The 72,089-nt window shown below is 41.6% G+C and overlaps 1 protein-coding gene across 1 annotated transcript; it reads right to left on the bottom strand.

Annotated features, from left to right (window-relative positions):
- Positions 1-33,716: 33,716 nt before the first annotated feature.
- ORG1 (OBP3-responsive protein 1) lies at positions 33,717-43,102 on the bottom strand. The gene is made up of 15 exons (XM_087373658.1): positions 42,752-43,102; positions 39,071-39,445; positions 38,821-38,864; positions 38,642-38,720; positions 38,403-38,516; positions 38,104-38,286; positions 37,899-37,985; positions 37,668-37,780; positions 37,464-37,551; positions 37,219-37,299; positions 35,142-35,218; positions 34,890-35,025; positions 34,722-34,784; positions 34,556-34,633; positions 33,717-34,411 (listed from the first exon to the last, which is right to left on the bottom strand). The coding sequence occupies exons 1-15, from the start codon at positions 42,758-42,760 to the stop codon at positions 33,833-33,835; spliced, it is 2,106 nt and encodes a 701-aa protein (XP_087229784.1). The 5' UTR covers positions 42,761-43,102; the 3' UTR covers positions 33,717-33,832.
- Positions 43,103-72,089: the final 28,987 nt, after the last annotated feature.

The following is a 72,089-nucleotide window of genomic DNA, read 5'->3' as shown; positions in this document are numbered from 1 at the left end:
CTTCCAATATTCCAATTTTTTCTTCAATTTAACAAGAACCCAATCCTCACACGCACGCACACACACACACACGCGCGCGCGCGCACACACACACACACACACACACACACGTGCGTGCACACACATTGTGTCTTGTGTCTTTTATTTTGTTTTAGGCTGTGTACTATCTCCTGTTCTTGTAGAATGTGCTCACCTTCTTATGGGCATTATGACAATCATCATCATCATCACCATATCATCATCTCTCTCTCTTTCCCACCCCACGCCCCCCCCTTCTTCAGTCACCTTCCCTCTCTTGGGGTTGCCTTCATTTCAATTTTCCAGAAGTAATAATTTGTGAGATTGGCTAAATGCAGGTTTTGTGGAGGCACAGATACTGCTTACTGTTTGGATAAATGTTGGTCACAGGAAAGCACATTTACTGCTTCTCCACTTGGAATTGCAGTAAGTGAATCTCTAAGTTTATACTATAGATACTGGAATTTAATTAATGCAGAGTCTGTCAGAAGTAAAAGTATGGATTACACTTGGTTTTGTGTCCTTTGTGGATTTTTAAAGGGTGTCATTTGGAAGTCATTCTTTTTTGTTGTGTTCTATTTACGCCAGTCCTTACAGACTCTGTGGGACAATAAAGAAAACTGCATGACATTGATACAGCGGTTTACACATCAAAGGGATATTTTTTGCAAGCATCTGATGTATGAAAGGAAATTTGCAGATGGCCGGTCCTTCTAAAATCGCTTTTATATCTGCAACTCTCCTAGGCTTCCCCCCCCTGCCCCCCCCCAAAAAAACCCCCCTCCCCCGGGCCCCTCTCTTTCCTTCTGTCCACCTCTGGCTGATTCAAAGCTGTGTACACGGTGTTCCTGTTAGAAAATGAAATCCAACCAGAGGGTACCTCTCAGCGGAAGACTGATAGATAGCCCAGGACACCCGGTATGGAATCAAGCTTCATCAAGTGTGTGTACTTCACAACCATTCATGTGTGTGCAGACTAGCAAAGACTGTGCTCGAAGGCAATATAGAAGCAACTCTTATATATTTCCATCCGTCCACAAACTGGACAAGATACAATACCAAAAAGGTTCTCCTACTATATGCCTGGCACCTCTAGATCTTTGAGCCCGCGTGCTCCACTAAGTTTGTGTAGACTCCATCAAAAGGATCCCTTCCACCTTGCTGCTAGGAAAACTCAGCCTAGGTGGGCAGCAGCTTCTTGAGCTAAGTTTGCAGCCCTTTGTAGGTCACCATCACCTCCTGTGTATAGGCCCAAGGATGGTCCTCTTGCTGCTCCTTCCTGCTCTTTGATTGCTGCTCCAAGTGATGTTGAATGAGGGCCCAAGTGCCCCCGTTTATAGGGCTGTTTGCCCCTACCTGAAAACCGAATCAAACAGATCCTGTAGCTGTCTGGATCAGCCGACTCAGCCCTTGCAGCCTATATAAACACCTCTGGGGGCTCATTTGCAGATCTTTGGCTGGCCCCACCTGGCCACGTGGCAAGATGCCACTGGCCGAAGCAGGCCTGCCCATAATCAGCCTCAATTCCCAGCCCATAGGGTCCTCCAAAGCTTGCTGACCTGTGCATTTCTGTCCTCTCCATATGTGGACAGCATCTGGATGTTCCTTTGCCAGATCTGCCCTCCATGGTGGGTCACCCTTGCCAGGTACCTGTCCTTTCTCTCTGCTGCCCACATGACAGCCCATGTGGTGCCCATGTGGCAGCTATTCCAACAGTTCCACTGTCATTCCAATTGTGTGCAACGAGAAGACTCGTGTAGACAAGCTTTAAGTAATTCAGTGTTGATTTATAGCCGCAGGTTACCTTATCCATGCTTTCAAATGCAAACTTTCACCTTCAACATTAGCTTACGCTGCTGGCATTGTCTGCAAGTATCAACTAGCTGTTTGCAAGGACATCGTGGTGGTGTCATGGATAGAAAAAAGAGCTCGCACATGTTCTGACTGTACATTGATTTCACAGAAAACTGCTGATTACCTGTAAGGATTCAAACAGCACATCTGCTACAGCAAGTTTCTACATTGTGTTGAGTCCTACCATGTGTTTACTTCGTGAAACGAACCATTGCTAAACTAAATGCAAATCACAGGCGATGGCACTCTGATTATCCACCCAGCCAACCTTTGTGCTAGCAAGCTTTAAGTCATTGATCCTCACATGTGTTTCACCTGCATGCCATTACACAAAGCCCACAAATCCCTAGATGGTTCTACATGACACATGTCACATTCCTAGGACCATTCTTTAGTGCACCATTTACCCCTCTCTTGGAGTACCCTTAATTCCGTTTGCCCCTTGGCAATTATACATTTTGGTGCACCTAGATGCTTGACCTTTAGAACCATCTAGTCAGTGTCAATTCGCCGTCACCAGGGACCTTGACATTGATTCCTTTAACCATATACTTGAAGTGCAATGAAATATAATCCGAAAGTTGGTTCCCTAAAGGAAAATGTCCACTGACTGTTCCGAGGTCATGTTATCTCAACTTGAGCATAACATTCCTTCCCTCTTCAGGCATCAACGTCCTCGATGATAAAGCTGGGAATGCTCCCCGCATTTGATACATGGATTCCCAAGTACCCTCAGATAAAGGTAAACCATGCCATGCAACCAACACTGTGGGTATCTTCCGATTGCGTAGTTGCATTGTTCCTCGGCATAGGATTCTTATTGGTTTCCGCCTTGCATTATCCTCGATCTCCTAAAACAGAACAACACCCTCGATTAGTGAGTCACCTGTGTGCAAAAACTTCTTTAAACAAAAAACTGGGTGCACCTTATAACCTTGTGGTAATTCTAATTTATAGGCCACCTTGCCTATTCTTTTTAGAATTAACCATGGCCCACAATATTGGGGTGATAACTTAGCACACTCTCATGCAGTCAAAGACTTCGAGTGTGAAGGAATTCTAAGAAAAACTTTTTCTCCTTCCGTAAATTTCCTAATGGATCTGTTCTCATCCGCATATGCCTTAGCTCTATCCATGGCTTGGCACATGTTAGCTCTCGCAAATGCTACCATCTCCCACATCTGAACCACAAAGTTCGCAACACTAGACACTTTCTGAGGTATTCCAACTGTATTTGGATTTGTTGGTCTATAACCATAGTTCAGTTTGAATGGATTGATCCCTATAGAGGAATGTTTTCTATCATTGTAGGCAAATTCTAATAGTGGCAACCACTTGTCCTACGTATGTTGCATCAATGAAACATATGCTCTAAGCATATGCTCCAAAGTCTGGTTGACTATTTTCGTTTGACCATCCGTTTTTGGATGATCCCCACTACTCATTCCCAACTCAGTCCTTAGTGTTTCAAACATTGCAGTCCAAAAATGACTGGTAAATTTAACTTGCGGGGCACTAACACACTCTCTAGTCGGAATGAAGTGAGCCATCTTGGTAAGACGATCAACTACCACAAGGATGAATCATATCCACCTTGTGTCGTAGGTAGACCTACTATAAAGTCCATGGAAATGCTCTCCCACCTACCTAGTGGTATTTCCAAGGCCTGTAAAAGTTCGGGTGACTTCACCCATTCTGCCTTACTTGACACAAAGAACGTTACATATTCATGATTTTTTTCTTCATTTTTGACCAAAAGAAATCTTGTTTCATGAGATCATACGTCTTCTTGACTCCTGGATGTCCCGCACATGGGCTATCATGGCATTGTTAAATGACTCTCTGCTTGAGATCATTCTGATTAGGTACTACTACCTTGCCATTTCTTTTAAGCATACCATCCCTTATGGTATATCTTGCATAAGTTTGGCCTTTCCTAGATGCCAGGTCACCCTTTTCTCTGGGTTTAAGCACATGAGCCTTAGGCCAAAGGCAATGGACAAACTCATCCATCTTTTGAGTTTCTCTAATCTCGGCCATTAGAGCACTCTCTAATAGTGTGAAACTCATATTATGCATAATGTGTGACAACACATCAACAACTTTATTATCCTTCTCTCTTCGGTACCGAATCGTTAAGTTAAACTCTTGCATGAGTTCTGCCCACCTAGCTTCGCTGCCTCTCAAGTTAGGCTGTTTATAGAAATGTTCAGGGTATCATGATCAACATCAACATAAAACTCTGATCCATACAAATAATGTCTCCATGTTTTCAAAGCGTGGACAACAGCTTACAACTCTAATTCATGAGTTGGCCGATTTCGTTGAGAAGGAGAAGGCTTCTTGCTTTTAAAGGCTATTGGCCTTCCATCTTGGAGGAGAATTGCTACTACCGCGATGCCACTCACATCGGTTTCTATAAAAAACAGTTTCTAGGGATCAACTATTTTTAACACCGGTCTCGAGACCATAGCTTGTTTTATGGCATTAAAACTTTCTTGTTGATTCTGTCCCCATATAAAAGGTACTTTATTTGAGGTCAGATCAGTCAATGCCGATACTATCTCGGAATATCCTTTGATATGGCTTCGATAAAATTGGACAAATCCCAAAAATGATCGCAAAGCGGTCAAACTCTGAGGGATAGGCCAAGTTAGTATCACAATCACTTTCTTTGGATCCATTTCCATCCCCCTCAGGTGTAAGAATGAATCTTAAATATTTAAGTCTTATCATGCATAGCACAGATTTTGTTTTATTTACATACAGGACTGGCTTTCCTCAAAGTACCAAACACTATTCTCAAGTGTTCATGATGCTCAATAATACTTTTGCTGAAAACAAGAATGTCGTCAATAAAATGTAGTATAAAGATACCGATATATGGGTGTAGTAAATCGTTCATAAGCATGACGAATGTAGCCGGAGCATTGGTAAATCCAAACGGCATTACCAAAAACTCATAATGTCCAAACTTGCTTCTAAAAGCGATCTTATGCACATCCTCAGCTCTAATGCGGATCTGATGGTAGCCACACTTAAGATCTATCTTGCTGAAAATTATGGCCCCATCTAATGCATCTAGCAAGTCATCGATCCGAGCCATCGAATACCTGTGCTTAACATTGATATTATTCAGTGCTGTGTAGGCTATATAGAGGCAAAAAGTATCATCTTTCTTTTTCTCCAATATCACTGGTGAAGCAAAAGGTGAGAAATTGGGCTGAATCTGCCCCAGCTTGAGGTATTCTTCGCACCTCCGCGTCTTCGATAAAACTTAATCTACTATTTACAAGTTCTGCCCTCGGGATGAGTTCAATCTTATGCTGAACATTCCGCTTTGGAGGTAACCCATAAGGCAACTCATCCCTAAAACAGTCAGAGAACTCCTCTGCTCTCTGATCAACCAACTTGGCCATCTCCCCATCTTAGGTAACATCAATGCTAGCCGATGGACCATCAATCGGCTCTACTGACTCTGTACAAAGAAACCAAAACTCTTCTTGAGTTTTTGGGACTTCCATTATGGAAACCAACGGTCCTTGAGGTATATCCTTTTCACCTCATAAGACATACATCACATCATTAATCTTGAACTGATAAATGTGCTTTTTCCAATCGATGGCTGGATTCTTCCTAGAATGCCAAGCCTTACCTAGGGCTATATTTGCGTGAGCAAGCTTTCTCATTTTGAAATCAAGCTTCTTTGCATAGTCCTGAATTCGAAGTTCCAACTGGGTAACCCTTTGGTCCCATACTTCAGTTGAATTTCCATCTGCCATCCTAATTGTATATGCATAGTTAGCTGGGCAAGTCTTTAATTTCAGCCTCTTCACAAGCTTGGGGTTAATTACATTGTGCATTGATGCTGAGTCAAACAACACAATGACGTCATGATTGGCTACTTGCCCCTTCATCTTAATTAACTCTGTATCGTTAAAGGGTATCGTTAAAGGCTATATACCCCATTGTTGCGGGCTTTGACATGATATTATTAGGTGCACTGTTTACTAGCTTAGTAACATACACACATAACAAACTAGGTATTGACATCTAAGAAGATCCCGCTAGCTGAGTTTGCATGTGTTATGCTCTGGGACTTTCGTCCATCTCCAAGTCGCATTCTAAGATCACCATCTCAGCCATCCGACGATCCTTATTTCGTGGAAAATCTTTCCATTGATGAGGCTGAAGGCATCCAAAACATAAACCTCCTTGCTTTCTCTTTTTGCTCTGGGATCAAATAAGATTTTGACCAAGCCCAAGCTGCCATTGGTGTTACTTTTCTTTTCACTCCAATGGTGGTACTTGGTTTTGAAGGAGTCACAATTGGCTTTGCCTGATTGGCTTGGCCACTAGGCTGTGAGGCACTCCTTTTGCTAACCCACTTCTTTTTAAACCCATTTTTCTCTGGATACTCATATCGAGTCCCAACCTGCACAAACCCACTTGGTTTGTTTCCTTTGACATCCTCATAGTTCAAGGCTATGGCAATTGCATCATCTAGCGTGTTTGAAGGAGTCTCAATTGGCTTTGCCTGATTGGCTTGGCCACTAGGCCGTGAGGCACTCCCTTTGCTAACCCACTTCTTTTTAAACCCATTTTTCTCCGGATACTCATACCGAGTCCCAACCTGCACAAACCCACTTGGTTTGTTTCCTTTGGCATCCTCATAGTTTAAGGCTATGGCAATTGCCTCATCTAGCGTGTTTGCGTACTTAGCCTGAACTTCCATCTTAATCTGATCATTTAGTCCAAAGATGAAATCTTTTACCTGTACCGACTGAGGTAGAGCTTTATAAACTTTCATTACACTTTCTCTAAACTTATCAGAGTATTCAGCCCACTGATAAATTTCTTTGACAAAGGTTTCTATATTGATCCCAAGCTCGGGAAGCTTCGTTAGGAGGCAAGAAGTGTTTTCTAAATGCTTTCTTGGACCCCCAAGTAGTGGATGCCACTCCATCCTTCTGCTGTTTTATCCTCCATCTATCTACTGCCTCATTAAACATGTGGATGGCCTCACAGATTTTCTTCATATCATTCCTGATTTCACAAAAGGCGAAAGCCTCATCCCATTTGTGTAACTAGGTCTCTATGATATCGGAACTATGGTCAGACATCCAACCAAAATACTTTTATGGCCTATAATTGGCAATATTAGGCACCTTAGCCCTCCTCGGCTCGACCGTGTGAACACTAGTTTCAGGCTCCATTGAGCTTTACCTTTCTCCTCATGAGATGGTCTAGGAGACATACTGTGAACCATTTTCCTAAGCTCGAATTGCTCTACATTTGCTTGCAGTTGATGAGCTAGAATCTATTGCAAGGCATCTTCCAATAATGCAATTCTACCAGATAGTGTATGGCCTGCTGGGCACGACACCTGCGCGGTTGTTCGAACTCCCGATTCTATAGGATCCACCATAGAAGCTTCTTCTTTAACTTCCATTTAGGTCGTTTGTTTGTTTGTTTGTTTTTATAAAAAAAACATTGTCTCCAGCTAAAATTCCAATATATATAAGTTGAAAACCAATACTGCTACATAGGCATACCTCCAAATACTCACAATCAAAACAAATACCTTTTCCCTATACTAGGGAAATATATGCAATCTCAGTAACAAAAAAAAAACTATTGCATGCAATTCCAAATAACTGCAACTAAAATTCATGCGACTATCTACTCTTCCAACTGCAAACCTGTAATTCCACAATAACATGAAATCCAAACAAATTTAATAGCATAACTCAGAAAGGTATAGAGAGTCCCTTGGTCACTCCAGCACTATTTTTATCTTTAGACCCTTGAGCTCCCCACAACTCGGCAAACTGTTGTGAATTTGCTCTTTCTCTTTTCAATCTCACATTGCAGGTTCTTGCAAACGTAGTGAACTGCAATCAAAAGCTGACGTGGTGGCGCAAGTTCTCGTACCTTTTATAACTTGTTATTACAAAGACTACATCGGGCAACAACGACCAGGGGAAAATTTCCTTCGATCTCAACTATGAAACCCTCGTGGTCAATTTGTTACTGAACAAATGATAGTTGTGATTGATTGATACCAGATGAAACGATCACCAACGAAATCATCACCCACTGACAATCCAATGCTATGGTAGTCTTCACGAACATTAACTCCTGCTCCCACACTAGATCGCTTGGCATGTTTGAGAGTTGCCGTGAGATCTTCTACTCGTTTGCAAATTCGTGATCTTCTGTCATCATCGTTAGCGTGGTTGGTAGCTAGACCAGAAGTTAGATTGAGTGCATCTACAGGGTAAACTGCTCATGCTGATATGAGTATTCATTAGGTTGGGCTAACTTGAGGATCTATGATAACCAAACAATGACGGGGTTGGACTTTCCAATACCATGTTGGGTGATGCTTCTCATCTTGGTATATAGATGCTTCTCATCACACAAAGTGAGATCCTTTGTTTGCTCACTTGGGTCTGCCTTAAGTGTTTATACCTATGTGAAGATTATATTTGCAGAAGTCATTTGTGCATGGTTGGCTAGGACTAGCCTTACCATGTATTCATACTTATGTTGACAACATGGGCAAATGATGTGGTAAGTAAAACATGTCACCTTGTCAAAAGTAGCCAGAATAGCCAAGATGCACATGTTGCTATGACTGAGAAAGCTCTCACATTGCATCCAATATAATCCCTTGCTACTGAGTGAGAAGATGTCACGTTGCTTGAGTGACCAACATGCATGTCACAGTTCCTCTTGCTACTAAGACAAGCCTTGCTCCCTTGACTGCCATATGTGAGCAGGTGTCACCTTGCTAGAATAGCCAATGTTCATGTGATATACCTATGCAAATTGGTTCTTGCTGCTGGGACATACCTCCCTTGCTCCACTGTGCTTAGTAAGGGACAGCTGAATGCAACCCTTGAGTAGATGCGACAGTCGGCTACAAGTGTCAGCTTATTGTCACCAATCATGCAAAAATAGAACTGAACATCCATCTTTCCTTATGCAAAGATCTAGATAAATGACAAGCTGCCACTCTTATAGCACGTCTCGACTACTACATTCATTCATTCATTCATTCATTCATTCATTCATTCATTCATACATACATACATACATGCATGCATCCATCCATCCATCCATCCATCCATCCATCCATACATACATACATACATACATACATACATACATACATACATACATACATACATACATACATACATGCACATAGATAGAGAGAGGTGTATGAACAAATCCATGGCGCTATCATCAAGAGGGAGGCTAATGATCTCAACATGGTTGATCCTGGCTCCAAGAAATTTTCACAGGTTGCTAAAGTTTTTTTTTTGAAGGGGCCTATAGAGTTTGAGTTTTGAAGCTTCACAAGAGGGTGTGTCTACCCTCCTATATACTGAGAGTGTCCAAGCTTCAGGAATTGTTTCCCCTGAGTTTCAGAACAGTATCATGTATGCACTATGGAGTTATGTCAGTTCATATGCAAAGGTTTTTCTACATGGCATGAGTGCGCTCAATGAGAACAGTGGGATCTCCTACTAGATTGAAACTGTCAGCTTGAGGAAAGCTTTATATTGGATAGTCCCCTACATGACTTCTCCTATTAGAAATTCCTCAACACCAATGGCCTCATATAAGTTGTGTTCCAAAATGTGGAAATATTCATGCAGACATCAGTGGAATCTTTGGCAATTGGTAAACGCGAGTGTTTCCAAGGTAAACAATGACTAATAGGTATGAGACATGGATATATACCATGGAATCGACTTCAAGATATGCCTACAACTCTATTTATGTGTGATGCAAGAAGTGCCTTTACAACTTTGTGCCGAGTCCAATGGATATGGAACATTGTTTCCTCTAGTACCAATCGATGTAACATGCAATGGTTATTGATCATGTAATGCGTAGCCATACAAATAATAACTCCACTTTTTCGAGGCATGAATAACAACAACATATATCTTTTTTTCATGCGTTGGCCACTTGTATTGTGGCTTGGTTAGGTTTTTACTCTCAATAAGCTACCGGTCTACCACCTTGGAGCAAAGTTGCTCTAACAAGATAGTCACTAGCATCTGTAGTGACAGCATGCTTTAATTGCTTAAATCATGTGTTAAGATATAGGTCCACACAATGGGTGTATACTTATTATATTTAACCTTCTCCACCCTTTTAGACAAATTTGACAAGGATAACGCTATCTTAGCATAATTCTAGATGTGAGTCTAGAAGAAGTTTACAAATCCTAGAAAGGATTTGGCTTCGTTCACAAAATGGGCCATTGACACACCTTCTTGACTTTCTCATAGTCAATACGGACACCATTTATCAAAATGACATGTCCAAGGTATGTGAGTTTCTATTTCAAGAACTCACATTTTCTCTCTTTAGCATATACCTTCTCTATTCTAAGCATGGACAACACTACCTGCCGCAAATGGTGTCCATGCTCCAATTGAGTATTGTTGTAAATCAAGATGACATCAAGAAACACCCATTAGGGGAGGATTGGGTCTCAAAAAAGGCCCTCTTAAGGAATGGATTAGGCCTAATGTAGGCCCTATTGTGGGGTCCAAGGGAGTCCTAATCCCCCCTACCAAAATTGAGCCCACCTCTTACATCTCTTATAGCTAGGAGGGCACCACTCTTACTCCTCTTAACCTACGAGGGGGCCACCTCTCCCAAAGTTAATTTTTTTATTTTTGAATTTGAATTCCCTCTCTTTCTCTCCCTCCTCCCCCCACCCTTCTCCCTCCCTTCCTCCCTTCTCCCTCCTCTCCCACAGGTCCCATTTCTCCTCCTCCTCCATCTTCCCACATGCCTCCTCCTTTGGTTCCCTCCTCCCTCCTCCTCCTGTTCCCTCCTCCCTCCTCCTCCTCCCTCCTTCCACACGCCTCCTCCCTCCTCCTCCTCCCTGCTACCACATGCCTCCTCCTCCTCCTACTCCTCCTCGTACATGCTCTGATTTTCTCTTCCTGCTCCTTCCACATGCCTCCTCCTCCACACACCTCCTCATCCTCCTCCTCCCTCCTCCTCCTCCTCCTCCTCCTCCTTTGCCACCACCTCCTCCTCCTCCTACATGCTCCTATGTTCTCCTGCCTCCTACTGCTATTGCCTCCTCCTCCGCCTCCCTCCTCCCATATGCTCGTCCATGCAACTCTGTCGTCATGCTAATGCCTGATCCTTTTTTTGCATCTCCCCCCTCCTGCTCATGCATGCTCCTCTTTCCTCATGCTCATGCTTGCTCCTCTTCCCTCATGCTCATGCCTGCTCCTGTTGAGAGTTGTGGTGCCATGAGCACATGTAGAGTAAAAATATGAGCAAAGGTCAATCTGCCACATGGCATGGAGGAGATATCCCACATGTGAGCAAGCAAAATGGATGTAAGTACCCTCACCTATAAAAGGGAGGTTCATTTGAAGTAATATCAATCAAGCACTTTGCACTATCTCAAGATTCTCTTTATGAGTCCAAGCTAATCTATCTTGGAACCTAATTGACTTGAGATACATGTCATGAGCACTCTCTTCATCATGTTTCCACATAGGTTCCATCCACCTTAGAGTGCTCCATAGATCCTGAGGCACGCATGTTTTGTCATGGTATCAGAGCATAGGTTCAGCTCTCCTAGTTTAGCTCATTAGTAGTTCACTAGGATTGCTTCCATTCCTAGATTAGTTGTAGGCATATCTTAGAAGCTCATGAGTTCTCCTAGGTTAGTTTTAGTTTTAAATTGAAAACAAATTTCCGTCCCTAGAGAGAGAAAAGTTCCGTCCATTGTTTCCTTCCATTGCATTTGAGAATTCCGTTCATTGCATTTCTTATGTGAGAGAGATAGCTTCACTTGAGAGAGAGAGATATAGCTTCATTGAAAGAGAGAGAGAGGCTTGAAGTACTTGCAATATCCTTGTGAATTGCAACGACGACATGCTAAAGATCTACGATTTTGGGTTGGCTCAAGCTTCCTCTGAATTTGAATTCTTGACAGACTTCTCGAGCCCCCAGCAACTCCTCCAAGCCTTCACAAGACTGCCAGAATGGACAGCTTTGACTCCAAGCTCTGGCCAAATGGCTTAGCAAATCTGAAATTCGGCTGAGACACAGCTAGTAAAGGCAGCCGGCCATCCCAACTTCAGCTTCAAACGAGCACTATAGCCTCTAGCTACAGCCGCCATCAACAATAGCCTCGCCAATCGATCCACAATGTGCCTCTTGTTGCAAGCACACGGGTTGCAGCGCCAGCTCCAACAAGCCTACAACGCCTATCTACTACTGGCCTATCCACGATAAAAAGACGTAGTGCCATCTACAAGCCTCAAAACAAGCGGGCCAAGCCTACAGAGATGCCTTCTCCTATGAAGCCAAGCCATGCCACCTCCAAGTAGAACCGCACAGAGGTGGGCAGGTTTGTAGAAAACGGAAACGAAAACATTGCCCATGCAAAGTAACTGCCGTGGAGGTTCTTCATCAACGGACCTTGCAAGGTAGCTCTCGGCAACACGACCTGCAATAGCATGCATCCGCCTCCCAAACGCAGCAAGCAACTGCCTTCGACCATCTGCTGCTCAAGTAGCATAATGCTCATATACAATCCACGCCCGACTCCTCACATGCTCCCCAAAAAGGACGCGCTCCAAACTTCGTTGTCGTCGCATCTCGTCGTCCGCGTTGCAGAGAAAGTTTCAAGCTTCTTTTTTTTTTCTCTCCAAGGCTTACCTTAGTCCATCCAAAAATGCCAGGTGGCAGATAAGGTAGCCAAAATTAACTATGGTTAGGTGCAGCTACTTGGGTTAGTTAAACCATGGTAAGATTTGTGTAAACCTTGGGTTAACCAAGTGGGTCTAAAGGTTGCCACATGGCACAGTGCCACCTAAGCACAGAGCCCCTGCTAAGCACAGTATGGAATTCAACATGTGAATCCCTGTGCCACATCATCAAAGGCCCTCTTCTTCATAGAATCTTTGACAAGCCATAACTTGCAATCCAAGAAGAATTTGGACACGCTCCAAAAGGGAAAAGTGATCGTCTTTTCGAGCTCTACGCGCTTGTCATGTCAGAATCATTGTATGCAATTAGACACTGCCAATATTGAAAGAAATCAATTGGTAAGACCTTTGTAACAAATGGAAAAGCAAAGCATGAATGCACACATCATTGTCATAAGCATGCCCAAAGCACAAGTGCATGAGATGACCATAGCAGAAAGCATGGCATCCACACACAAAGCATTAAGGCACATGGAAGTACAAAGCATCATGCAGGTACCTACACCAAACAAAGAAGCAAACGTCATCGTCATCAAGCCATGAGCCAAAAGGTGACATCAATGGAATGTATTGAAAAGCAAAAACCTTGCCAACCTTGCCTATGTTTTGTAATCAAACCTGACCACCTGAGAGTAGCTATGAAAGCACCCAGGGGAAATATTGACATGTAGAAGCCACAGTTGACCACCTTAAGTAGCATGCATGCACTAAGGGGAGGTGATGGATTTGTAACTCACATCTGACCACCTTGCAGTAGCCAAAGGATCATGGCACCAAGGGGAGGTGTTGAGAGTTGTGGTGCCATGAGCACATGTAGAGTAAAGGTATGAGCAAAGGACAAGCTGCCACATGGCATGGAGGAGATATCCCACATGTGAGCAAGCAAAATGGATGTAAGTACCCTCACCTATAAAAGGGAGGTTCATTTGAAGTAATATCAATCAAGCACTTTGCACTATCTCAAGATTCTCTTTATGAGTCCAAGCTAATCTATCTTGGAACCTAAATGACTTGAGATACATGTCATGAGCACTCTCTTCATCATGTTTCCACACAGGTTCCATCCACCTTAGAGTGCTCCATAGATCCTGAGGCACGCATGTTTTGTTAGCTCCTCCTCTTGCTTCTCCTCCCTCTTGCTCATGCCTGTTTCTCTACTGCTCACACTTAGTCCTCCTCTTGCTTCTCCTCCCTTGTTCTCATGCATGCTCCATCTCATCCCTCAGTCCCCTTCTGTCATGGACTTCCACACTCACTCTACACTCTATGACTTCTGATGGTACCAGTTGAGACTTCTGATGGTACCATTTGAGAAGATCTCCAACTTGTACCATGTAAACTTATAGTCATAGGCTCAATATGCACTCCATGGTATTTGTTTGCAAGAAAAGAAGCACCTTGAATCCGTGGAGGTGATTTGAGGAGAAGAATATGAGGTACAAGCTTGTTTTCCTAGTGTTTCAATGAAATTTCTTACTTTGGATTATCCACAGTGCTGAATTGTTTATGCTAAGGTTCACTTGTTCTCTCCTTTAAGGAACTTCATGGAGGATGAGATGAAAACATTGGGCATGGAAGATATTGACTCCTCTTCATACCCAAAGACACGAAGTTGTGCATGTGCAAGTTGTTGGAGAGGTGATGCAGGACTTAAAGGGCATGGAGATGCCTGGAGCTAGTGATGTTACTGATGTAAGTCGTAACCATTGGTATCTTCTAGATGCAGTGATCTTATACTTTCCATAATAGATCAAAATAGTGATTTAAGTCGTAAAGATCTATAGCCACAACCAATTTTTTTTCCTATAGTGCAACTTTTTCATGCTTAGAAGTTGATTCTAGAAGATGATGCATTACACAAGTTGAGATATTTTTAGACTTAGAGGACATGAAACTTGAGGGGGAAACACAATATTTATTTGAATTTGTATTTCTAATATGATGTTTCTTCATGTGTGCAGCATATTCTCTATGCACATGGACCATTATTGTAAAGAAATATGGGAATCTATCCATTTGGAACAAGGAAGCATGGAGAAGTTACACTATTGACCCAAGGGAGCCTACATTATCCATTCTAACGTGTTGTACATGAGATTGCAAAATATTACAAGATTCTAAGGACTTACTTGAGGATTCAAAGACCCCTATTCTTGATGTATTAGAGTTAAAAAGAAGAGAGATGGGCTATGAAGCCTCTTTGTAATACAATTTGAAATAGAAGTATTTCTAATAATGCTCTTCTCTCTATTTTCTCAATCATCTTTTGTATGCAAACCTAGTGCAAAAGTTATGGATTTTTAAATTATTTGTTGTTTTTGATAATGCATGTAAACCTTTTGTATGTAAAACCCATGTAAACATAGTGCAAAAGTTATGGCTATTTTAAATATTTGTTGTTTTTGATATTGTACCTATTTTTATATCATCTTCCACACAAAAGTTATATCACATTCAATGATATTATCCGTTTTTGCATTTTCATTTTTGCATTTCCATTTCCACATTTTTGTTTCCACATTGCAACATTTTTGCATTTTTCGTTTCAGCATTTTTGCATCTCTGTTTTTGCATTTCCATTTATGCATTTTCGCATTTTCGTTTCCATACTTTAGCATTTCTGTTTTCATATTTTTGGAATTTTACATCTCCATTTCCACATTTCTGCATTTTCGCTTAAGCATTCCTGAATTTTCATTTAAGCTTTCCAGCATTTACGCTTCTCCATTTTTGAATTGCCGCATTTTCTCCTTTTTGTTTCTGTATTTTTGCATTTGCATTTCCATTTCCATTTCTACATCTGAGGGTGAGGAAAGCAAGGAGGACAAGGAGTAGGATAGGATAATATTTAGTGGTTCAATATTTCGGCACTTCTGCTATTTTGTAGTAGATTGCACGCCTCAGCGGATTTTCCATTTTAAAGTTTGGCACTTTTGCCATTTTGTAGTGCATTAGCACATTACTTCGGCAGATTTGCCATTTTGTAGCATATTGACATTACTTTGTAGACTTTCATTGCAAAATTGTAATGTATATCTTCGCATTTGTATCGCATTTAATCGTGATTTTAATGGCAAAAAAATTACGTGGGGCAGGATGGTACTGAAACAAGCCCCATCCTGCCCCACATAATTTTTTAAAGCTTCTGTAAAAACATCGGTATATACCAACGCTTGTACCAACATTGTAGTGTTTGTATATACGAATGCCCATACTGACGTTGTCGGGTATATTTTAGCGATAGTGACACCGATGCCCATACCAATGTTGGAATTTTTGACACTTTCCACTCATTAAAATAATAAATTCCTTTGTATTTAGCGTTGGTATCGGTGTCAGAAAGAGGCCCGTGTCTTGTAGTGTTAATAGTTTTTTACAAGGTTTCTCTAATTGTCCAAAGTACGTTTAGTACAGCGGACATGCGCGTGCGTGAGATCAAACACAATCACTTGGAGCCATTTGGTGGTGTGGACATGCTACTTTGTGGAGACTTATGTCAAGCAAGTCCAACAAAGAATGCATGGATCTTCTTAGACAAAGCTACATCCTTTTTATGGTACCATCCATTTGGAAGGAACACATAATGTACTATGAGCTAAAAGAACCAATGTGTCAAAATGACGACAACTTCTTAGAGATCTTGAATCTCATATGGATTGAGAATGCAAACACATATAGATCTCCACCAGTTGAACACTCTATATCATCGCACACCCCGGGGGGGGGTCATGCATTTTTGCATTTCCATTTTTGCATCTTTGCATTTTTGCATTTTCAATTTTCCATTTCCGCATTTCAAATTCTGCATTTTTGCATTTCCATATTTCCCTATTTTTGCATTTTCGCATCTCCATTTTTCACATTTCCGCTTAAGCATTTCTGCATTTTTGCACTTCGGCATCTTCATTTCTGCATTTCCATTTTCGCATTTCTATTTCCACATCTTCATTTTTGCATTTCTGCATTTCGGCTTCTCCATTTCAGCATTTCCATTTTCTCATTTTCACATTTTCAATTCCGCATTTCCAAATTTCCATTTTCGTATTTCTGTATTTCTGTTTCTGCATTTCTGCATATCTGTTTTCGCATTTTTGCATTTCTGCATCTCCATTTCTGCATTTTTGCATCTCCATTTCTGCATTTTCATTTTTGTATTTTCATTTCTGCATTTTTGCATCTGCATTTCTACATATCCATTTTTGCATTTCCATGTCTTCATTTTCACATATTTGTTTTTGCATTTTTGCATTTTTAGTTTAGCATTTCCACATTTTCACATCTCCATTTCCACATTTTTGCTTAAGCGTTTCTGCATTTCCATCTCCTCATTTTTGCATTTCCACATTTTCATAGAGGCATTTCCACATTTCCATTTTTGTATTTTTGCATTTCTGTTTTTGTATTTCCACATTTTTGTTTTTGCATTTCTAGTTCTGCATTTCTATTTTTGTGTTTCTGCATCTGCACTTTCTGTTTCCGCAATTCTGCATTTTCGACAGGACATTCGATGTCCAACGGTCATGAAAGTTTATAGGGTCATGGAAACCACTCAAGGCTAGTGAGAATTTTGGTGTGGTCTCAACGGTTAGACATACATATATTGGTGTTAGATGCGTATTTTTCCTTCATGTAGATGTAGGATGCACATGAGAATTGGAACATTCCACCTTCCAAGTGGCACATCCGATGTCCGATGTTGATGAGACCTTGCAAGGGCATGGAAGATAGTTAAGGTAAGGCCGGTGCAAATTTTTGTGTGGTTCCAATGGTCAAACATACGGACATTGATGGCGGATGCATATTTTTCCTTCATGTACACGTAGGATGCAACACTTAAGGCTTGTGCAAATTGTGGTGTGGTTTCAACGGTCAAACATATAGATGTTAGTGTCAAATGTGTATTTTTCCTTGATGACGTAGGATGCACGTGCAAATTGGGACATTCCGCCTTCCTAATGGCAAGATCCACAATACAATGATATGCTGAGAGCATCGGTAATACAATGATATACAATGAAACAACAATACAAGCGACTACTCCTCTAGATCTACTCTCATGGCAATAGTCAAAAGTATGCCCTTGTGATTCTCTATAGCAAGGCGCTAATGGAGAGTGGGTGATGCATTGCAAGAGATAAAACCATGTAGTGGGAGCTTGATCACAACAACAAGATGTGAATACATGTATACCTTATGATTAGAAGGCAAAAATGCACCTATGATAATACTTGCTAGGGTATCGGAGAAATCACAAGAAAATCTCTTATTGTAAGGGAGTGTTGACTGTGACATTACAATGTAATATGATCCATTTTGGCATCCCTTTGTTGGCATGTTCCTTAGAAAATTCATTTGGAATATTCATTTTTATGCTATTTGAAAGATTCATTATTGTGCTCTAAAAGACTAAGGGATGGTAGGTTGAGGGGGGATGGGATTTAGAGGGAGGGTTCAAAGGAGATGGCATGCATGACGAGCCCTTTAAAAAAAATTGGCTTGTTTGAAAAAAGGAAAACTGCAAACAAATTCAATCTTGAATATGAGATTTAGATCACTTGAAATAATTTTAATTTGATCAAATTTAATAATATTACTTCATTCCAATTACGACATAATATAACATTAATTAATCAACATATTATTTATTAATTATAATCTAGATGTAGTTAAAATAATTGAAAAAAATGTTCTTTTTTAAGGAGAGAGGAATAAGACATAGGACTTATTTTTTGCGGTGTGGGTGGTAGTGAGAGAAAGGGACTTCTAGGGGGTGAACCTAAGTTTGAGTATTGGTGTCATGAAAGGCCATGCAAGAATGGGAGGGGGCAAGGGTGGATGAGAGGGGAAAGAAGTGTGAGGATGAGTGCGAGATAGGGTGGCAAAAGAGCAAAATAAGAAGAGAGTGAGGGTAGAAAGAGATGATCATATCCATCCCAAAATTGAAGGTTTGTCCCAAAATTACTAGAATGGTATTGAGGAGTTATTCCAATAAAAATAATGTACCCTTCTGGTATTATGTTACCCTAGAAGACTCATAGAACCCTTAGAGAATATTTGTTTTTTCCAAAAATGTGGGTTTATATTATTATGTCAAAAAAGAGACAGTCAGTAACATCCCCATGATTATGGTTAGATACTTTTGCACATGGAGTAAACCATATGGACCAAAAAGCAAAAGTGTGGATAACATTCTAGTTGGGGGTGGCTCTGCTAGGAGTATCACCCAACTGTGCACATCAACATTTCTTACAGAATCCATCACCATGGCCTATCCTTTGTGCTCGGCTGGGTATCCGGACTCCTTTGTGTAGGATTAGCTAGAGAAGGAACGAGTATTTCTTTAAGATGTTCCTATCCCAAACTTTTTCAAATCTCTTTGTCCAAACTCTATCCGTTTTCTTTGGAGTGGTTCGTTAAGCAAGGTTCATTGGAGCCTTTTGCATGGCCGAGTTTTGGTGTTGGAGAGGCGGATGTTGGTGGCGGTTCATTTCTGTAGTGTGGTTGTTGGAGTCGCATAGTTGAACAGAGTGTTGAGGTAGAAGGTCGGCTGGTCGATGGGCTGCGAGGAGTCATAAGACGTTGGACTTAGAGCTGCTACTGCTGCTGCTGGGCAAGCGAGCAGGATGCTAGAGCAGCTATGTGTAGGAGGTGCATAGCCGGGCGCTCCTGCTGTCGAATGGAGGCGTTGGTAGATAGAGGCTTTGGAGCACTAGGGGGCAATGATGCAGTCTTAAGCCCGTGGCTGAGTAGGTCATTCTCGCTCATTGACATGAGGCAACCCGTATGGAGAAGCATCAATGGAGGTGGCTCTTTGTTGGACTATGGTGGCTATTTGCCTCTTTGCATGTGTCGCTGAAGCACTATGGAGCCAGAGTTCGTTGAAAGGTATGCTGTGAAGCCGTTGTGGGCTTAGAGAGCCAGATGCTACTTTGGAGTTTGAAGCATCCGAGTCATTGAAGCATAGGTGACTTTGCTACTGTTCGTCCGTGACTGCAAAAGTTGACTATAAGTGCTTTGTTGTTGAGGTAGAGCTGCATGTGGCATAGCTACAAGCCTAAGCTCTGTGTTGGAGCTGAAGCATGTGTTGGTGGAGCTGCTTTGGATACTCTCTTTTTCTCAAGCAACAAGAAGACACTCCCTATCTTTCTCACAAAACCTTTGAAGACCTCTCAATCAACGGAAGTCTCTCTCTCACATGGACAGAATTGTATGACAGAAATTCTATGAAAGTAGATGGGAGTCTCTCACCGGAAGTGAACTCTTACAGAGAACACTCAAGAGAACTCATAATCACTCAATCTCTCTCACAATGATCTCAATGCCTCAGCGGAAGGCAAGGGAGCTCTGATACCATGACAAAATATGAAGAGGGGAGAGGAGAAGAGTGGAGATGAGGAGAGAGGGCACAGCTAGAGAGCACACCACAAATGACTAACTATACACTAGATTTAGCTGAAAAAATAGAATATATACAAACCCATTTAGGGTTAGGGTTAGGGGATCTAACCCTTTCCTTTATAGCACTCTATTGGGTTAGTGCTATGCACATATGATCATGTGATGGTGCTATGCACACATGATCACATGATGTTGAGCGTGAATGAGTCACCCTGGCATATCATGAGTGGAGCTTGATATCTCAACACTCCCCCTCAAGCTCAATCCCAATTCCTGCACATCAAGTAGGTCTCTGAACTTGCGCACCTTCTCTATGCCCAATGCCTTCATGAATATGTCAGCTACCTGATCCTCTGTGCTGACATAAACTAGATCAATAAATCCTACTAGAACCTTCTCTCGCACATAGTGATAATGCACCTCAATGTGCTTTGTTCTAGCATGATAGACTAGGTTATTTAACAAGTGTATACTGCTCATGTTGTCACAATAAATGACAATTGGCCCATTTGTAGACTGATGCATATCATAAACTAGCTTATGCAACCAAGCTCCCTCACATGCAGCCATTGCTGCACCCCTGTACTCAGCCTTTGTGCTCGACAAGGCAACTGTAGGCTATTTCTTGCTCCTCCAAGTGACTGCAGCACTCCTAAAAGAGAACACATATCCACATGTAGATCGTCTATCACAAATACTACCAGCCCAATGCTGCAGCATTAGTGTATCCATGCAACTGTATCTGAACCCCAGTCTCATAAAATAGTCCATACTACAATGTGGACTTCACATATCTCAGTATGCGTCTAGCCGCATTTAAATGCAGTTTCCTTGGAGCCTACATAAACTGACTTACCAACCCAACATCATAGCTCAAATCGGGCCTGGTAATAGTCATATAAATCAAACTTCCTACTATGCGTCTGTACATAGTAGGGTCTTCCAGAAGCTCACCTGCATCTACGCTCAACTTCACATTCTGCTCCAAAGGAACTGAAATAGGTTTACAACATGTCATCCCATATTTGGACAGTATGTCCAATCCATACTGCCTCTGCAAGAACCATATCCCACTTGTGGATCCAATCACCTCAATGCCCAAGAAGTAATGTAGCTCTCCCAAATCCTTCATCTCAAAATTCTGCTTCAATAGCATTTTCACATGATGGATATCTTCATCACTATCACCTGTGATGATCAAATCATCAACATAAATGATAAGTAGCATAATACATTTCTCTGTTTTTCTCACATAAAGTGAGAAATCTACCTTGGAAATCTGAAAGCCAATAGTGACAAGATATTGTCCTATCTTGTCAGACCATGCTCTGGGTGCTTGCTTCAAGCCATACAAGGCTTTCTTCAACCTGCAAACAAACTTAGGATGAAGAACATGAACATAACCTGGTGGCTGCTCCATATAGACCTCTTCTTGCAAATCACCATGCAAGAAAGCATTCTTTACATCCATCTGATGTAAAGACCATCCCTTTGATGCAGCCATAGCAATGACTGCTCTTATGGTTGCCATCCTTGCAACCGAACTGAATGTTTCTTCATAATCAATGCCATATGTTTATGCACACCCCTTGACAACTAATCTTGCCTTGTATCTGTTCACAGAACCATCTGAGAGTGCTCTCAACGGAAGCAAGAATGGAAGAAGGAGAGAGAGAGACAGAGAGTTACATAAGTTTTTGGTGGGTGCAGAACCACCCTAATCTTCTTTTTCATTCATTTATATATGTGTTTGAGTATTGTACATAACCGGGGTTAAGGCACAGTGACCTTTAACCCCCACAACCTCCCACTTAAAGGACAATGTGCCTTTAAGGGAGAATAACTAGTGAGCATACTATCCAATGCCCATCAATACACGACAATACTCAAACTGCTGACTAGGTAGACTCTTCGTCAGCATATCTGCAGGGTTATCATCTGTATGAACCTTGACAAGCTCTATGCGCTTGTCCTCAACAAGTACCTCCCTGATGAAATGGTATCTGACCTCAATGTGTTTGGTCTTTGCATGAAAGACCGGATTCCGTGCTAGCTGAATAGCACTCATGGAATCACTATGCAATGTCGGTACACCTGTATGAATCCCCAAATCTCCCACTAGCCGATCAAGCCATATAGCCTCCTTGCAACCCTCTGTGGCTGCAACATACTTAGCCTCTGTGGTAGACAAAGCAATGCATTTCTGTGCACGAGACATCCACGACACTGCACCACCTGCAAAGATGAACACATAACCAGAAGTGGATCTCCTACTATCCACATGCCCTGCATAGTCTGAATCTGTGTAGCCAAGTACACGCATGTCTCCTTTACCAAAGCAAATGCACATCTCCTTGGTACCCTTCATGTACCTCATGATGCACTTAACTGCCTCCCAATGCCTCTTTCCTGGATTAGCCATATACCGGCTAGCAACTCCCACTGCAAATGCAATGTCTGGTCTAGTAGCTATCATAGCATACATAAGACTCCCAACTGCTGATGCATAAGGAACCTTGGCCATCATGGCCCTTTCCTCATCTGATTTGGGACTATCTGTATGACTCAGTTTCACATATGGAGGCAATGGAGTACTCATTGCCTTCCCCCCCTCCATATTGAAACGCTGCAATACTTTTGTAACATACTCTTTTTGTGAAAGCCAAAGGAGTTTCCTACTCCGATCACGCGTGATGCGCATACCAAGAATATGACCTGCAAGTCCCAAATCCTTCATATCAAAGGCCTCATGCAACTTGGCCTTTAATGCATCTAGCTCATAAGTATTCTTACTAGCCAATAGCATATCATCCACATATAGTGCCAAGATTATCAGGCTATTATCCTTAGCCCTTTTAGTGTAGAGGCAGTGATCAATTTCACTCCTTCTAAAACCCTGGGACCGAATGAAAGCATCAAACTTTTGATACCATTCTCTAGGTGCTTGCTTAAGACCATAGAGACTCTTCTTTAGCTTGCAAACTAAATGCTCTTTGCCCTTTTCTTCAAAGCCTTCCGGCTGAACCATGTAAATTTTCTCATGCAAATCCCCATGCAAGAAAGCTGTCTTGACATCCATTTGCATAAGCTCCATATCCTCTGATGCCACTAGTCCAAGCATGCATCTAAGTGTGGTCATCTTCACAACCGGAGAGAATATCTCATCAAAGTCCACACCCTTCTCTTGCTTGAACCCTTTAGCAACCAAATGGGCCTTGTACCTAGGCACATCATCACCTGTGACCTTCATTTTATAGACCCATTTACATGGCAATGCTTTCTTTCCATGTGGCAAAGAAACCAAGTCCCAAGTCTTATTCTTCATAAGTGAACTCATCTCTGATTGCATAGCATACTCCCACTTGCGTCGATCCTCACGCATCATAGCCTCTTTGTAGCAAGAAGGCTCCCCGCAATCAGTAAGCATCACATAGTCTACCCCTGGAACAAACCTATCAGGCGGTCTAGACACTCTAGATGATCTTCTCAAGGGCATTTCAGCTTGCTGTCCCACTTGCATATCAGCCACATTTGGCTCATAATTTCCACCAATAGATGATCCATCATCTACCCTTGATTGTATACCTGTGGGAGTACTTGGTGGTACCATTTCTTGCACATTTGGTGCATGGACAGCTTGCTGTCTATCAACATATGCAGGTGGATTCACATCCTGGAAAGTGATTCTCCTCATTTCCACATCCCTCATGGGTGCCTTATGCATCTTCTTCTCATTGAAGACTACATCATGGCTGCGTATGATCTTCTTTGCTTCTGGATCCCAGAGACGATAGCCCCTCTCTCCACTTTCACCATAACCCAGAAAGATGCATTTCCTAGACTTAGGATCTAGCTTCTTTCGAAGCTCTTTTGGCACATGTGCATATGCCTCACACCCAAATATACGCAAATGAGAGTAAGAGGGCTTCTTGCCACTCCATGCCTCTTCAGGAATACCACCATCCAAACTCTTACTAGGTGATCTATTGATCACATGCACTGCAGTCTTCATTGCCTCAGCCCAAAAACCACCAGAAAGACTTGCATTGGAAAGCATGCATTGCAACCTTTCTTGAATGGTACGGTTCATCTTTTTTGCAATTGGATTTTGCTCTGGAGTACGAGGGGATGTGAGCTCCCTCTTAATCCCACGTGTATCACAGAAATGCTGAAAGTCATGAGAGAGATACTCTCCACCATTGTCAGTCCGTACCATTTCTGAAAAACCTGGAACACATCACTCTTCCGAGCTATAGCATAAGCCCACACTTTCCTAGTTGCATCATCAATGAATGTCACATAGTATTCAACCCCACCTAATGACCGTGTAGGCATGGGACCGCATACGTCTGAATGCACCAAATCAAGCATTTCAAACTCTTTCTTTTCCCTTCTTTTATGGGCTGATTTAGTTTGCTTCCCATAGAGACAATGCTCACAAAATTCAAAATCAGAGAAACTCAAATGCGGTACATAACCCAAACGGCATAAGAGTTTCATTCCATTCTGGCTCATGTGCCCCAACCTGCAATGCCACAAAGAAGTGCTTGGCTGCTCGGTTATTGCAACAACATGATCAAATACCCCTAATACATGTAAGGGATACAAAGTCCCACACTTGGCACCCCTGGCCAAAAGCATAGAGCCCTTCTGAATTTTCCAACTTTGAAAGCCAAAAGTGGTGTGAAAACCAGCATCATCTAGCTGACCCACTGAAATAAGACTCTTGGTCAACTTAGGCACATGTCTCACATGTTTCAAAACAAATGCAGACCCATTTGCAAAAGAAAACTTTATGTCACCTGCTCCCACTATGTCACATGCATAGTCATTTCCAAGATGCACACAACCTGTCTTTCCACTATCATAAGTGGAGAACCATTCCCTATGGGGAGTAACATGGAATGAAGCACCAGAATCCAAAATCCAATCCTGGGAATATGAATCATCTGAAGTGGTAAGCAACTCTGCAGATAAACTAGACATGAAGAGAACATCATTGTCACTATCATGTGTGACTGCATTGATCTCCTCGATCTTCACTTTTCGTTTGTCATCCCTTGGACTCTCTTCCTTTTGATTTGCACCCCAATTTGCATTCTTTTTCTTATCCTTTTGCTCTCTTTTCAGCTTGTAGCAATCCTTTTTCATATGGCCCTTCTTGCCACAATGGTAACACTCACTGTTCCATGCCCTGGATTTGCTACGAGACTTCCCTCTTTCTTGGGACTTCCCCCTGAACTGTGATCTGCCCCTTTGCACATTTAAGGCTGCATCCTGCTTGTTGCCATCCATAGACTTCCGTCTAATCTCCTTGGCCAACAAGCTACCCACAACATCATCAAATTTCAGTACTCCACCAGGTGCAGAGTTACTGACAGCTGTACGGAAGGTATCCCATGAGGATGGCAATGAACATAAGAGAAATATTGCCTTAGTCTCCGCATCAAAATTCATTTTCTGAGCCTGAAGCTGGCTGAAAATAATATTGAATTCATTCAAGTGAGAAGCAATGGAGACCCCTTCCTTCATCTGCAGCTCAAACAACCTCTTCATGAGGTAAACTTTATTAGAGGCAGTTTCCTTCTCATAAGTGGCACATAGTTTCTTCCACAAATCTTCCGTAGTCTGCTCATTTACTACTGTGAAATAAACTGACTCTGCAAGATGAAGTCTAATAGTAGACTTTGCTAATGCATCCAACTCATTCCAATCATCCTCAGACATATTTGCAGGCTTAGCTTCAATCCCTGCCAAGGGTTTAATCTGCTTCTTTTGAATAAGCACATCCCTTATTTGTTCTTTCCACAAAGAAAAGTTTGTCCCATCAAACTTTTTAATGCTGAAAAACTCCTTTTCAGACGTGGAAGAGGATGCCATGATGCAAATGAAAGAAAATCCCAAATGCTAGTGCCTGCAAGAGAGAATCACACCAAATACTAGGTGCACCCAAATGTGTATGCCACAATAGAGTGAAATATCACCAAAATTCAAAGCTCAAAGCATCAAAAGATGCATCTGACTCATGTGCATATACTATGCATCCATATGAGCAAATCTGGCCCAAAAGAAAATGCCAATAAGTGCCAAATGACTCAAGCATAAACATTGTCCACTGGTATATGCATCAATAATGTCTCATCCAAGAGAGCATAGCACTATCAGTGCATCACCTGCAATGTGTCAAAGCTGTCCCTCAGCATAAAATAGCATCCATGTGCAAAGCGTCCATAAAAAATAGCATCCCACAAGGCAATTTGGGCCTATCAGCGCATCCAATAAGGATCGCAATGCATCCAAATGGCCTATAAATCATCCATTGCAACCCAATGCATACCACGAATGAGCGCTACACTGCTCAAACTGCAACCAGAGTGATTTGCATAAGGTATGCTCAAGAAATCATAGTCCCACGGTAATGAGCGCTACTGAAAATAGAACCTGAGATGCTTCAAAACATGGGCGCCATTGCATAATCGGACTCAGCAAGAAAATCTGCAAATATCTCTCTTTTGCCAGAACTCCAAAATCCCAACCGATGAGTGAGAAATGGGAGTCAATACTTATCCACTGCCATGTGGCATAAATCTAAGGTTTCAAAACCTTAGTATGAAAAATGCATAACAGAGAGACGAAATCGAATACGCAGAGATTTATAACTCTGAAAATCCTCCACCGAATCACGCAAGAACTGATAGGTAGGGGTTTTTGGGCGTCCGGAACGCAATGGGATAGACGGTTTTGGAAACCGTGGTCTCAATCACTGGGTACACACGGACTGAAAAACGTTTTTGGAAACAGAGCTATCTGTAAACTCCACCGGAGTGTGAATGATGAGCAACATAGAAGTTTTAGGACCTCTTGAGTCCACCAGAACTGACAGATCTGCAAATGGTTGCTCCAAACTTGAGTTCCAACACCCGGGCAAAAAACGCAGGAACTGACACAGTGACTCAGAAATCCAATGAAATGATCCCAGATACAGGAATGAAGGTGTTTCCAGGCTCTTGAAGTAATGTGGACACCAAAAGCAAGCAATAGTTGCCTCTACAAGTCAATACGGAGTCTCTGTCACCGAACGAAACAGGGAAAAGCTCAAAAAACGACTTTTTCTTTGAAAGCTCTTAACAAGCTCTCAAAACCACTTCATAAAGCCAAAGTGACTTTTCCAAAGGTTCCTCCAAGGTCTCTGCACACTCGGATGCAAGTAAAGTCACCCACAAAGCTTTCCACAGAGCTTCTCCTTCCTCCCACAGAGCTGCTGAGCTTCAAGCATTCACGCACGCTCAGCTAGATCACCCGGGCTCTGATACCAGTTGAGAGTGCTCTCAACGGAAGCAAGAATGGAAGAAGGAGAGAGAGAGACAGAGAGTTACACAAGTTTTGGTGGGTGCAGAACCACCCTAATCTTCTTTTTCATTCATTTATATATGTGTTTGAGTATTGTACATAACCGGGGTTAAGGCACAGTGACCTTTAACCCCCACACCATCTGCATTGTGCTTCACCTTATAAACCCACTTGCAGCCAATTGCATTCTTGTCTTTAGGCAAAGGCACCAATTCCCATGTAGCATTTTCTTCCAAGGCATCCATTTCTTCATCCATGGCTTTCTTCAATTTTTCTTTTCCCATGGCTTGCTCAAAAGAAGTGGGCTTTGGTTCATGTATCACTTTGACCATATAGGCATAGTAAATGGTTGTAAATCCATCATATTTCAGCCTATCCATAGAATACCTAACTCTGGTAGACCTGCGCAAAATAGGCTAACTACTAGGTGCTCTCAAAACATCCCTAAGGAATACCCAACTTATCATCAAGGCTCTGCTGTTCTGAGCCACTGGATTTACCATCCACATAAGAGTGACCTGCATTCACATCAACCATGGGCTGTTCTACTTCCTTTTTTCCTTTTTGTGATACTTGCATACCACTATCTGCATTGCTTTGAGGAGATCTCCTGATCTCAATCTGCCTGTCCATGGCGAAGTATGTGAACCACTGCTAGAGGACACTATAGGTCCACTAATATTTTGTGATTAGTGCTGTGAATTTTGTGCAGCATTACCATTTTGTGCATCTACATCATCAATCACATTTACTAGTTTATACCAGCTGCTCATCTCATAAAAAACAACATCTCTGCTCATTGTAAACTTACGAGTAGAAGGGTTATAGCATCTATACCCTTTCTGCTGTAGAGAATAACCCATAAAGATGCACTTCTCAGCTTTTGGATCCAACTTGGATCTCAACTCAACTCAACTTGGATACACTTTCAAATGAGAAATATCTGGTTTCCTACCAGTATACCTCTCCTCTGGCATCATGCCATGTATTGTTGTAGTGGGAGTCCTGTTCATTATGTAGACTGCTGTAGCAACTGCTTCAGCCTAATAATAATATGGCAGTTTTTTTTCCTTGAGCATGGCACGAGATAACTCTCCAATATGCCTATTTTTCGTTTCTGCAAGTCCATTTTGTTGTGGTGTATGACTGCATGAATAGTGCTGCTTTATGCCATGCTCGTGTAGGAACCTTGCAAACTCATTTGAGAGGTACTCTCCCCCTCCATCTGACCTTAGGCATTTTATTTGCAAGCCTGTTTCTTTTTCAACCATAGCTTTAAAAGCTTTGAAATGCCCAAACACTTCACTTTTGTTTTTCATAAAATACACCCAAACTTTTCTGCTGTAGTCATCAATAAAAGTGACAAAATAATGACAGCCTCCAGTAGATGCAGCTTTAGTAGTCCACACATCAGAGTGGATTAATTCCAAGGGCCTCTTACTCTCTTGAACATGTCTAGGAAATGGATTCCTTGCCTGTTTTCCAAATTGACAGGCTTCACATACCTTATGCATTTCTGCAACCTTGAACTTAGGTAATCCTGCAATAATATTTTAGGCCTGCATTAATTTAAGTCGCTGTACATTAACATGACCAATGCGTTTATGCCAGATATCAATATCTGCAACTACATTGGTCCCATGTGCAAACATTGCTGAACTCAATTCAGGCATGTCTGCATCCAACGTAAACATCCTGCCCTTCTTCTTCCCTTTTGCTATCAAGCAACCTTTATTTTTCATGTCCTCACAAAGTATCCATGAGGATTAAATCTAACCTGCAAGCCTTGCTCAACCATTTGACCAACAGAAACTAGGTGCTTGGTGATATTCAGGAGATGAAATACATCAAACAGGTATTTCTTTTTCCCATCCTGCATAGACAAAGGAATTTTACCAATCTGCACAATAGGATGTGCAGTATCATCACCAGTCTCCACAAATCCTGGTCTTTCCATTTTCCTTGCATCCTGCATCCATTTTGCATGACCTGTCATGCGGTTTGACGTAACTGAGTCAACATACCACACATCATTGCTTTCTTCTACACTTGCCAAAGAATTGGTCATATGCTGCACCATAAACACATGCTCATTTCTGTCATCATCTTGTCTACTAGAGGATGCATAATTGCCTTGCTGTAATTTTTTAATCATGATGTCATTCTACTTTTTATAGCAGTCTTTAACCATATGACCCATTTTACCACAGTAGTAGCATTCAACATTGCTGTTTGCATTTTCTCTCTACCATCCACCACGACCTCTTTGGCTCCCCCTGCCTCTAAAGTTACCACGTCCTCCTCCATAGGACTGGTTTTCTTGAATTTGCTGCATATTCTGATTTCTACCACGGCCTGCTCTACGTCTGCCTCTACCTCTTCTAGCATTTGAGTAGAAGACAGCTTCTTTTGAAGTTCCTCCTAAAGCAGATGCACCACCATTTCTCTGCTCTTTAAAAATTAGAAGAGCAATCAACTCCTCCAAATCAGGAAAATTCTCACGGACGGCAATGGATGTCCGAAATCGCACATAATCCTTTCCTAGACCATTCAAGGTCACAGAAACTAAATCATCATCTTCCACTGGCGACCCAATGGAAGCAAGTGCATCTGTAATCTTCTTCACCTTCATGTGGTAGTCATTGATGCTCATATTTTCTCTCTGCACATTATGCAACTCTTGCGTGAGTTGCATTTTCCTAGCTTGCATATTTGTGCTATACATTTTTGTCAAAGTATCCCACGCCTCCTTCGGTGTGCTTGCATCCTGAATATGCACAATCATAGAATTTGAAATACTGAAAGACAGCTAGTACATAACTTTTCTAGCTCTCTCATGCCAGCCTTTAAATGCTTGTAGCTCCTGTTGATTGGAAACATTAGGAATAACTGGTTCTTGTTCAGCTCCAGTAATGAACTCCTAATAGCCTTTTCCCTTAAGGAAATTCGTCATTCTAAACTTCCATGCTTGGAAGTTGTTCTTGTCAAGCTTTTCAGTGACTATCTGTGAAAGAGCATCAGACGCCATTACAGAACACTGCAAAAATATTCTGTCACGGCAAGAAACACAACTTCTGCCTCTCAAGGGTAAATCTGCAAAATTGACGAAAGTGGTATTTGACCACACAGTCACTTCCTAGTGACGATTTTGCATCAATAGGCAATAAGAATGATTCTGTCACTCCCAATATCTCTGTCCATAGGCATACGATGTAATTTTTGTGGCAACTTTTCACCGACCTGCAGAACAGTGGTCGCACAGCAAAAGCAAGGCACTTTTCTGAGTGCCTGTGGAAAACTTCCGCCACCAAAACGGGCCCCGAAATGGCCTCGAATCAAAAAAATAATGTCACCAAGGGCTTTGCCTCTACTCGCAGCATATATTGCCCTCTCGCCGCATCACGAAGGGCGTCCCAATGTGAGACAGTACACTCTTGCACTTTCCAACTATGCTACGTGCAGAGATTTGCTCCCAAACTCGAAAAAGGAAAGCAACACTGATCCTCTTACCAAGACACCGCAAACTTGGTTTGCTTTCTTGAGCTCCTTACCATGACCCGAGCTCTGATACCATGTGAAGAGAGTAGGAGAGAAGTAAGGAGTCTCACTTGCAGCTTTCTCACATACACAATGGGGGAATATACACAAAGGTGGAGGCTGAAAATAGTTTTTCTCTTCTTAGTTGTGAAAGCCAAAAGAACTCTCTAAGTACAAAAGGAATAGGTGAACCCTATATGTGGGTCTCAAACCAAACTCAGCTAACTAAGGTGGCATACTAACTGAGCCACTAACGAGAGTATATAAAGATAGCTGTCATCCATCTATTATTCATAAACAGTGTACCAACCGCATCTGCAGCTAACAAGTTGGTGACATAAATGCACAACGGTCACCTTGGCATATCATGAGTGGAGCTTGATATCTCAACAGCCCTTGCCTTCATACCTTTACTCATGCCTTGCCTCTATTCTATGCTCATGGCACAACTTTCAATAGAATCTTACTCAAACAAAGGTCAATAGGTAAATGGGCATGACCACGCTAGTTTCAATAACTTGTACTTTTCAAAACCACTATTCTTTCTGCATAGTTGTTCCTTTTTTAAATCCTTCATTGTTTACAAATGTGTTTCCTTTCAAAGACTTATTTTTGCCTTATTACTAAAAGATTATAGCGTCTTAAATTAATGTTTCATTTAGGAAGGATTTTTGGGCTCTCTCCAAAAGCAAAGGAAAGGTCCAAGAACAATGAAATGGGTGTTCCTTAATCTTTTCCATGGACAAATGAGATAAATATACAATTCAAAATGTCTATAATGCTTATAATACCAAACCTCATGGAGCTTTCTCTTTTGTGCATTGTCAATATTTCAACCGTTTCTTCAAATGATGCAACTAAACAAATATCAAAGACAATGACACATATAGGTTCCAAACTTTAGACTACTTACAAAGGTTGTACTTGGGCTTATTTGAGTGTTAATGGATTGTCATAGCTATCTGAAAGAAATTAAAATGGCAACATCATCATGTTATTCAATTGTTATGTGCAATGTGTCTATATTTGCATTGGTAGAAAAATGCCAACAAACATTTAGTCCACTAGAATTTATCAACAACTTTACCACGTATGTAGAAACCAATCAAGATCAATCATATGCAAGTTGCTGGGATATATCCACGTCAATTTTCTACACCTTGTTATAAAAGGGAAAGACGTAACGCGTTGCACCATTCCTGTAGATTCTTCATCAATAACTTTAAGAAAGCTCTAGCAAGAACTAAAGCAAGGAAAATGGAATGGGTGAGTTGATCAAATTTTGAAATTTTGTGAATTTTCCATTTGTGTGATCCCGGTTGCGCCTATCAATACTATGTAGTTCCAACCACTGTGCCAATATCATGGGCAATGTCTACTCTATCCACCCTCACATGCATTACACAAGTACCAAAGTTGATGGGGGATTTCCCCCTCTTGCTATTGACATCTCCTACAAGTCTCATGCTTGGATTGCCTTGTGCACCAAGCTTAGAGCTTAGCTTTCTACCCCAAGGCTCTTGAATCCTTGAAGCCTTGGAAAAGCGATTCAGGCACTAGCTACAAATGGCCCCTCCATCCATTAGTAAAGAAGACAAACACAGCCATTTATAGCACTTCTAGCATATATAAAGTCGGGTCCCCAAATAAAAGTTTTCTTGGAAATTTGTCTTTTGACAAAATGGAACTAACTCCATCATCATCTTATTGCAAATTAAGAGGGGGTGTTAGGAATGGTAAGTTCTACATATGTGAACATGTTCAAATAGTATAAAAGAATGTTATATATAATGTAAGGCACAATTTCAATATACTTGAACAAACCTTGAGGATTTGATTTATGTATACTACTTCGATTGCAAAATTTGAGGACACCTTTCATTTCCAAAATATCCTTCTATGTTTGTTTCTCTCCTCCTCTCTCTCAAGCATGAGTAGGTCATCAAAGATTGCCTAGAGGTGGGGGCTTAGGGCAATGATTACGACCATCAAACATTTCTAGGTGTGACATAACATCTAGCTGTTCTAAGAAAACATTAGATTTAAGATTCAGGTGTAAGGCCAGCTGGCCTAGTCAGCTAAGCAGCAGGCCGAGGGAGGTAGAAGAAGAGATTATAAGGAAGACCTCGTCTATTCAGATAATATTCATGGCCTTATATGCGGCCTTTGGTGGGAATGACGTTCATGTGTGGTAGAGGTAAAATGATTATTAGAATTGTGTTTAAGTTTTATATGCAACTTCTGCAAGACAGCTAGCTTTTGCTCTCAATACCCACAAATAGCTTACTCTTTGTATTGTTTCAAGTATTAATATAAGGTACTTTTCTTTGGGCGGAAAGAAGTTTTGTCTGCATTCATACGGTGGCAAGGTCTTAGTGTGCACGTTTATGTCAAGGAACATATTCACATGTCTAGATTATACTGGATAGGAAGGTTGATAAACCCACGACTTCAAACTGATCCATGGAAAACAACCCACTCCTCGCCATCATAAAATCTTGGAAGACAATGGCAGCATTATGCAGGCACGCCTGAGCTCACATGGACATGCACCTTCTTGCACACGAGCACACATGCATCATGTCGAGAATGAAGGACAACAATCCTTCATAATGTCAAATCTTACAAAGCATCCGGGCTCTTGCCTGTAAAACAATGCTTGGAATCAACACTTTCCTCTACAAAACAAGAGCTCGCAGGAGTCTCCTTTGAACATGAGAATCCTCTAGTCAATACTGAACCCCAAGGTGCAAAATCAGCCTTGGAGCCTAATCTGACCAAAGATGCCCTGTGAGAAATCAGGCAGCCTGAATATTTACACAAAGAATCATCAACCTGAAACCTGAAACTTTTCCTGCTTATCTACTATACATTTGGTTGAACTTCAGAGCAGTAGGAAATTGGTTTCAGCTTATTGGACAGCGTATGAAAAATAAAGCAGCTCCAGAAACTCCTCGAAGTACTAGCAAACGAGTGTCGATGTAAGTGCCGCAGACGATTGTCGATGTATCAAACGATTCTGGTGGGATCTGTACACGGACTTCTTTTAGGCACTTGAGAGGGAAGGAAGAGTCTCCACCCACATAATCAAGTTCCATAGTCATATCGATATCTTCGAGATCCAATCTAACAACAGGTAGGGCTGCTGGCGCTGTCTCAGTTATGGACTGTTGAAATTTATTTTGTCTGGGATAATCGAAACCCCTACCCTTGATATGATTGTAAAAGCTTTCAAGCAACATAGCAGAGATTTCCTGGACATCACCAGTTTCTGTTTGTGGCTGCGTAAGATACACCCTTTCACCTTTTCCTATAGTTGTATTGGCAGAAATAACTTTCAGACTTCCTTTAGTGCCACTCTTATCTAGCAGCCAGTCTCCCTTCTCAGGCATAACAGTAAAGTTGACACTTGAAGTCATTGACAGTCTTCCTTCTGAAAGACCGAATATATGGAACACTTCACCTATCAAAACTGTTGGGGAGGCCTGAAATAAAGATTGCAACTTTGTCCCATCAGCTTGTGCTGCAAAGAAATTTTACCTCAATACAACCACACTAGAATATATGACGTTATGCTCTTGTCAATGAACAACACTAGAACTCAATCAAGGTAGCTTAAAAATTATTACCTGCCTCCATGTAAGACCAATCTGCCTCCCTGTGTGGTATACCAAGCGCCATTGTCCTGGCAGCAGTTCTAACCAACTCTGCTTTGTAAGCCAGGAATAAAGTTCTTATCAGATACCTTTGAACGTATCAGTAAAAGGAGCCTGCAAAGTTTTAAATAAAAAATACCTCTGGGCTTGAGTTGGGATTAAGAAGCTCTAAGACATGTATCAGTTGGGCCAACCTGCTGCGCTGCATTACAGAAAACCACCACAGAGACCATGCACAGGATCAACTACCTGAAATAAGAAAGAAGCACAAAAAAATTAGGCAAACAAAAAAATATCTTTCTTGGACCTGCTGAGCCCCATATATATACTCCTCCACAATTCGTACGGCAGTGGACCCAATGCTCCATCGCGTCATATCGATGGACGATTCAACACGCCACATTGGACCACATAGAAAACGGTGCCTCAAGGCCTCTGTGCAACTGCCACCAATTACCATATATCAGAATAAATTATACATCTTGACGACTCATAACGTAAAACGAGCTGAGAAGAAGCAGTTTGGGCCAAAAGCATAAAGACATGGAATTTCAAATACCTTATGCGATCTGAAGCCTTTGAGGCAAGCATCAAAGAAAGAAGGTTCCAACCTGCTCCTCCATGTCTGTCCAAAATCTGATAATATGCCACATCTCATCAAAAGATATGTTTTGCATAAAATGACTGTAAGCATGTGTTTTTTAAATTTAAAACACAGTACTATCGCATTTCTTTCTTCTCTGTTTTTGTTAACGAAATATTACGATTTTACATAGATTGCAGTGTTGCCGATGAATGTTAATGAAAATTGCACCACAGCCTATCAAGCATATATGCCAAGCTCTCCAATTTTGAATGCTTACGATGCTGACTTGAGATATCAGGTGAGAGACATCATTACTAAATGGATTACTCAAGCTTTTTATCGTACTTAAATCTACCAACCGCTATAATGCCTGGTCAACATGAATCTTCATTCGTATAACTTAAAAATCTTCAATAACATGAAATTTCATTCATATAATCTTCCTCCCTCTTGCTGGCTGCCTCTTCACTCCTAGGGCTCTCCTTCGCTCATCTCATCCTTCAAACACAGCCCTATCAAGCCATGAACAGCACCCTCTTTTTGTACATCCATCACAAGGAGGAGACCAGAAGAAATGATGACATGGGACACAGATAGTTACTGCTTGGGATAGGGACTGATAAAAAAATTATAAAAAAATTGGGAAAAACCCAAGGCAAAGATTGCCAAGATGACGAATCCCAAGGACATAGCACCACAGGTTCCATAGGGACCATGGACTCCTTGGCATGCTTTGTCTAGCACCATCCTCATTTCACTCCGCCCTCTCCAGCATCTGTGGTGATCTCAAACTACCTTTCATTGTGTCATTGTGGCCCATCAGTAGATGTTGGCCTTTTTGAGACCACTCACTTCAAGGTTATGTTGGGGTTTCTACTCTGGCGATCTGTGTGACTACTTCTAATTTTTAGGCATGTCATATAGGGATCTTTATTCTTCTCATTGGCAAGACGTGGGAGTGAGAAAGCAAAGATGCAAATAATTGGACTTGAACACAGTGTTCCATCGTTCCAAAGTGCAATGGCATTACGGGAATTCCACCTTTCTTGGAGCAGTGTTATCCATTCTGGGAGGGGGCAATAACATTCCCCGATGACTACAAAAAAATTTCAACAAATATTAATTCTCTCTCTCTCTCTCTCTCTCTCTCTCTCTCTCTCTCACTCACACACAGACACACACACACACACAAAAGTGACCAAGAATATAAGAAAGTTCAATAAGGCTGGCAAATGGAACTTTGACAGAAGATGCAATGAATCTTCAGGATATCCATGCAGCCATCAGAGATCTTGTAATGCAAAAAATGTAGCTAAGCCAAGGGAGAAGTTTGAGAGAGAGAGAGAGAGAGACCCCATGTGCACAAGACTAACTCCAAGAGAAATTGGCAAGATTCAAGTGATGCCTCGTGTGCAAGGCAATGACTAGCTCACGCAACCTTGAAGTAGAAAGAGGCAGGTGGTTGAAACCCCCAATAGAAGAATGAATTTGTAAATTTTCCCCAAAGGTGTGATAAAGGCAATTCCCCAAAGCTGAGCTTGCCTACACATCAGAGAGAGGCACAGCTTTCCACATCTTAATACACAGGAAATTGCAGAGCCTAAGAGTTGCCACCCAAACAAATTGATTCATGCAGAGGAAATAACAATCCTAGAGAGCCAATTGAGGGTGTTGGAAATCGGTCAGATGAGCCCTAAATGCAGACATAGACATCCTTGTTGTTTGAAAGCTTATGATTGTAAATCCTTCTGTGTGATTTGGAATAGCTAACACGCAGCTGCAGTTGTAATTTAAATGTGATAGATTTTTTTCTGAACCATACATTATGCTGGGTCACCAGTGGACACAGACAGATTTCGCTGTCCCATAGATCATTATGCGCCACCAATGGACATTAACAAGTAATTCCCCCACGCAAACCCCCCCCCCCCCTCTCTCTCGGCCCCTCCCTCTCCCCCTGCCCAAATAAAAATCATTAAAAGCAAAGAACATTTTATATCAATGCTAAAAAAGACTTGACTTGTTCAATACAACAATATGGCTCTATTACCTGCAAACCTGTGTTGTTCAATGGCGAGTTTTGACTTAATATTGGCACCAGAAACCCTCGTAATCCAGCTGGATCATTACCCTGCCATTCAGCAAGGGCAATCATGATGTTAGACCTCTGAGCAGTTCTAGAGTGTTTAGTGAATCTTGAACAGAATCAGCTCATGCCCAATTTAGGCAAGTTAAATTTAAAGAACTTAGTGAGAGACGACTTTTAAAGCAAAGGTAGAAGGATTCCTTTTAAACCTTAGTCAAAAAAGATTTGAAGCGTTCAAAGATACTAGGATTCATCAGCTCCCGCAAAACCATCTTTGCCATCATAATACCCACACACCTGCCAAACAGTAAATATGTTGTTGCTCACTTTGTGACATAAAATAACAAAAAGAATAGAAGTATCACGTGGTGCTTTATGCCAATCGTGAAAAAAAGATGACAAATGAAGCATACCTGATGTCATATGCAATCATTAACTGCCGTCTATTTACTTTCTTCCCTGAATTTTTGGCCACTTCGTATTCAGGACTGTCCTCAAAATCCGACGCATTCCCAAGCAGACCTACCTATGATACAAAGAGCCAGAAACGATATAACATGGTCCAGATGGGCAAATCGTTCTGTTCACTACCCCAAACCCTAATATTGCAAGATATGACAAAAAGCAGAATTATACTGTTGGACCTTGATATGACGATCCGCTTGACAAATCTGTACATTCTGAAGCCGCAGCTCAGTGTGAGCAAATCCATGACTGTGAAGATAGTGGACCTGCTAAAACTTTCCAGTGTTAGCAATGCTATCATTTAATCCACTAAGTCATACAGATATTCTGCTAGGAGTACTAAGCTTAGCCATTACAATCACATGAAAGCCATATGTTACAAACCCCAATCAGAATATCTCTCATCAGAATCTGAGTGAGCCGCAACTGACGAGATACTGCAGGACCACCAGTTCTGCCATCCCCTACCCTTCGAGCACATTCTTCATCTAGGGCTAAACGGGATTCCAATGTGGGAAGCCAATCCTCACAAAGAAGCCAATGATGTAGAGAGTAGTTGTCATAATACTGCATTTCTCCCAACAAAGAAACAAAAAGCCTTAATACACTTGTAACCGCTCTCAATCTATTATGGTTTAGAATTAAAAATAATTATAAAAAGACATTGAGTATGCACTACTTACGCCATGCACAAGTGTCAGCATGTTTTCGTTCAATCCAGAAGGAAGGATATAGCCATGAATTTGTGTCGCATATGACTGATACAGCTCCACCCTCTTCACTAATTTCGTGATCACCTGCTCAAAAATTTTAACTTTCTTATGCATGCTTCAATGTGAAACAACAATACACATTCGTACAAAGCCAAACAAAGAGAAAATAAAACTGTTTAGACTTGTATTGAGTAGAGGGATGATGAGACCTGCAGTGCACGCTTTCCCCAACGTTGCGCACGAGGACCAGCAAGTTGTCGAAGGACCACCTTCAAACCCTTCAAAGGACTTACCCCAACAAAAATATAGCAGTAATTCAGAATATTCACCGACAAACGAAAAAATCTAGATTGCATTTGAATGACTATCCTTGATGCTACTGCAGTACCTGTTCGGATTCCGAACAAGCGCTTCGTATACCACTTCATCGCCCTGTTACAAGGCCAACCAAGAAATGCAAGGTGTGTAAATGGCTGGATAACACCAAACCAACCTCCTGATCTGGGTTCTTTTTGTCTACATCAAGAATTGTGGCATTAAACATAACGTAACAAGCTCATGTTATATCATGTGATATCCCTAAATCAATAATGAAAATGACCAGAAAAAGCAGACGTTAAAGAAAGAATGAAACTCACCTTTCCAGCTAGACCGATGCTCACATTCATGCAAAGTTCAAAATCGGACATTTTGAACTCCACGAGAGATAGAGGGGCAATCCTATCAAACAAGTTCAAGTCATCCAAACCAGGCAACCTCGACTTCTCATTCGGCCCAGTTACTGCTAATTTGCTCCCAGAACAGCACATTGGGATTACCCTACAATATTTCTTTTGACCTTTGTTCTTTCTTAAGCCCAAAGAAAACTTTGAAGGAAAAGCTGCAGAAGAACTCCGTAAGATGCTCAATGGGCAGGTATATTTATGGGACGCATCACAATAGTTGGAACACTCAAATGCAGTGCTTAGGCCAGCCTCTGGTCTTGATGTTACCACGCTGCTACTTGATATGAACTGCAGAAAACAATCGATTTAGTAATAACAAATTGCAAAAATCTACTGCTCATTTGTCAAGGAAACTCAGAAAAGGCTTACTTAGAAAAAAATCCCAAGCATGATGACAGAATTTATTAGTGAATGCTTTGTTTGCTTAGTCTTGGACAGAGGTTCTTGCAACCACCAATGAAGCATACAGAAACATTCCAGAGGGCCAGAGAGCAGCTTATAGCAAACCCAATAGAAGAAACTACTCATGGAAACTATAAAATGACCAGAACTTTAACTATCCCCTAATTCAACTTAATGCTTGGCAAGTACATGCTAGTTGCATTACTTGCCAAGCATAAAGTTCAGACATCACTTCAACTACAGGACAAATCCAAGCTCTACACACCTCCCTGCATTCCTCGAAGTGATGTGGCAAGATAATTTATAAGACTATAGTACTAAATCTAAAGAACCTTCTGTTGGTCCATACAAAAGCCATCTACAAAGATTTATGTTTAGTAGAGCATCAATTTAAAAAGTCATCAGAGACAGGTTCTAGCAACAGGGAATCAATCCACATAAGACACAGTGCCCACTTGCGTTCTTGTTATCCTGATCACTTGCGTTCTTGTGGTTATCCTGATTGTAACATGCATTGACATATTGAAGACCAGTTATATCAATGCATATATCCTGTACAAATAATATGATTATATGTAGCATGCTATACAATAGGCAGACTCTAACCTCTTTATGAAACATTTTCCAGCCTGTGCCTCTCTCTCTCTCTCTCTCTCTCTCTCTCTCTCTCAGAAAAGGATGGCCTTGAATAGGCTACCAAGAAATGCTCAAGGGGAAACAATGATGGCAAAAGGGGGGACAAGCTTCAGGACCTCTAACCAAGAAATGCTCTAGGTGAATTGGGGACTAAGCTTCAGGACCTCCAATCCAGTTTGCTAGGAGAAAGATTCATGCTATCATTGAAAGGACAGGGTATATGCCAACACATTCGTTAACAGTTGAAAAAATGGACATGGATAAACTCCCCTACAAAGCAATGGAGCAGCAAAGACAACAAAAGAAAAAGATGGTAGAGGGCAGGATTTGTATGGATGAATTAGTGGGGTATAGAAGCAAAGCTTCTCAAAAAGACGTTACCGTCAGGCAGCTTGTAACGCACAAATTCCTAAAGGAGAGATGGCATGAACTAGCTTTACAAAAGACAATTTTACCCCATGCTAATTTATGGGAGACCAAAAAAGCTGAAGGTGAACGTCTCGTTTCAAAAGACAGATAATATGTAAACTGAGAATCAGCTCCGATGAGCTTGAGGAACTTGAGGTAATGTACTAAGAGAAGACAGATTTTAATAATGATGCCCATCAGGAGACATTGAGGATCTGCACTGCCTCTTTAGGCAGCCAGCAAAACTGTAGGATCTTACACAAAAGAAATCTTGGAACATCGTAATAGGGTCTTGGACATGGCACATACCCTGGCAAGCTGGTGATCAGCACAACCACATGCTGTTGACAGCTATCTATAGAGCTGCAACTTGTAATTACTGATGCAAAATACCACCCTTTGTCCCATAAATCCTGGTGGGTCTCCAGAGGACATTAATAACATAACTTCATTTCATTCCTCTCACTCTCACTCTCACTCTCACTCTCACTCTCACTCTCACTCACTCTCTCTCTCTCTCTCTCTCTCTCTCTCTCTCATACACACATTGCCTGACACATTGGACAAGTGTCTCTAAGTGGATCAGGGCCTTCTTCAGGCAATTCTTTGCATTCTTTTTTTCACGCCATTCCGTTAAACCGCACAAGAGGAAAATACTGGAAGTTCTGAAAGTTGCTGACAAAAGTTGTAAATCGCAGCAGCTACATAGAGCTCGAGCAAGCATTTGTTTCTGGCTTATTCCATGGATCGTGTTTGCTCTCTCTCTCTCTCTCTCTCCCAAAGTAATTTTTGCCAGGCACTTGCAGAATTTTTCGAGCATAGGAGGAAAATACTTGAAGATCTCAAAGTTGTTGAAAAAAGGTGTACACCTAGCAAGTGCAGCAGCTACATAGAGCTCCAGCAAGGGAAGCTATTTGTTTCTCTGTCCCACAGAGCGTGTTCAGTCTCCCAAGGACTCTCTCTCTCTCTCTCTCTCTTCCTCCCCCCATCACAAGATAGGATTCTTTTCATAAACTCTCGTTGAAGGATGTGAGATTTGTCTAAGATCAGGGAGTCTCATACTATAAGTGCTGCCCTTGAAATGAACGTAAAATCCCTCACAACCTCTAGCTGATGTGTTGCCTGTGCAGGCAGCAAGAGCTATCCTAATTGAATAGCCCCGTCTGTCAGACCAAATTCACCCAGAAACTAGATGAATCTGGCCCTTCCCTAACGTGTGAACTAAGTTGCGCATATCCAGAAAATAAACGACTCCAACTGCCAACAAATGCAGTTTGATGCTTACCTGAAACCAGCTTCCACGATCTGTCAAAATACGGTAACACAATTTTCCTAAGTGGAAACCTGTGATAATATTGAGCTCATGCACAAAGCACATTTAATTGATAGAAAGATTCCTGAATATGAATGCAGTACGATATGTTTGACGAATTTCGAGCTTCAAATATATCAATCACCTATATTGTTGGCAATCTCACAAGCTGTACAATCCCAACTCTAACATAAAGCGTCCCCGCATAAGTGGAACCAACATAATCATTTCGACGAGTTTGGGATGATTCAATTTGAATCTGCCAATGCTCAATACTGTAAATTAGACAAGCACTGCAATAATTCAGATTGTTCAATTTGGATCTGCCAAAACGTTCAAGCAGCAAAGAACGTGTCTTAAGGATTCCATACTCTTCCTGATATTTTCAGTACATAAGCTGTCAACAGGGTAACTCTGTTAACGAGTCGTTCAATGCCCGTATAGACATTGGTGTAGATAATGAGAGTCGTCTAAATAACTAGGATGTTACATTTCAATCTTTAACTAAGCCTTTCATCTCATGTACATGTAGCACGCGGCGTCCAAACTACTCAGTTTTGATAGTTTTCAGACTGAACGGAAGAGTCAACACTTGGAATAACTACTGAGTGTATTGAGAGGCAAACGGCAGCTCTCATAGCAATAATTGATCGCATCGGATACACCATTAGCATCCAATGAGCAGACAGGCAGAAAACTGAAGTCTCGGTTTCAAAACAGGCTTCTATGGCAACTACCCGAGTCTTCAGCAAATCCAGAAGATCGAAACGGACCCACGTAGAATTCCCACGAAAGAAGAAGCGGTGATAAAGAACCAATCAAGATTCAGGTGGTACCGTGATCATTTCGCAAGTTTGACACTGCGAAGGAGCGGACGTGAGGAGAGGGTCTCCGCAAAATGGATGATGTTGCCGGAAACGAAGATCAAGGAAGATGTTACCGGAAACGAAGCTCAAGAATCGGTGGGCGAAGGGGCGAGTGCGAGTGGGTGATGCTGCAGCAGAGGAAGATTGAGATGTGCAACGAATGAGGAAGAGGAAAGGCGTGAAGAGGAGATTGCGGATTGCAAATGGAGATGGTGAGATAACAGGAAAGGTTGCAATTTGTAAGAATGGGATGTTCAGAATTGCTCAAGATTTGCAATTTGTAGAGAAGGTTTTACGACGAAAAGTAAAATGTAGAAGCAAGCAGAGACTGCGTTGGGAGTTTTGCGTCCTGGGAAGATGAAGCCCGATTGCTTGCACACGTGTGCAGTGGCCTCCACGCACGCTCCCAGCATGCGGCGCCCTTCTGACGTGGCTCCATCCTATTGACCATAGCTTGCCACGTTGATGGCCTGTGCGCGTGGACAGCGTGGCCGGGCGTGCCCTGCTGGCGACCCCCCCGCGCCCTCACACTCTTCATCAGCCTCATAAACTAAGTCAATTTAATTTCCGAAATTTTTCAAATCCAAAATATCTGCCCGCCCCCATCAACATCCCAAAATCATCATACATTATTTGTGTGCATTATTACCCCACCACCAAATCCTCAATCTTCCCATGCAAATTTGTCAAACGCCTCTCAAACCTTCCCTCTCCCACGTATCCGCACGGAGCCAACTACGCTCAAGAGTTTTGTAAATAATGTGAACTCGTAGCATGACCCATCTACCACAGGTTGGAGACTCGCTCCGCTGCGTCTCAAGGTGTGATCGTAAAATGTCTCTAATTTCAAGATATAAACTTTCAAATCACATAACGAACTTTACGGAAAGCCATAATGAGTCAAAAAACCATCACAAAGGGGAAAGTCCACAAAATTTGGGGTTAAGGGTGAAATTATGCCCAATTCATGAGTACATCTAGATCTATTAGTGTGTCTCAGTTGGAGAGGATGTTGTTGGAAAGACTTGCATGCCCATCTGCTACACCAATAACACATTCACAATTGTAAGTGCCTACTCTAGGTGATGTATAGATTGTCAATTATTAATTATTTATATATAGTATGCATCTCTCTCTCTCTCTCTCTCTCTCTCTCTCTCTCTCTCTCTCTCTCTCTCTCTCTCTGTGTGTCTGAGTTGGGGGGGTAGCAGGATACCGCAAGGAAGGAGGGGGCTCCATGACATACACTTTTTGCCTTCTTAGAATTGATGTTCTATTAGCTACAACTGATGTTCTATCCTGCTACCCCCCCAACTCAGACAAAGAGAGAGAGAGAGAGAGAGATGGATGCATGTATTGTGCGCATGCCCCAACCTTGCCCTTCCCTCTCTAGAACCCTCTATCGTCCCCCTGGGGTAGCTGTGTATGCATGTGCGCGCATGTGTGTGTGTTTGTCTTATCAAACAATCTATCCTACTACACTACTGGACCAGTTTCCAATGTCAAAGTAAATCAATTGCAAACATTCGCAATTGCCCTTTTCAAACACCTAGTGAGAGTAGTCCATTAGTAACCAACCTCTTAATACCGCATAAGTGAGAAAAACCGCTCCTTCTAACAAAGTGTCAAAGTGGGAGTCAATTTTTATACTCACATTCATGTCAGTACATTGCAAAAAGTACAACAATACTGATGACTAGTCTCCAATATAATGTTCAATCTTATCTATCAATACTTGGAGATAATCCACTGTAGAATATGCCTCGAAGTTGCTAACACTGTATCTTCATGCCTTAGACTTTTCAATGCAAACCTGATGGAGAGGTATGCCGACTCACCTGGCACCATCACAACAAAAATGAAAGGACAATACATTTTTGATGTATAAGCGAGGCTTCAATGCCGGCACATAGTTGTTATCCCTATCACTTAATCAAGATTAGCATTTATAAAATCTTGGCATTCTTGAACCAGTTGGCATTTATAACGTTAAAGAAGTGTTTATAAAATGGTAGATGATTCCAGGTAAAGAAGTGCTTATAGAATGCTAGAGTAATCCAAGTAATAACTGGAAATCTCAAGTGAGTCATAAAATTGGGTGTTTCAACCAAGTCCAACACTGCCAAGAAATCATAATATCATACCCTTAGTAATTTTTCTAAGAAAGGGAACTTTCCTAACTACTTAGGAATTTCTCTAATAAAGGAAACTTTCTAATCAAGGAACCTTTTCTAATTCCAAGATCAATGTCAATGAATTATAATCACTATTACTCTTATTATAATGCTCCCATTATAATCCACTTCCAGTCTACTAAAGGCAATGAAGTGGTACTCGCATAAAGGTCCTTGCTACCATACTTCAAAAATCAGCCATGTGTCTAAGGTAATGAAGTAGAGCACACATACAAATACCTGTTACCAAACTCCCATAATAATGAGGAGGGTACTTAGGAAGAATTCTAATGGAAGCTCCATTATTCTCCTTTTATAAATTGCACTTACCTCTACAAAATTCCACAAAGTGAGAAAACCTCGGACTCCAAAGTGTAAACAAAGAGTGACAGCCAAGGAAATTGTTAAGCAATTAGTCAACATTAGGCTACTATATATGGAAATAAAGGAGTACTATAGTGAGTTTAAGAGGTCAAAGAAAATTTTGTTAGTAATTGGGAGGATTCCTCAAAGAAAATAATAAATGCCTTGACTCTAAGGCAGAGGCCCTTAGATTTGAAAAAAAATTGAGTCTAGCAGTATATATTTGAGAACTTGAAAAAGGATGACCCGTAATCATTAATTAACTAGAGTAACCCAAGACCATGTAATAAAATTCAAGGGGCCAATAAGCCAAGCTCCCTTTCATGGTAAACTAATGTAGTCCTTTCAATGGTAATCTACTATTTTAACCATTATAATGTCTTATACACTAACTACTCTTGTATCTAATAATGCACTTTAATCCATAAGACTTGTAGTCTAGTGGCAAAATGGAGACTAGCCAATCGAGATCTCCTTGTTAACACAGTTTTCTCATCATCTGCAGCTTTCTAAGCATCCTAAGAGCAACGTAGGAAAGTCGCCAAGGAAGTAAGATTCCCATGTAGTTCAAAGTCTACCTCTCAAAGCCTTATGATAAACTTATAATACAAATACTCTTAAGCAAAGTAAAAAGTCCTAGGTTAATTGAGTGCGTGCTATGAAAACCATCATCAATTAATGATACCCAAGGAATTATTCTTAAAAGTCCTAAGAATGTACTAGAATATTCCTCTATTTATATAAACTGCAAAGCTTGTGAGTAAGCTTTTTGCTTAGTTTTCTCAACAGACTAAACTCCTCAATCAAGGAATTAGAAGATAAATTAGACTATCTTGATGCCTTAACATGATGACTTTCTACATGCAAAGAAGAAGCCTCAATGCTGAAGTGAATATTGCCTTCCTAGTGGTCTCTGGAGCCTAGCTCTATGCAAAACAGTGTGGAACGTTGTCACACACTTTGGCAACCAGACCTTGGATATTCTCTCAAACTACACACCTTCTAGTGAATGGCAAACCGTGCACCTCCATTTGTTGGCAGTAGACATCTTGAGCTAATAATATATGGTAGTGCTTGTCTCGTGAAAGGGTGTTTCTAGAGAGTCAGAACGGTTTGCAGGTCTATTGGTTTTTATATGACAGAGAGTAACCTCCGAGAATAAGATATCAGTGGAGGTCGTGAGGGCTATAGTACAAGTTCATGTAAAAGTCTACGTGCTATTCAAAAGCTTTTCAATCCTACTAACAACTGGAGGTCCAAATGTAGTGTAATCACATAGTAGAATCCACGGGTTCTCATATTGTCTCATTCGATCGTTAGACAATAATCCAAGAGAGCCTCCATAATATCCCAGCATGGATCTCAGCATGGCACATGAAAATGCAATGGGGAAGAGCCGGCCTTATCAACATCAACTTTGTAAGTTCTGGTAGTAGATCAATAGCACAATCTCATTGATATAGAGCTCGTTTGACAGGAACAATGGTCAGAACTGGATGGAGCAGGTTTGGGATTAAATCCTGAGCAATGGAATACCAAGCTAAACGTGGAACATGGACTTGCAGTTCAAGATGTTCTTAGCCATGCCTCAATAAAACTATACATAGGCATAGCTACTAGTGAGCAATCGTCAAAGTAGATAAGTGGCATTCCAAACAAGAGGTGCTTATATGCTACGTGGTTGCCCGACAAAAGTTTGTGTGGCTTTTCCATGTTAACAAATGGTCAGTGAGAGGTGGCGAGAGCTGAGGCCTTACTCAAGCAATATAGTATGTAATCCATATGTAGAAGGCCTTACTCAAAAAAGTGCAAATGCAAAATTAAAATAATCCCAATACATTAAACTATGGCCGTAAAAAACACAAACATGCACAACAGACATTGAGAAAAGCCCTCTCTGCCCTACTGTTATTCTAGAGCAGCGTCGATGCTGGATATTAAGTCGATGATCACGCCCTCTACTTGGGTTATCCATATGTTTCTGAAGGCATGGCCAGCATAGAAGGCTATCCTTTTATGAAAATGTTAAGAGACCAGTAGTTTACTAAGTCTCGCCATATGAGGGGGACCTCTACTAACTCTCTCTATATGGAGCTCTGACAGTGCCTTGCTCCTCGAGAGCTCCTACTGATTCTGTTTTGAAACCTAGGACTGTGGCCCTCTCCCCATACTATTATTCCAATAGACGAGTGAGTGGGTAGTCATGAGTCGAGAGTCATACATAGAGACTGGTCAAGGTTGTCCAACGAGTGTAGTGTAAAGCTCCAATGCAATAGTCTAACATTGTCTGAAGCTATGTAGTAAAATCCCTTCATTGTGGATTGGAAAGAGTCGGCTCTTTCCCACACCTTCTGCAAGAAGAGCAAGGTATACTCAGTATGTAGGGTTCCGAGGATTTTTGTCACCTATAGATATATTGGTGCTGTTGTTTGTAGTATAAGTGTAGCTTAGGACCTCAGGTCATATTCCAGTGAGAGATGTAGGCTTAAGTGTGATAAGAAAAGATAGTGCATGCATGTGTAAAAGGAATGTGCGTCATCATGATTGGGGTAATGAAGGCTTTCGCCTTCATTGGGGGTTGAAGGGTTTAGGAGGAGTTAGAGGGAGGTTCAGGGTTAGAGGGAGGTTCAGGGTTTAGAAGGAGGATCCAAGGTTTAGGGTAGAGTACATGGCGGCGAACTCAAATTTCGCTGAGAGACACACTTAAGTGTGGTAAGCAAACATAGTGCATGCATGTGTGAAAGGAACGTGCATCATCATGGTTGGGGTAATGAAGGCTTTTGCCTTCATTGGGGGTTGAAGTGTTTAGGAGGAGTTTAAGGGTTAGAGGGAGGTTCAGCATTTAGAAGGAGGTTCGAGGTTCAAAAAGAGGTTCCAGAGTTTAGAAGAGCTTTAAGGGTTAGAAGGAGGATCCAAGGTTCAGGGTAGAGTACATGGTGGAGAGCTTGTTTCTGTCGTAAATCATGGAGGTCAAGGGTTTTTGAGAGACTAAGGGTTTAGGAGGAGCATCGGAGTGGGAGAGGATGAAGGTGTAAGAGAGAGCATGGGGGGGAAGGAGAGAGAGGAGGAGGGAGGAGGAGGGAGGAGGAGGGAGGAGAAGGGAGGAGGAGAGGGAGGAGAAGGGAGGAGAAGGAGGGAGGAGGAGAGGGAGAGGATGGGTTTAGAGGTTGGAGTAGAGGGGAGGAGGAGTTGCAAGGTTAGGACATGCTTTTGGACATGGAGTCCAAGGAAGCATGGACACTTGGAGACAATTGCTTGGAATACCAAAGTAGAACTCAACACAATGCCTCAAAGAGTGTGGTTCATTCCATTATGGGGTATTTATACAAGTTGGAGAGCTTATCTCTCTACATGTAGGAATTGTGAGTTGTTCTCTCTCTACATGTAGGACTTGCATATAGAAGTTGCATGTAGGAGTTGCATGTAGGAGTTGCATGTAGAACTTGCAACTTGAGGATTCCTAAGAGAGATTATTCCTAGCCTTATGCAAGTACAAGCGCAACTTTGCCGCTACTCTACACACACATTCTGTGCTCCCTAAGTCCATGTTTTTACAGAGACAACATACTCCCGGATCCATTTTATTACTCGACCTTAGGTTATGGTTTATTGTGATCATGGAGTTGGGATGCCATGCATGTAATACAGTGGTTGTGGAACTTGTGGCATGCCAGTCGGATCCTACTGTAAAGCCTTGGCACCATACAATTTTTGCTATGTTTCCAGGTAGCCTGTATCCACCATTTGTTTAAATAGAGATATGTGGTGTGCTTCTAAGAAGACTCTTTGATAGAGTCGCGGCTTGTAGTCTGAGCATCGATCCGTTCATTGGGATTGAATCTGAGTGGAGAAAAATGGCAGTTGATGTGGTTGGGGACGTCTAAAATGCATTCCAATGTGTTGCAGAAGATAGCACTTTGGCATAGGATGCAGTCAATGTTGCCGTGCATTATTTTGCTCATGCTATTGAAGTGCTCGGATCAGTGTGCCTTCGATGTTCTATTCTTCACGAGAGTATGGATCAATCATTGGCCAATTAATGGTGCGATTTTCACCCAAAGTGTATATGTTGGCCTCCCATCTATGACGTCGTAGAACTCCATAGAACTTGGGATGGGTTCTAAGACATGGAGGTGCATGCACGTACTCTTTCAAGAAGATTACATTAAAGGGCTTGGGGTGGTGCCAATCAGGTTGGGGATCCAATTTGCTGACCCAAGCTTCACTAACTTGATGCTGACGAAGGTTGGTAGGGAAGTTGTCCAGGGTCCAAACCATCCACTTCGAGTTTTCATATCAGGATATTTGCTCCAAAAATCCTTGATGGGGTTACTAGGAAGTGGTATCACATCAAAATCATACCCATCATTGGAATTTGGCATGGGATCCTGATATTCAAAATCAAATACTAGTCTATGAATGATAAAGCGATAAATATTTGTAATTTTAAATCTGTGTGGATATTTGTATATCTGTATTGTGCAAGAGAGAGAGAGAGTGTGAGAGAGATAGATATTAAGAGTGTAAGAGAGAGAGAGAGAGAGAGAGAGAGAGAGAGAGAGCGAGAGAGAGAGAAAGAGAGAGAGAGAGAGAGAGAGAGAGAGAGAGAGAGAGAGAGAGAGAGAGAGAGAGAGCAGTCAGGGACACAAATAATGCACCTGGCCATGAGACATTGTTAGATGTATGAATAGAGAGAGAGATATACTATGAGTGAGAGAGAGGGAGAGAGAGAGCAGTCAGGGACACAAAGGCAGGTAAAGAGACAGAGGAAGGGGGACGGAAAGATGGAGATGGAGACGGGGACAGAAAGAGGGAGATGGAGAGTGGGATAGAGAGAGAGAGAGGGGTAGAGAATGGGAGAGAGAGAGAGAGTTAAGATTGCATTTATTCATTTGCACCTCTAAGTTGAGAAAGAGGAAATAAAGAAAGTTAATTAAGGTCTTTGATCGACTACTATGAGATTGGAAAAAACCCCAGATACAACTAATCCAAACGGTGGAGCTGCTAACAAAATACAAAAGTGTATATGTAAAATCAATGTCCATGACATAGATAGCTAAGGGAAGCAAGGTAGCAAGATGATCATCAGGTGAGAGAGAGAGAGAGAGAGAGAGAGAGAGAGAGAGAGAGAGAGAGAGAGAGAGAGCGAGACAGCTAAGGCCAACGAGAGAGAGCGAGATAGCTAAGGGAAACAAGGTAGCAAGATGATCATCAGGTGAGAGAGAGAGAGAGAGAGAGAGAGAGAGAGAGAGAGAGAGAGAGAGAGAGAGAGAGAGACTTTCCAAAGTAAAAACAATAAATATAAAAATATTGTGATTAAGAGCATTTTTGAGAGCAATGCCCATTTTATAAGGTATACTTCTAAGGTCATTTTCACATTTTCAGTTTCCCACTCTTGAGTAACCTTGCATTCCACAACCTCCTCTTTCATCTTCCTGAGCATCCTCCTACACTCATGGCTTCCCCTAGAGAGGATATTGACCAGTGGATTTCATCCACTGATTCCCATGCCTTTGTAGACTAAGTTTATCCTATCTTTTGCAAGGTATTCCATCTTGAGTCTCACTTGAGAGATCTCCTTCCTGCTGATAATCCCTCTCTTTAGTTTTTTGATAGACTTAAATCTGTCGCAATTGCTAACTCCCGGTTTCATTGAATATTTTGAGCTCCTTTGACCAAAGTGCTAACTTCAAGAAGACACTAGGTAGGGCCATGGATAATGTCCCTATCTCTCTCCGTGAGTACACTATTCCCATTGGGGATGATTCATCTTCCCCAATTCCTTTGATCGAGAGAGATGAGCCCTTACTGTTCTCCTTGTCACTAGCACGTTTGATGAGGATGTTGGCGAGCAGCTCGAGGGTCCTACACCCACAAGTGGTGGAGCAGGTCCATCAACAAGTGGTGGAGGAGATGACATAAACATAGACCTGGAGCCTGAGGAGCATACTATTAACCTAGCTGAGGAGCAAGTTGAAAGCGAGGTCATCCTATCATCATATCCGACTCATGCATATCCATCCTCTACCTATAATCCAGATGAGGCAACAACCAAGCCACACCTTGATTTGGTTGATCCAAGGATTGAGGCTGAGGAATACCTTACCCTATTGGAAGTGATGGAAGAAATCGGTCTCCAAGAGGATGAGGTGCTATGTCAACTCTTGAATGACACCTTTGATGATGTCATTCACTTTGATGCTCTAGTCAATCCAATAATCGATGAGATTGCACACTTTGATAAATCAAGCCTCACCAATCTAGAGGCAATCCAACTAACATAGAAGGCAATCGAGGATGCCGCTGCACCAGAGTACGACATGTCCGATGAGTAGTTCATGAATTTGCAGAGGGAATTGTTTGGGGAGAGAGATGAAGAAGCTGGCACCTTAAACCAACATGAAGTTCAAGACCAACCACAAAAGGGAGTCTAGTTGGACACTATAGATGACGCAGTCTCTGCGATGAGGCAAAAAAGGTATGTGGCTTTGCCAGCTTCATCATGTGATTCAAAATCATCAATATAATTCTAGGTTCCATTTTAGCAACAAAAATCATTGCTTTGTCTTCAACTAGTAGGGAATAAAAAATAGGATTTAGGGTTTAGAGTACAAAACCCAACCAAATTTAATGATTTTAAACCCAGGACATCCTGCCACTCCATTTGTGGAAACAAATAGGGTCATGGTTTTGTAATCTAGAAAAATAATAAAATTCATATTTGGGAGGCCACTGAGACATCAGCAACCATGTGCATCATTTGTATGCAAAAAACCATGTGCAAACCCTAAATCTAACATCGTGCAACCATAGCCTAGTTTCTGCAAACCCTCAATCCAAGATCATGTGACCAGAGCCCAGTTTCTACAGAAAGTGGGATCTAGTCGCACGATGTCAGATTAGGGCTTGCAAGGGATGCACATGGTTACTGATGTCTCAGTGGCCTCCAAAATATGATTTAGGGAATAAAAAATAGGGTTTAGGGTACGAAACCCAATCAAATTTTATGATTTTAAACCAAGGACATCCTGCCACTGCCACTTGCCCTTGCCACTCCATTTGTGGGAAAAATTAGGGTTATGGTTCTGTAACATAGGGAAAATAATAGGTTTATGGTTTTTATTCAGGCCACATGGAATACAATTAGTTTTAGGGAATAAAAAATAGGGTTTTAAAGTACAGAACCCAACCAAACTTTATGATTTTAAACCCAGGACATCTTGCCAATGCCACTTGCCCCTGCCACTCCATTTGTGGAAACAATTAGGGTTATGGTTTTGTAATATAGAAAAATAATATTAAAAAAAAATCATATTTGGGAGGCCACTGAGACATCAACAACCATGTGCATCATTTGTATGAAAAAAAACCCCTGCAAGCACTAAATGTGACATCATGCGACTAGAACCTAGTTTCTGCAGTTTTTTTTTGCATACAAATGATGCACATGGTTGCTGATGTCTCAGTGGCCTCCCAAATATGAGTTTTTAAACATATTATTTTTCATATGTGAAAAACCGTTATTCTTATTAATTACTGAATTTTTAAAATAAATTTATATAATCTTCGGGTTTTGATGTGATATGATGGTTGTGGGATATCTTATGGGTTGATGAATATACCGGATGCGAGGGTGGAACCAGAGGGTCTTCTAGTGGGGGGATGGCTTTGATCGGCCACTACATCAACAGAGAGGCTCAACACATTTTGGTGTTCCATCGACAATTATCGTCGGATGGAAAGCTGATTTTCATGAAGTTCAAGGTCCTCAGTCAGATGGTGAAGATGAGGCCCATTCGTTCTACTGTAGATCGTATTGTTTTGGTTAGGTGGTCCTATTGGGCCATGAAATGGGGCATATTAGGAAATCTAGCGAAAGATGACAGGGGAAACGGTCCTCTATAGGGATTTGCTGCTCACAAACAAAGGTGGTGGTTGCTGATTCCCTAAAGTTGATGGTCATATTGAAAGGGGTTTGCATGGAAGGAGTTATTGTGGATGGTGTATTTGGGGTGAACATACTCCTAGGAGCAACCAATGACTAGTTGGACTCCTCATCACTAAACCATCCCCTTTTGTTCTTAGGCTTGTAGATCAACTAATGCTATGACTCATAGTTGGTCAAGGGTACATGAGTACATGCAAATGGTTTGACCTTCATGGTGATGGAATGGAAAGATCTTAGCAAGATTACTCCCAACTCCTTGATTGACCTTGGGTGAGAGTGACCCAAGTAGTCCATAATTAGGGAGTAGATCCACATATGGTATCATGTGGCTAAGGAATGGGGTAGATGCCTCCTGACAATGCTCTGAATCCTAATGGAGTAAAAGAGAGAGCCTCAAGCTTGTGTAATGATGAGCAATATTGGAGCACTTAGGTTCTACTTGATGAACAATATTGGAGTATTCAAGTTGTACTTGAGACCATTAGGACTAATGGAGTGGTGTAATGATAAAAACTTTTTAAATAATGAACAATATTGGAGTGCTCAGGTTCTACTTGAGGCCATTGGGACTAACGGAGTGATGCATCAAGATGCTGTTAGGAATAATGGAGTGTTGAAATGCTAATTAGACAACTAGTCTATGGTTTAGCTTATTCATGTGCCTTGACATGGTGAGAGTCAATATTGGAGTGCTCAGGTTCTACTTGAGGCCATCGGGACTAATGGAGTGATGCATCAAGATGCTGTTAGGACTAATGGAGTGTCGAAATGCAAATTAGACAGCTAGTCTATGGTTTATCTTATTCATGTGCCTTGACATGGGTGGACCTTGCAGAGGTACCTCAAGAAGGAATAGATATCTCAAGGATGCAAACATCCTAAATCATCCCATCATATGGAGCCTCAAATCTCCCTCCCTCTTGCACTGTCTCCTGATGATTTATTTTTGAACCAATCTTAGGAAAGCATGAAAGGTTTTCCCATCAAGAATACTCCGATGGATAAAAGAGAGTTACACCTTTCCCTTATCTATGTCATTTCCTTCATCTATCTCCTTTCCCTTACTTGGATTTACTTGTTCACCCTTCCCTTTCCTACTCGTGTGCTTCCCCTTTTTCCTCATCGCACCCCTCCCCCTCTCACCCCCTTCCTTTTAGCCTGCCCACCCCTTTTCCTTACTATGACCCTCCCCCTTTCACCTCCCCAAATCAACACACTCATCCTTCCCTTTATCCATCGAACCCATGCCTTTCCTTTGCCACTTTTCCTGCCTATGATCCTTCACCTTTTCTTCATTGCTGCACCTGTGCCCCTCTCACAGCCTTGTTTTCAGCTTGCCGACCCCTTTTCCTTACTATGGACCTCCCCCTTTCAACCCCTCAAATCCGCACACTCATCCCCCCCTTTCTCTATTGAACCCCTCCCTAATCCTACACCCCTTTTCCTCCCCACAATGCTCCACCTTTTAGGTGACCCCCAAAACAACTTTCTTTCTCCATTATGCTTCCCCTTTACTTCACCCCTTTTCCTCACTGAGACCCTCCCCCTTTCAACTCCCAAATTAGCCCCATTTTTTTAAATCTCTCGTGTGCCTTTTTGTTCCAGTCCCTTCACATGCCCACCCTTCACCCCCACCCCTCCTTGGACCCATTGCATACTATCACCCTCTCACATCCCCAACAAAACCCACCCACACATCCCCCCCCTCCCCCCCCCCCCTTGTCTCCCCACAAACCAATTGATACCAATCAAACTGTGCGCCCCTCACCCTATGACCCTACATACTAGACCCCTCTCAAATTGATTTAACCTCTCACCAATCAAACTATGCCCCCCTCCATACTAGAGCCCTCTTAAATTGATTTAACCTCTCCCAATCAAACTGTGCCCCCTCACCCTATGACCCTCCATATTAGACCCCTCTCAAATTGATTTAACCCTCAGAATTTTCTCCCCCCTCAGCATACGATCGTCATCTAATTGCCCCTCCTTACTCCTTGGGGTCCCCTACCCCCTTCTATTGGCCCTTTCCCTAGATCTCCTTGTGCCCCCTTTGCTCCCTCTACCCCCTATCCCCTTCCTCTCCTAATCCCTCCTTAGAACCTCCATGTTCCCTCCCTTAACTATGCGCCCCACCCTCTTTTTCTCATATCTCCTCCTTGGACCCTCCCCATTCCCTCCTTTACCTTGATGCCCCCCCACCTTGTTCTTCTCAGCTCCCACTCCCTATGCCCCCCATTAACTCTGCTATCCCTCCCTTCCCATGACCACCCTTTCTTTCAAGTGCCCCCACCCCTTTCTTCTTGATGCCCCCTCGCTAAGCCCCCTTACATCAGTTGGCCCCCATTTCCTTTATATGATCCCCCTTGCTCTCCATGCCCCCCACCCCCTTCCTTTTGGTCCCTTGTCACCACTTCCCCCCCCTCATTGTTTCCCCCCTTGCTTGTTGATTGTGCCCCCCCCCCCCCCCCCTTTAATTGCTACCCTACCTTCCTCTATGCTGTACACTCCCCTCACTACACCCAACTTGACTCATTTTCATCACTCCCCTATTCATGCCCCTTCTCACCTTGTCCTCCCTCCACCACATTGCATCCCCCTTCCTCTTTCCTACCCCTCCTCCTTCCCCTCGTTGCACGACCTCTTTGCTTCTTGGTTACACCTTTCCTCCCTCTAAATTAACCCTCATTTCCCTCTTCACTACCCCCTTTACTCTCTGTGTCCCCCCTTCCCTTGCTATTGCCTCCTTACCTCTCAAAACTCCTCTCTTGTTGTGCCCTCCTTCTCTCACTACATCCCCTCCCTTCCCTCTCAGACCCCTTCTTTCCCTCACACAGTTGGCCCCCTTTCCCTCACTATGACCCTCGCCGTTCTTCACACTCCCTCGTTAGTGCATTACCCTAGCCCCCCCAAATTATTGGATTCTTAATCGGGCATATGTGTCACCACATTCATGTACCACCAATGGTTTTTATTCCCTAAACTCATATATGCTTTTGTCGTTGGTGGCAAAAACAATAAGACGGGTCTAACTACTAAAACAAGGTGAAAAAACAACCCTGTTGTATCTCTATACCTCTTGTCATCCTCTTTCTTGCCTCATCCTCAATTACTCTTTCATCATCTCAAATGTATTATTGTTCAATGCTTAAAGTTTCAAGTATTAACATAAATGTTGCCTTGCTAATTCCCCAAAATATCTTGCATCCTTTTTCAATTCCTCCCTTCTCTTGTTTTACAAGTAACTCATCTCACACTCATCCCATGTGTTTTCAAGCCTCAACATGAGTGTTGCCTTTTTAATTTTTTGGAGTAAGTTATCCCACCTCGTTTTTCCATTCCCACACTCCTTTGAAATAACTCATGAGCTTATTCGTAAATTTCCTTCTTGTTTTTGTAGAGGAAGGTGGATCTACAAGAATTAAAATTCCCAAGGTTCAATCACACTCTTCAAGCATACATAGTTCCTTCATGGAAGAAATACTGGAGAAGGCAAGTGCTGAACATGAATCCTTCGGTCTTGCTCTACTACACGAGACTAATAGACATTGTAAAAGGCAAGATGTAGTATCTATATGATGAAAAAAGGAGGCATTATTTAGATTCTTTTGTTGGCATTGTTGTAGTTTCTTAGGGGACTTATCATCCATAACAACTCTATGACAAACTAAACTACAACTAAAATCTACATGCATTTGCACTTTAGACATTTGGTTCATTTAATATATTTTAAAAGTACTTTGTGGTTGGTCTTGTAGGACCTCACAAGTGATTCGCCAAGGATGATGAATAATTTTGTGGGGATGCACCTTTACATGGGTTAGAAGGCCTCCTCCTTATAATCAACAGTTCCGTTTATTTGGCTCATGTATTATTTAGCAATTTTTTGTAATTTATATGGAGATATATTTTGGTATGCACATGCTAGTGTCATGTTCCCACATTTCTTAGATATTATCCCATACACTCTCCATGTTGTATGAACGAGAGAAAGGAAAAAAACACATTGACCATGGGGGAATGGGGAGGAAACCACATCCATTGTCTTGGTTGGGTTTGCGAAGGAGTTGTGCTAGGCAATCAATAGTGGCTCAATCAAAGACACTTACTTCTTAGAACAAGAGTGACTGTCAATGAAGTTGTATAAAGAGAGCTTGAGGTCTTGGATGGATGATAGCAAGGGAGTGGCATTATGAGCATTTGTACAGACAAGAAGCAAGACTGCAATCAAGGGTTGGTGCAACCCTAGTACTTGAGGCCCATGGGACTTGTATCTTCTCCAGATATAGTATTTAAAATATCAACTTGTCTTCCATTTCCTCTTGCATCTCTTCATTATTTTAGTCTTACAGATGATCATGTGGCTATGCAAGAATATGTTGCAAAACCTTGGATGCATTCATTGTGTAGTAATGGGATACATTGATTGCAGCTAAATTGTGAGCATATGTATCTTCATAAAATAAAGTTAGGTCCAAAGTTTGTGAGTATATGTAGCTATAGTATAAGTGACCTATAAGCATATCAATGCACAATGTGTTTGCCCTTATACACCATGCATGGTTGAAACTGCAAATATTTTCACTGCCCAAAATACACATGATATTCAAACTTATCAAGATCACTTACTCGAAGAAAGACTTACAAAGTTGTATAAAAAATGGACACATATACACCTTTGGTATAAGCATAGTGATGCACGATTTCTTAATAGTTGCACACCATGCATGGTTAAAAAGGAGAAAATGTGCATTACCCCCTTATAAGGGAAAAATTTAAGAACCCATTCATACCTTGAAAGTGTCAACCCTTGGGCCATTTTCTTTGTATTTTAGTATTTGCTTATAGATTTGTGGTTGAACTAAAGATTTTGGAAGCATTAAACTAGATTGGACTTGTCTTGTCACAAATTGCAATTGGGAATACTATTGAAAGAATGCATATATACGAAAATGTAATACTTTCGGATTGTTGATCTACTAACAAAGACATGCAAAATTTGATGATTCTCATCTGTTTTCTCATTATACCTAGGATGCATGCATGCATGCTTGAACATGCACATGAATTCCCTCCCACGCACATACAAATGTTTGTTCTCTCTAATTTCATCTTAGGCATTTGTATTGCTATTGTTGGAACATGTAATGTTAGAGAAGCCTAGAGGAGTGGGAGGGAGAGAAAATAGGTGATTGCATCAATGAGATGATGACACATGTACTTTTATGGATGAAGAGATGTTGTACTCTTGCCTATTTAGGAATGATGAATCACTTGCTCTTATTCCTTTGTAGATTTTCTTATCCCCAACATAGCATGTGGTATCAGAGCCAATCCTATCGTTCTCTATAGCAAATGTCTCACACACTGGATCTATATTTTTTCTTTGTCAAATTGATAGTCATAGGGGTGATAGTGCTATCATCTATTGCTTAGCCACAAGTCATTATTTAAGATTGAAAGCTTCATGGCATCAACCAATGGTGCAACAAAAAGAGTTTGACCATGGTAATGTGTCCATTTCAATTGATTGGTATAGTAGGTTTCCTTGAGCATTGCTTCTTCACACTCCCAACCTATTGTTCACATTTCAAGAGTAGCTTTTCTGAATGCCTCACAAGACATCCCTTGGCGTAGCCATTTGGTTGGTAAAAGCATCATTCACCTAGTCCACACATCCTACCTCAATTTTTAGCAATCTTGTTGATTTCTTATGTAATGACTTTGAAACTGTCCTACAGTGAAGTTGAGCTTGAATGCACTTGAATGTTTGCTCCCCATCTTATTCTTTGAAATGTATACCTTTCACGATTGATTCGTGACTATTTGGTGAATATTTATAGCAAGAAAATGGCCAATGCAAAAGACTAAGGTAGAATTGAATACCATCTGATAGGATATGGAGAGGCTAGAGCTAGCTCTAATAGAGAGTTCATGCTTCTGTCGTGGAGCAGTTTAATGAACTAGAGCTAAAGGAGGTAGCAATGGTAGTAGCAGGGTTCTTCTCAAATTTTTATTTTACTCAGTCTTAGACCTTTGGTTTGTACATGTGGCACACAACTACTGCCTACTAAGCACATACTAGTTGAAAGCAACACATGAATACATAGGTACATGTCAGCAAAAATTTGACATGTTGTAACTTGTGATCCACAAAGAATTTGTGCTTGGTCCAAAAGAGTAAAAGCACTTATTTTCTTAAAATTTACACATACACCATATCCACATTCCTTGTAAAGGAGCTAGACATTATCAAGCAATAAAATCAGCTAAACAAGATCTCTCCAATGGTGGCATCTCATAATATTGTTCGACAAATTTATGGGCATTGGTTTACATACTGGGAAATCAAAGATAATATATCTGCTCATGCATAGAAATACGTGGGGGCTTATCAAGGGTTGTTACATGCAAGCCTCTCTTCTTTATTCAGGAGGTAAATAATTAAAAAGCACTCACCTACATTCTTGCATCATTAGGAGATGAGTGTATCAATCACATTGATGGTGTTACAAGTGTAAAAGATGACTTAAACAAAGTATTTGGGATAGGTGCACATCATTCTAACATCAATATCCTAATGAGGCTTGATAGCATAAGGTAGAAGCCAAATTGAAGACTTATTCAGCCATCTCAACAAATACGAAAGCATATGCCAACAACTAACTATCCTTTAAAAAACCTAGATGATGAGGGAGCTAAGCATATTCTTCTTGTAAGTTGTGATGTTGAAGGCTATAACACCTTGGTAGAAACACTATCAAACATGGATAATCTTACTCTACATGATATTGAGGCTTCTCTGAGCCTCTCTCCCAAAGAGAGAGGGGAAAATAAAGAGTACTGAGATTAAGGTCCTATCATATCGACAAGAGACAATGTTGGGGTAAAGGGCAGTGTGCCCACCCACTTGTACAGTGCCCATGTATACTCATATATATATGATAGAGGAATAAGCTAGAGTAGCTTTTTTGCTCCACCACTTTTGGTGTCTCCTTATCCCTTTGTGTGTGCTCTCCTCTCCCACAACTGGTATCAGAGCCCATGGCGTTCGATCTACAAGGAGCTCGGTGAGAGGAGAACACGCATTGCTTCGAGAGATCTACCGGGAGCTTTGGAGAGCTTGATTCTCTCATTCACGGAGAGATTTTGGGTAGACATTATCCAAATCTGTTTGCTCTACAATGCAGCTACAAGAATCACTTTGGGTTATCTTCCAGCGCTCCAGTGCTCTAGCAACCTAGCGTTGGAAGGAGACCGCTGTCTGTTGGTCTTGACGTTGTCTCGTGGGAGCCTATCGTTGGCTATTGATGCACATCCTTTGCAGCAAGTGGCTGGCCGTTGTGTACTTGTTGGAGGCATTGGTTATCATGGGCAGCTAGTAGATAGGCGTCAAGAGCAATTGTTGCTGCTATTCTGTGAGCCAGGAGTCGGTTGGTGAGCAACTTCTTTGGCGTAGGAGACCGTGAAGGAGCGCTGGAGAGCTGCATATGCAACTTGTGGTGGAGTTCGCACAGTCCTCCGATTGCGATTCCATTGACGCCAGGCTTCCTAAAAATTTGCAATTGTGCTACCTATAACCTCACATCGAGGTTTCCTCCTTGCAGATTTGGGTCTTATTTTGGCACCATAGCCATTCTTGGCACTTGCAGGTTCCAGTCTTGGCACAATTCTTTGCCATTGTCTCTAGCTCATCTGGGAGCCTCTGGATTGCATGTTTGATGCAGTTGTACACCTGGGAGATAGCCAGTGTTGCATTTGAGGTCTTGGAGCTGAGCATTGGCTGATTTTAGTCTCTTTGCGGGACATTTTGCAAAAGTACGCCTTGTGGACATTGTGTGGGATATGTGCTTGTGCACTATGCAGCTTCTTTTGGTTGCACTTGAGCTTTGTTAGCTCGTGTTTTCCCATGCATTTGGGTCCTTGTACGGACATACTCTGGTGCATCTTAGTCCTTGTGAACATTCCGTTACAGTTAGTCAGTGGGTTGCATATCTTTTTTGTAGATACATCACTTTGGCAGTGGCAGTGACACATGCTTTGACAGTGGTACATGCCTGGTTGAGATGCATTGACAGTTTGTTGGATGCATGGTTATTTGCCTATGTTGGATACATACGGTGGTACGGTGATGTCTAGAGATCCTGTCAAATGAGCATTGTTTGGAGCTGTTTTCAGGGCTGATTTGTTACCGTATTCGGGGCTGATTTTATGGCATTTTGTTTGCCATTGGTCAGGACATTACAATTGCTGCTGTTGCTGTTTTTTATGATAAAATAGTTATTTTCAGGACTGAATATCTCTTTCCTAGTGTGGACTTGCACTTTGTGCCGAACTGGAAAGTTGTAGTTCACAGAACATACTACAACTTTTCTTTTGGGAGCAAGTTGATCCGATATAAGCTGCAGGAGTTACAGCCTCTGCAAAACCACAAAAAGTTGCAGTCTACTGTCTATTTGTGACCAATGTGCAGGAAGCTGTTTTTCAGGTGAGAATATCTGAGAATCCACAAGGATTTGGCTTTGAGGTCAACTGATAAGTTGTAGATCTTTCTACCAGCTACAACTTTGCTGTTTACAGCTTTGGCATCCGGTCTTTCAGAGAAAAGATATCGCTATTCAAAAACAGGGACAGCGTGTTATTTTGCCCAAAGTGGCTGTGAGGTATTGTTGTAGGAATTTCTCTTGCACAACAGTGAATTGGGAACTCGCAGTAAATTACAGAAAGTGATTGGAATCTCACTTCAGTCCAAGGGCATTATTGGCATTTTGGCAAATTACTTTGGCACATTTGGCAAGTGGTGAATGCTTGATTTTGTTGCCAAAAGATTGCACACTTGAGGTGATGCATTAGTGTTGCAGTAAATGCCATTTCGATGCATTATGGATTTGCATTGGTGGATGCCGCACTGATGTTTATGGATAGTTGAGCTGGGCTCCTATTGCCATTGGTTGAGCAGGCATTGCTCATTTGATTCAGTGCATTTCTTACTTCAATTGTCAGGCATTGGCAGGTTACTGGGCTGCATATATTCTTGTTTATGCCTTTTTATGGCTGAGTGCTTTTGAGCATTGGATCAGCCAATTTATTTGGAGACCTGATTGGTTTGGACAACACTATATTTTTGGTCATTTGAGTTGCCTATTGCACTATACTGCTCTTTGGTTGTGAGCTATTGTGCCACAGATATGGCATCTACAGCTGGTAGTGCCCTCGTTGATATTGAGAGGTTGGATGGATCAAAATTTCAGTATTGGAAAGAGCAGATTTATGATGTGTTAGTGCAGAAGAGGCAACATAAGCCCATTCAATGCAAAGGTGTCAAGCCTAATAGCATTAAACAAAGTGATTGGGATGACATGGATGAGCAAGCATGCTCTATCATTCAGTCATCACTCTCGAAGTTAGTCTACTTGCAGGTATAGGATGGTGTACAGGGTGTAGATTGCCATGCATATGAGTTCTATACTCGTATATGCCGGATGTATGACCATGATAGTGTTATGTTACAGCATGATGGGCTGAAATGTACTGATGGGCTGAATTACAGCCTTGATATGCACTCCAAAGGTCGATCAATTGGTAGAAACAGGTCATGTTCAAGGGGGGGTCCAAGAGCAAGTCTAGCTCTCGGACTTGTGTTAGATGTTTCTATCGTGGAAAGTATGGCCACATGAAAAAGTACTGCTGGAAATGGCTAAGAAAATGCAAGAAGAAGAGCAAGGTTAAGAATGACAGGAAGAAGGAGAAGAAGCATGTTGAGCTTCAAGGCGTGGATGCCAGGGTTTCCACTGACAGTAGTAGTGATGAAGGCATTCTTTTGTCTATGTCTGGCACCTCCTTCTTGGCCATTGATGTACCCATTCTTGGTGATTGGATGTTAGATCCATGTGCTTCATGTCATATGACCCCTCATAGGTCATGGTTCAGTGCATATCAGGAATGCATTGTGGAGAGTGGTTTGATGGGCAATGATCATTCTATGGATGTCTATGGTTATGGGGATATCCACCTTGTTATGCCTAGTGGCTCTATTCTTGTTCTACAGAGGGTTAGACATATACCAGGACTTGCTACGAGCAAGATCAGTACTGGACAGTTGGTTGAGGCACGTTATCATGTCTCTTTGGGTGATCATGCATGGAAGATTGCTAGAGGCAATCTGGTTATGGCTAGGGGATCACGGGTTGGATTCTCTTATGCATTGCATGTATCAGGTGTCCAGGATAAGATGCTTATGATTAGTAAGCAGCCATCAGTTAGTTTATGGTATGCCAGACTTGGACATATGTCTACTGCAGGTATGGAAGCCCTAACAACATTGAGATACATTCCTGTTATGGATGTCTCTCAAATTTTATGTCATGATTGTGATGATGGTCAGCAGTCAGGATCCTCCTTTGTGAGGAAGACAGTCAGTGAGAGGTATCTTGAGCCATTGCAGTTGGTTCATAGTGCAGTTTGTGGGCCTATGCCTACCGTTTCACTGGGTGGCGCCTCTTACTTTGTGACATTTATTGATGCTGCTACAAAATACATATGGGTCTATCCGATTCGGCAGAAGCATGATGTATATGATACATTTCAGCGCTTCTTGGGTAATGCTGAAAATCAGTCAGGAAAGAAGCTATTGAGCTTGATGACTGATGGTGATGCAGAGTTTACCTCTTCTAGATTTCAGCATCTATGTGATACACTTGGTATCAGGAGGGTGTTGACCACTCCTCATCTTTCTGCTCACGATGCCTTAGCAGAAGGCATAAATCGGATTCTATTGGATAGGATTGGTAGCATGCTACGGTATGCAGGTCTTACCGAATGCTATTGGGCTGAGGCATGTAAGACAGCTGCATACTTGCTTAACAGGTCACCCAGGAGATCTTTGAATGGTAGAGTGCCATTTGACTTCTTGACAGGCAGGGCACCATGTTATGAGCATTTACGTGTGTTTGGTTGCGAGGCTTATGCTCATGGTTCCCAATCGAGGAGGTGTATCTTCCTTGGATACAGTGAGTCTAGTAGGGACTACAGGTTATGGGATTCTTCAACTAGAGTTTTGATACGCAGCCATAATGTCTATTTTAGAGAGGATGCTATGTTTGGACAGCAGCCCAGGACTGTGGATAGTAGGAGAGTGGTGTTCCAGGAGGGTGTAAGTGCACTGATACCTTCGAATTCTATGCAGGGACGGCCCATATCCCTTGGAGTGGGAGGTTTTTCCCACAGTGAGAAGGTTATAAAGTTGGGACAGCCACGATTACTTCCTGATTTTGGTCAAAGACAATCAGATGTCTCGAGTATTCCACAGGTTTATACTCCTATGGAGATTGTTGATGCATCTTCTATGGAAAGTTACAATTTACTCCTAGGATGCGGAGTGCCTCTTGCAGATGAGGATGAGGCTATGCATGGTGAGGAGGATACCTTGGCTAATGATGCCCGGTATGATCCATTGGCTGGTTATGCTAGGACAGATGTGGTTTCTGCACTTATTGACTCGGGTCATATTGCGCATGGGCAAGAATCATTGATATGTTTGCTTCGTAAGTGCCTCCATGGCCAGAAGCAATCCCCTCGAGCTTGGCTTCATAGGTTTGATACCGTTATGAGAGCTTAGGATGTGATGCGCAGTGAGACAAGTTATGGTCTCAGTATTCAGGAGGTTGCTATCCTTCTGAGGTTACTTGCCATATGGTTGCTTATGGACAGGGATGCTTTGCAGTGGGAGTTGCATGGTCTTGATGATGTTTGTCAGATACTTGGTTGTTTCAGTATGGAGAGGGGGAAGTTATTGAGTACTCCATTGCTTGTATTGGCTCCATACTTGAAACACAGCAGGTTTGACGATCACAGATCAGTTGAGTAGCAAGTTATGGTTGATATGGCAGCCATAGTACTTCATGCATCCATGACTGTGTTGAGACTTAGTTCTCACATGTTTGCCATTGGGGCTACACTTCCGGTTCTTGCTTCCGTTGCAGTGGGAGTTGATAGCATGATTATGGCAGATTTTGGCAGTAGGGAAGCGGTTGTGGACATCAGGTCCTTATGCTTCCAGGAGCAGCACGTAGGTGATGCAGGTTGGGTAGACCAGCAGAGGTCTATTGTAGGGCATGTGCTTATGGTCACAGGTGGTACAGAGACATTTTCTTTACACAGTGACAGTTCGTGTGCTATGGACTTAGCACATGAGCACGTGGTGGTGAGAGTTCACTCTCCCAGTGAGATCTGGCATGAGATCTTGGTTGATAGGCATCTACAGCTTGTCATTTTCTATCTTGCAAACTTGATGTCTGCTAGCAGCTTATCCTCTATGCACTTTGCACATTGTAAAGTGCCGATGGGCATAGGATGATGGTCTGGTCATCTTGTTTTTCAGCCTATGGCTGATTGTATTATATGTGTACTATACTCCCTTAAAGGCACACTGCCTTTAAGTGGGAGGTTGTTGGGGTAAAGGGCAGTGTGCCCACCCACTTGTACAGTGCCCATGTATACTCATATATATATGATAGAGGAATAAGCTGGAGTAGCTTTTTTGCTCCACCACTTTTGGTGTCTCCTTATCCCTTTGTGTGTGCTCTCCTCTCCCACAGACAATGCTTTCTTTACTAACAAGAGGAATCATCCACAAGGAACTACAAGAAAGACATGCACTTTTTGCAGACACAATAATCATGAGGAAAAGGATTGCTACAATAAGGGTAGATCAAAATGTAGTATTTTCCACAAGTAAGGTAATGAAGCACGGAATTGCTACATTAATAATCAAGAAAATATGTTATGCAAACCACCCTCTCATCTAGATGAATTCAATTCAATGGAAGCACATGAAACACCATGAATGGATGGTCACCTATTTTGAGGTGATAGCTCACTACTGGCATTAACTGATGTAGCCAAGGGAGCCAAATTCCTACCTTCTAGTTACACTCTTCTAGTTACACTATAGAAAAATATTGCCACAATAAGGGTAGACCAAAATGTAGTATTTGCCACAAGTATGGTAATGAAGCACATAATTGCTACATTAATAATCAAGAAAATATGTTATGCAAACTACCCTCTCATCTAAATGAATTCAATTCAATGGAAGCACATGAAACACCATGGATGGATGGTCACCTATTTTGATATAATAGGTCACTACTGGCATTAGCTGATGTAGCCAAGGGAGCTAAATTCCTACCTCCTGGTTACACCATAGCTAATGAGCTAATAGGGGACTAAGGGGGGGGAAATTCATTATTTAAGTTCACACTACATGGTTATGACCAGCCTAGCATCAAGGGGGAGTGTTGGAACATGTGATGCAACAAAAGGTAGAAGAGCGGTATAGAGAGAAAATAGGTGAGTGGATTAAGTGGATCTCATCAATGAGACGATGATACATGTACTTGTATGTATGAAGAGATGTTGTACTCTTGCCTATTCAAGAATTCATCTTGTAATGGAAGGATGAGTCACTTGCTCAGGTATTCCCTTGCCATGGTTTTCTACTTTGAGCCTCCATAGGTTGTCTTATCTCCCTAATTGCTATTTTCTAAGATTCACCAATAAAAAAGTGTTAGTGGATCAAGTCCAACCTTTCTTGTCATTATAAGAAGGATTAAATGGGCCTTATTCACTTATAGTCACATGAAGTTATAGTACATACTCCTTCACAAATGATTGGTCTAGATATTACTTGGAATCCTAGAGTTGATGGTCATAATAGGGTGGGTTTTGGAGCCGAGCCTCACTTGTTTGTTTACTCATTCAAACCAAGAAGTCCAAATGCAGTTTAACTCCTCAGGTAGATATATTCGAAATAATAGAAACTAGTGGGGAACCTGCACGTTGCTGCAGCAAGTGCAAGAAAAAATTCATGCCTTCACCGATAACCACCTTGGTCATAAGGAGGTCGTAAGTAGCATTTGAATTTTGATTTGCGTGTCTGTAGTCTTCTACCGAGTTCCCATCTTGAAGAAGAATGAAAATTAATTGAGACAAATTACAAGGTAAAGATCTTAGCCCTAATCTTCGGCTGATGCTAGGTTCTCATTTCCTCCTCATTTTTTCAAATCATACATGATTATCACTAGACTTTGCTATTGCTACTACAACTACTCTGAGTAGGAGGACAAGAACAGTTCCACCATTCTCAAATTTACAACAAAAGCTCATTAGTGCATAAGTACTAGGCCCCCAATTTTTGTGCACAAATTGAGAAAATCCCTGGGCAATCTCCCATTGAAACAACTCTTTCCAAAAGTCTCTCTCATTGTTTCACTTAGCCGTCTTGTTTATTAATCCTAGTTACCTTTGCATGTTGCTATCCTTAGGTCTGCTCAATAGTTGTCTTCGTTACCTTATTATATCCGTATAACAGTGCAGAATATAGTTTCCTTTCCCATCTTCTCATTCCCTTGGTGTAGTTTTGCCACTCGCTTGCAACAACAATCCACAAGCCACTCCTTGTCTCCACCAATCCAGGTACTCGCTCATCACCCCCTCCACAATACGACCCTTCAATCTTTCCCATATATTCCAATTTATGTTTTCATTCACCTCCACATCCCCGTTCCCTCGGTAGTAGTTTCACATACATTCAAGACTTTTCGACTTCACACGCCTCATCTCACTTTGAGATGCCTACATGTCACCTCTCCATAACTTGCGTACACAAGCTTGCAATCGGCTGCAAATAGAAAGCTACGGGCAGAGATGGATATAAGACTTCTCCTGATACAGCCTCCAAAACATCAGTAAATAGCCCGCCTACGTCAATTTAAAATACCATGAAGCCCTTCACCGATCACAACTCCTCTAGAATAAGATCGATCACCATATTTCCTTGGAGTAAGAAATCTATGGGCAGAACTGTGTGTTGACGATGAACGTGCAATGACAAAACCTGGATGGAAGATGGCAAGTTCCAGCTTCTCTACAGTGTCTCAAGTGGAATGGATAATGATCAAACCTTATGGTTTACGGAGGTACAAATTGGTTCTTAGAACTGTTCTGCATTCATTAGACGGCTCGCAAGCCTCACGCAGGGAGTATTGCTCGTCTTTGAACCATTTCGCATTGATCAGACGGCTTCAAGCACAAACAATTAGCATGTCTTGCTTTTCTTTAAACTATTTCACATTGATTAATACACGCAGTCGACACCCCTCCTTCAATGATCGAATCAACGTTGCATTTGTCTTGTTCTTTGTGTAGGCTCTCAAACTTCTGTGATTGATCACGGAGCTGCATTCGACGTTCTGGGAGATGGATGCTAGATGAGAGCAGACGCTTACTGAATGCCTTGGACCTTGGGTGCTCTTGTGAATATGACATCCAACTATTGGAGACATGGCGCTTCAATGAGTTGCCGAGGCTTAATCCAACCCAAGTTTCCTGGATATGTTTGTCCGAAGAACCTGTGGATTAGGATTTGCTTCAGCTTAGAAGGCGGAAATGCATCTCCCTCAACCAATCGAACGACCTCTTCCTTCCTTACTGCTGTAGTTGATTCCTCTCGGACAAATCAAGGGGAGTGACCCCACAGCAAAAGGGGAGCAGCTTGCCTTCAGAAAGAGCTCTTCCGTAGGTAACATTTTGTCCACACAAGCACATCTACGCTCAGAGAATTTGTGAACTCGAACTCTGAGATGTAATCATCGTCACTTGTATGCTCCCTTTTGAGCTTCTCTGGGGTGTCTTGTCAATTGTAGCCAACACTTGACAGAAGGATAATCTGGGATTCGTCCAACCGAATTACCTGGAAGGCGTCCAATTTCTGATCAGAAGACAAAGAGGCTGTCTTGGCAAAGGTCACTGTCAGTTCAAATACTGGGTGGGGGGCTCGTTAAGGGAATGGGGAGACTATATCTGTGTCATTCTCAAAATAGAAGGTTTGGGACAGGGTTTGGAGCGCCTTCTGCTTGGGAACAGGAAATGCGAAATTGAAGGGGTTGGGATGGGCTTGTTGCTATCGAGGAAGTGCTAATTCTATTCTGATGGCAACTCAAGTCTCAAACGTCAAACGTCATTGCAGCTCATCGTTTCCAATTCCAAATTAGAACCACAATTCTTGGAATTTTTTACAGGTGGCCGCTCCTCTCTCCTCTAAGGTGCCCCGTCTCCTCTTTATTTTCCCTTCTGTGGTTAAGATAAGATTATGCTCATAAAAGATCATCATTTCATACTACAGTGGTGTCAATTTTATGTGGATTAGCCCTGACTCTAGGCTTTCAATAATTAGCAAAATAGAACCAATGACATCAACAAAAACAATTAAAAACAATTAAAATGCATAACTCTCCACATAAGTGATGTAGACATCTAATATTTGCAATATGCATGGAAGGAAAGGTTACCCCTCTCAAAATTGAAAGAAAAAGAACCCTTTTCACAAGCATCTTAAAAAAATTCATTGGGAACTTCAGAGCAAAGGAGCCTTTACCACTACTATCATATTAATCAAATTCATTGGAGACTTCACTACCTTTTGTATAAGAAATGCATTAGCTATGCGGGCATGCTTGCTTTTCAAATCTGAGACATGTACTCCTTCTAAGATTGAGGAAAACTACCTCAAAGTTAAAAGCGCATGCCAGAGCCATTAAGAGAAGATCCTTTGGATGTAAATAGTCCTTAAATATGCAAAATTATGATCAAGACATTTCTTATAATGATAGGTAGATAAATTTTCTTGAATTCATTCCAACAATATTTGCTGAGGGTGCATCTATTAGAGACCAAGGGTTATTGGCTTGAATCTGATAGTGAGAGAAATAAATTTGACAGATCTCTTAACTACCTGGTTTGAAAATGAAGCGAATCACACTTTTACCACTAAACCATACAACTATTAATGACGACAATTCCCTCAATTGGAAAGGAAAGGGAACAGGAGGGGGAGGGGGAGGAAACTAATAATGTGAAGCTTGCCCTGGCACTCACCTCTAACCTCAAACATACGAGAATTCTTCACGAAAGCGCTGATTGCATGGAATTCAGTCTCGAGCAAGATCAGTGTGTTGCAAACTAAATTATATGAGGAGAGGAGTGAACACAGAGGAAACTTTGCTAGATGGTGGTGCATTTTAACCTTAGGTTAATATGGTTGATTTTTGGAGGGGAGGGGAACTAAATGGGGACGCACAGTTGATCCGATGCAATATCTGAATGCGGAGTGAATTGAAGCACAAAATTACCAAGCTACTGCAACAAATCCAGTGCAAATATGATGCGGGAATGCAAAGATAAATTTTTTTAAAATAAAGTAGACCCATTAGACCACTGGATAGCAATTAGTTAATTAGTTTTTGTTGAGTATCCAATATTAGTTGAATGAACATTTTCATTTTTTGGAATCAATCGTTTGCATGAGAATTCACTATTCTAGATGCTTCATAAAGAAGAAGTTCCGTTCATGGGACGCCGATAGCAGCCTTTTGCTATTTCTCCTTTGGATTGCGTCGCAAGTGGGGAACCTCCGAGGGACTCCACGGCCCTAAAAGTTCTTCAGTGCCACCCTCCCATCCATTATTTAATTTTTTAATATTTTAAATGTCCTGAATCCTACTCAAGTTTTGACCAACTCAATTAAAATGTTTCATTGTTCTTACCTCTCCCACAAGGAAACCAAAGATTCCCAAAATCACAAATACAAATGTTGTAATATATCAGCACAGAGAGGGAGAGAGAGAGAGAGAGAGAGAGAGAGAGAGAGAGAGAGAGATTTTCAAGGATTAAGAGCTCCAAAGAAAACATACCTCTTCTTGTTTGGCATACCCAAATATCATCACCTTCCATGATACCACATTATGCTTTGGCATATTTTCAAATAATTGGCATGCATGCTCCAGGCTCCCACATTTAGCGTACATATTCATTCAAGTTTTTTTTTTGGGGGTATATGAAACTCTTCCATTTTTCATCATATGGGAATGGATTTCGTTTACCTCGCTGAGCTTAAGGAACCTAGCGTGAGCTCAATATACTAATTTATGTGCAATGTATGAGCAGCTCTCCCTTTAGACACGGCTCTACCAAAAATTCTAAAAGTGAGTGTGCATGTGGGATTTGTGGGTAGGCGGATATTTCTAAAGACACTCTTGCCATGGAATTTATGCTAGGGACCACAAGTACATCTTGATGATGATAATGTAATGTGGTTTGAATAAGTCCTATATGCAACCAGGACCTGGCCATGTGTGAGTGCACTAGTATACCACAAAAATACCAGCAAGAGAAGCATTGAAACTGATCAAAAAATTAACACAACATCTCAATAAAGAGGATAATCTAGTAGATAAAATGCTAAAGAAATGGTTTTGAAGTGTTAAAAGACCCTTACTTTCATAAGGCATCTTGAAATAAAGTTTTCTCAAGAAGAAAGAAACCCCTAATCTACATAAGGGACTTTATTTGTTTCTTTCTATTTTGGTGACATTATTTAGCACAATTGTGGTAGCTTTTTGAGAATTACTAGGGAGGTGGACTAGAAAAATGAGACCTACTGGAGTGCAAGCAAGAAGGTGAGTAAGAAAATGGGTGATGGAAGGCCACTAAACTAAGGAAGTTGCCTTTAATATAATCAATGCCCACCAATCTAGGTATATTACCTAGCTAACTGAAGTCATAATTAATGCTTCCACTAGCAAAGAAAACAAGCTTAAATTTTCTCCCATAAGGAAAAGCAATGTAACCTTTTTACATAGCCAAAAAAACAATAAGTGCATTGATTCATATATTGGATTGAAAAAGTGCTCCCAAATATGAGGAGGTCCTCAATATAGCCAATTGTGAGGGTTGTATCTCGGTATCTTGGTATCCTCAATATAGC

Source organism: Dipteris shenzhenensis, chromosome 4 (assembly GCF_047967505.1).
Source record: "Dipteris shenzhenensis isolate YYH24624 ecotype China chromosome 4, Dip_SZ_1.0, whole genome shotgun sequence".
Classification (NCBI taxonomy): domain Eukaryota; kingdom Viridiplantae; phylum Streptophyta; class Polypodiopsida; order Gleicheniales; family Dipteridaceae; genus Dipteris; species Dipteris shenzhenensis.
The sequence above is the reverse complement of the archived record's forward strand: the minus strand, read 5'-3'. Positions and strand labels throughout refer to the sequence as shown.

Coding starts and splice junctions, on each gene's coding strand:
- ORG1 (XM_087373658.1), bottom strand. Junction 38,721..38,820: donor CTTGTTCGGAATCCGAACAG/GTACTGCAGTAG, acceptor TGTTGGGGTAAG/TCCTTTGAAGGGTTTGAAGG. Junction 34,785..34,889: donor ATATATATGGGGCTCAGCAG/GTCCAAGAAAGA, acceptor TCTGTAATGCAG/CGCAGCAGGTTGGCCCAACT.